General features: G+C 39.2%; 1 protein-coding gene and 1 pseudogene across 2 annotated transcripts; both read right to left on the bottom strand.

The window, feature by feature from the left end:
- Window positions 1–57,703: 57,703 nt before the first annotated feature.
- Window positions 57,704–59,428, bottom strand: LOC309652716 (melanoma-associated antigen B5 pseudogene; annotated as a pseudogene). The gene has a single exon. The product of its transcript is annotated as a melanoma-associated antigen B5 pseudogene (transcript).
- Window positions 59,429–67,532: 8,104 nt separating this feature from the next.
- LOC309652929 (melanoma-associated antigen B5-like) lies at window positions 67,533–71,427 on the bottom strand. The gene is given in 3 exon segments (XM_082447261.1): window positions 67,533–70,473; window positions 70,476–71,375; window positions 71,378–71,427. Coding segments are annotated over 3 exon segments (1,041 nt in total). The 5' UTR covers window positions 71,423–71,427; the 3' UTR covers window positions 67,533–70,377.
- Between the last annotated feature and the right edge of the window lie 662 nt (window positions 71,428–72,089).

The raw sequence follows: 72,089 nt of genomic DNA, 5'->3' as shown, positions 1-72,089 counted from the left end.
ATAATTTAATTTTTATCTTATTTTGCAGAATTTTATAATTTTGAATTAATGCACCATCATGCAGTGTCTGTTCTAGATACTAATGGAATTTTCATTTCCGGAAATCAGTATCTCTAAGGAAATTCATGAAATAGAAAGTATATGATGTGCAATACCCTGTAGCAGGTTTACAAAATACTTTCAGAGTAAGTTTTCCTATCTCTGAAAGCAATGTAGGTGCATATTTGAATCAGAGTTAGTTAGGTTGTAATCCTTAGGCATGTGAGACATAGAATCTAACATCTTGGGTTTAATTGCTCATACAATTTGAAACCTTAGTCTAGTTACTATATCTCTTTGACTTACATCTGGAAAATGGGGATTAAGAACAGTAGTATTTTATAGGACTATTGTGAGAATTAAATAAGAAAATGCATATAAATCACAGTTCAGGACCAGATAAACAGTAAACATTGAATACATTTTAGTTATTGATTACTGAGCACTCTTTCTGTTTGAATTACCAACATTGCAAATTATCCTTACTAAGCCCTGTTATACTTTGGATGTTGGGGCTGCTGTACTCACAGTGATCATGCTCATTAGCACTTTTAACTCCACAAATAAAGTGAAGACTTTAATTCACATTTTACTTAACTGCCAAACACTGGATTTTTTCAGATTTGTTTTTAGAAAGTCCACTATATTTTTATTTCCACGATTTAGATAACTGCCCTGTGTCTTCTAAACATGGGTTTCTGACGTGCAAGCAAACAACCAAAAACAACTTGAAACTTTCCAAAAACACAAAAAGTGATCACAACTTGGAAGAAGAAAGAAAATGGCATGCCTATATCCATGAAGGTTAATGTGCTATTGTCATTTATGTGATATTAAAATGAAATTCTAGCAATGCTTGTTTGAAGCCTGACAGGACAATGATTAACATTTCTTGAGTGGTTACTACATGCCGAGCACATAGGTAAGGAGGATGTGAAATGCTGATATATGTTAACTCATTCCACATTCACAAAATTCACAAACACCCTAAGAATTAGGTACCATTATTCCCATTTTACAAATGATCAAACTGCTGCATGATAAAGATAACATAGTTGTGCAAGTTGTGCATAGTTGTAAAGGGCTAAAACAAACATGAGAGAGGGTCGTCAGTTTCCCCTTTGTCTTCTATCTTTACTCCCTTTTCTTTTTTCACTATCTATCTTTGAAATTTGACTAGCCAATAAACCACAAGGCTTGCAAAAATAGTTCTTGAACAATACTATTCTGATGGTCAGAACCTGCAAGAAGGAAGGTAAAAAAAGGAACAATCCTGAACCACGGAGTTTGGTTAAAGTAAAGTACTGCTGTCTGAGCCCAGACATCAAAGACATGTACTCACCTTCCCCCTATCCTATAAAATTCTGTCCCTGCTTCAATTGAGGAGTTAGTTACCTGGTCTGCTGGTGCTGCCTTATATGTATCAGTGCAGTAAAGAGAACCTTAACCCCTATTTAAGTCACTTAAATCATTTTCCCTTGACAAAGATAGCAATGCTAGTAAGTGGCAGGCCAGGATTTGCATGAACCCAGTCAGTCTGGTTCAAGATTTGATTCTGTTATCCACTTTATGCCTCTTTTTTTTTTTCTTTAACATTTTTAATGGAAATTATCATGCATATGCAAAAGTAGAGAGAATCCTATAATGAAAGAAATCCCATGTACCCATAGCTCAAATTCAACAATTATCAACACGATTGTCATTGTTTCATGTATTCTTCACCCTATATATATTTCTTTGTTTTGCTGGAGTATTCTTCTTCATACTCTTTTCCATTCTGGTTTATCACAGATATCGAATATAGTTCCCTGTGCTATACAGTAGGACCTTGCAGTTTATCCATCCTATATATACTAGCTTGCGTCTGCTAATCCCAAGCTCCCATTCCTTCCCTTCTCCACTCCCCCTCTCCCTTGGCAACCACAAGTCTGTTCTCTATGTCTGTGAGTCTGTTTTTTTTTCATAGATATGTTCATTTGTATTGTATTTTAGATTCCACATATAAGTGATATCATATGGTTTTTGTCTTTCTTTTTCTGACTTACTACATTTAGTATAATAATATCTATGTCCATCCATGTTGTTGCAAATGGCATTATTTCCTTCTTTTTTATGGCTGAGTAGTATTCCATTTTGTGTGTGTGTGTGTGTGTGTGTGTATCACATCTTCATTATTCATTCATCTGTCAATGGACATTTAGGTTGTTTCCATATCTTGGCTATTGTAAATAGTGCTGCTATGAACATAGGGGTGCATGTATCTTTTCAAATTATAGTTTTGTCTGGGTATATGCCCAGGAGTTGAATTGCTGGATCATATGGCAACTCTATTTTTAGTTTTTTGAGGAGCCTCCATACTGTTTTCCATAATGGCTGCACCAATTTACATTCCCACCAACAGTGTAAGAGTGTTTCCTTTTCTCCACACTCTCTCCAACACTTATTATTTGTAGACTTTTTAATGATGGCCATTCTGACTGGTGTGAGGTGGTACCTCATTGTAGTTTTGATTTGCATTTCTCTAATAATTTGTGATGATGAGCATCTCTTCATGTACTTATTGGCCATCTGTATATCTTCTTTGGAGAAATGTCTATTTAGGTCTTCTTCCCATTTTTCGATTGGGTTGTTTGTTTTTTTGTTGTATGAGCTGTTTGTATATTTTGGAAATTAAGCACTTGTCGGTTGCATCATTTACACATATTTTCTGCTGGAGTATTTTGAAGAAAATCCCAGTAATCATGTCATTTCAATTTCTAAAATCTTCATTAGGCAATGCTAAATGATAAGAGCATTTTGAACGTAACCAAAATGCCATTAGCACCCACTAATATTAACAATAATTAATATCACGTAACATTCAGTCTATATCTCACCAATGGTGTCAAATTTCACCAAAGATCTCAAAGTTGTCTTTTTGTTATTGAGTTGTTCAAATCAACATCCAAAAATGCCCATGTGTTGCATTTGGTTGTTTTGTTTCTTAAGATTAATTTACATGGTAACAGACTCTCCTTTTTTTTTTTGCCATTTATTGGTAGAAAGAAACACATTATTTGTCTTGTGGAATGTTCGACATTCTGGGTTTAGCAGGTGGCTTCTTCAGGTTGTCGTTTACCTTGTTTCTCTTCTATATTTTCAGTAAAATGGTAGTAGATATAAAGGCCTGATTTTATTCAGATTTCATTTTTAGGCAAAAACAAGTCTTCATTTCAGTACTATTTACTTCCTATTGTATCACATCATGAGACACGTAAAGTCTAGTTGTCCAATTTTAGTGAATCTAATGTTGATCAGTGAGTTCATATGGTGTCATTCTGATGCCTCCCTTATAATTTTTACACATCAAGTTTTACCTTAAACTCTTAGCGTTCATTGATGATAGTTGTCTGCATCCATTATCTCATTAGAAACTGGAAAGTGTTGATATTCTAATCCTGTATTTTCTTCTGCTTTTTTTTATATTAAAGAGATTTTTTTTTTTTTGGCGTGTTGTGACTTCGTTGCTATGCGCGGGCTTTCTCTAGTTGTGGTGAGCGAGGGCTACTCTTCATTGCAGTGCTCAGGCTTCACATTGAGGTGGCTTCTCTTGTTGCGGTGGCTTCTCTTGTTGCGGAGCACAGGCTCTAGGCATGCAGGCTTCAGTAGTTGTGGCACGTGGGCTTAGTTGCTCCGCAGCATGTGGGATCTCCCCAGACCAGGGCTCGAATCCATGTCCCCTGCATTGGCAGGCAGATTCTTAACCACGGCGCCACCAGGGAAGTCCCTTTCCTTCTGCTTTTATTAGCTGGATTTAGTCTAAAAAGTTTTTTCCTCATCAACTCTTTGGTCACCCTGAAGCACAGTTTATACAGAAAAGTCAGAAAAAAATGCTTGATTCTATAGTTACAAATTTTAGAGAAATGAGTTGGTCCTCCAGCAACCCCAATGGGGAGTAATAAGATGTTTTGAATAATACTATGAATTCATGGATTTTTATATATTTCAAATATTTGCAGTTATTCTGTTTGATGATCATTATGCTTTACCTTACACCTGTGGAAGCCCCTTTAAGTTGATTCATATCTTTTTTACATGACCACCTTAGTTTTAAAAATCCTTGCTTTCTGGAACAACAAAGTGCCCCAGAATCATCTTGAATATTTCTTGCTCTATACCTATAATTAAGAATTCCTCTAAGAATTCCTGATGCTGGTTATTGGAAAATGGCTTTTGGAGCTCACCATCTGGGCCCCAGTAGCAATCATTGCTACTAGTTTGTCATTTCTCTTAGGCTTTATCAATGTACAAATTTAGGAAATATCTGGTTTTTAAAAGAGAAACAAATCCTGAATTCATACTGATTTTTTGATTCAAATTTAAGGTTCTAGTCACCTTACTTAAGCTCTTTTATTTTATATTGCATCTCTTTACTCTTATGATGAAAATTTTGGTTCCTAATGATATTACCCTAATTAAATTACATATCTGTTTTCTTCTGCAATATACCTATAATACTTTCAAAATAATAATAATATCTTTTGATAACAGCAAGAGTACCAAATGAAGTTTAAAAGTTCTTCATGTTTTCTTTTGTTTGTATCCCACTAAGAATGTATGTCAAAATATTGTGCTTTCAAATCACTTAATTAATTCATTTCTTCCTGTTGCTATACCACCAACTATATATTGTACAATTAAGTACATTTGTTTCATTTGCTTTAAGATTTTATGACTTTCTTCTGTTCTGATTTAATATTTGTAACTGTGGAAAATATTTATGTGATGCCATAGTCAAAATCATGTTCAAATTACATTCACAGAAATTTCACTTCCATTCTTATCCCTTTTCTCTGTTGCAGAGAGAAACAGAGAGAGAGAGGGAGAGAAGGGGAGGAGAGAAGGAGAGGAGAGGGGAGAAGAGAAGAGGAAAGAGGAGGACAAGAGAGGAGAGGAAAGGGGACAGGAGGAGAGAATTTCTACCTCTTCTTACTTCTTATGCTGTTCTGCACTATTCTGAATTTTGCTTTTGTCACTTAAAAATTTACCCTATTACTACTCTGTCAGTGTAGTGAGGTCTTCCTCATTCCTTTTCAGAGCTGCATAGTACAGTCAGCATATTTTATTATGTTTAAAGACATTTTGCATTAAGGATAATATTTCCTTTTTATATTTTTCCATATTTCTATTGGGCTGTTGGTCTTCTTCACAATAATTAGCATTTTGTGGGAAAAATTGCAAACATTTTCCCAAGACTTTTATTTGGCTTTGGACTTTCCATTTGAAAGATTTTGGCCATTCAAGAACAATTAACCACAATCTGCTGTAACCAATATTTGTGGTATTCTAGGGAAGAAATTAGTACTATATATATATATGTATATGTAATATATATAAATAAATATATTAATATATATAAATATATATAAATTAGTACTATATATATTGCATTGTACATATTTTACTATGTTATATACCTCATTTATTTTCACTAATTCTTTGTGTGATTACACATTCTTTGTGTGGATATGGGTTTCTTTTTAAATAGATAAATCCTATTCTTAGAATGAACTGTTCAATTGCTTTGCCCATTTTTCTATAAGATTGCCTTCTTTCTTTTTCATTTGCAGAATTTTAAAAATAAATTGTGAATATGAAATCTTTGATATGTGTATCTTTTCCTATTTAGTCACTTGCCCTTTAACTTTGTCAATGGTGTTTCTTGTTTGTTTTGTTCTGTATGAACAGAAGGTGTTAATTTTAATGAAGCCCAATTTATCAAAATGTCTTTTATGGTTATAGCTTTTGGTGTCATATTTATGAAATATTTACATGCTCCAAATAGGCTAAGAAGTTCTTCTTTGTTTTCTTCTAAAAGTTTTAATTTTACTTTAACCTTTTAAATTTAGATTTGAAATCCATCTAGAATTGACTTTTTTGTTTATGGAGTGAGGTGAAGGTAATTAAGCACTATTTGACTATATGCTATCAAATTGATTTAGCTCAATTTATTGACAAGGTGACAATTTCTACAATAATATCATCTTTGTCATAAATAAGGTGACTGTATTTATGTTGGTCTTTTTCTGGATTTAATTCTATCCTATTCATCAATATGTCTGTTCTTGCACCAAAACCACTCAGTTTTAATTAGTGTAGATTTAAAACAGGTCTTGGTATATGGCAATTTCACTCTTCCAGTTTTTGTCTTCTTCAAGACTTCCCTGGCTATTCTTGGTCCTTTGAATTTCCCTCTAAATTTTAGAATCAGCTTATCAATTACAACAATATCTTGCTGAGATTTTGATTGTGATTGCATTGAATTTATAGATCAATTTGAAGAGAATTGACATTTTTACAATATTGAAAACAGCAATCAATGAACTTGGTATTCCTCCCTCTTTCACCATATATTTGGTCTCTTAAATTCTTGCACACATTTTATTAGATTAATCCCAAGATGCTTTATTTTTATGCCATTATAAATGATATTTTTAATTTTATTTTTATGAGTTCTTTGCTGATATACAGATATATAATTGGTTTTATATATAATACTTTGTTTCCAAAACAACCTTCCAAGTTTTTATAATTCTTTTTCCTTCCCTATCCCCCAGCCTTAGTTGCATCTTATAGTTACTATCTCTGTATCATCTCAGTGTTTCTTTTTCTACCTTTTTGTATCCTGTGATACAAATTATCTGTTAAACTAATTATCTTCATTAAATTATCTATGTTAATAGAGACCAATATTGAAAACATTATTGGCTGAAGTATCAAGTAAGAAGAAAAGCAAATCTAGGAAGGAAATAAAGATGATAAAATATTTTAATACACTTTATTGTTGTCTTAAAAAAAACAGCTAGGACAAACAAAAAGAAAAAGAAAGTATATTTATAGCAAATCAGACCTAAATTCAAGGCAATATCAATATGAGTGAATAGGGTTTAAGATTAAGGAGAGGACATATGTGAAATTATTTGCCTTCTTAGGGGGAGGATACAGATAACAATAAGTTGAAGAAGTTAGTAGTGGTAAGTATACATGATCATGCATCTTAGGTTAAGAATAACCACCATAAGAATAAAAGTAGGAAGTATAACTTTGAAACCAGAAAAAAATTCAACCTCTTCATTGGGAAATGGAATGGAGGGGGAAAAGAAAATAAATAAATGTTAAACAAAACATGATGGCATAAATGGGCCCTAAAACATGAATTAAAATAAATATAATAATAATTTTAATAATATTTTGCCTTGTAAAATACGCATGTAAAATAAAACAAAAAAAAATATAAAATGGTTGGAAATAAAATAATTCTAAAGTATATGCTGTGCAATTGCAAACAAAAGGGAATTGGAGGGCTTCCCTGGTGGTGCAGTGGTTAAGAATCTGTCTGCCAATGCAGAGTACACGGATTCAAGCCCTTGTCTGGGAAGATCCCACATTCCATGGAGCAACTAAGCCCTTGTGCCACAACTACTGAGCCCGTGCTCTAGAGCCCACGAGCCACAACTACTGAAGCCTGCACGCCTAGAGCCCGTGCTCCGCAACAAGAGAAGCCACCACAATGAGAAGCCTGCACACCGCAAGGAAGAGCAGCCCTCACTCGCCACAACTAGAGAAAGCCCATGCACAGCAATGAAGACCCAATGCAGCCAAAATAAATAAATAAATAAATAAATAAATAAATTTATTTTAAAAAGGGAACTGGAGTGTCAGCATATGGCAAAATAATATTTATGACTACATTTTTCTCAAGGGACAAGAAGAGTATATCATAAATGGAACAATAAAACAATAAGATAAAACCTTCATAAACATATAAGCAACACACAGTGTAACCTCAAATATCATATAGCAAAGTTTTATGAAGTTGCAAGAATAAAGAGTCCTATTAACAATTGCATTTTGATATTTAACATATTCACCTCAGAAATCAATAGATTAAGTGAACAGAAATCAATGAAAAAGAGAACAAAAATAGGAAATAAAAATAAAATTGAGAGCTAATTCATTGAAAAGCTTGATAAGAAAGACCTCTAGCAAGACCGATAACACAGAAAAGAAAATACAGTTAAATAAGTTATAGAATAAAAGAAGAGATATAACTGTGGAGACACATGACAATAAAAATAAAAAATATTGGGGCTTCCCTGGTGGCGCAGTGGTTGAGAATCTGCCTGCCAGTGCAGGGGACACGGGTTCGAGCCCTGGTCTGGGAAGATCCCACATGCCGCAGAGCAACTAGGCCCGTGAGCCACAACTGCTGAGCCTGCGTGTCTGGAGCCTGTGCTCCGCAACAAGAGAGGCCACGATAGTGAGAGGCCCGCGCACCGCGATGAAGAGTGGCCCCCGCTTGCCGCAACTAGAGAAAGCCCTCGCACAGAAACGAAGACCCAACACAGCCCAAAAATAAATAAATAAATAAATAAATAAAATTCAGTTCTCTGGAAAAAAAATATCATTTAAAAAAGACTGCCAAAAATAAAAATAAATAAATAAATAAATAAATAAATAAATAAAAAATATTACAAACACCTACATACTCATATATTTGTCAAGCTATATTATTTCTGAAAATATATATATAAGATGCCAAAACTATCATAAGAAAGGACTTGAATAGACTAATAAATATGTAATTTTTTTGGCCACACCCCGCAGCATGCCTGGTCTTAGTTCCTTGACCAGGGATCAAACCCATGCCCCTTGCAGTGGAAGCGCAGAGTCCTAACCACTGGGCTGCCAGAGAATTCCCTAAATATTATATAATTTTTAAACTTTTGTTTGAAATATATAGCATAATACATAGAAGTATCCAAACCTTAAGTGAATAGTAAATTTTTGCAAAGGAAGAACCACCTAGATCAAGAAATACACATTACCAGCATCCCAGATGCCTCCATCATGGCCCTTCCCAGTGAAAAACACCCATCTTCCAAAGGAACTACTCTCCTGACTTTGATCACTATAGATTACTTTTGACTATTTTTGATTTAATAGAAATGAAACCATATTTTATATTTATATATATTTCCATTCAATATTATATTTCTGGCATTCATCCAAGTTACAGAAGTTAGTACAAATTAGTTCATTTTCATTGTTGTATAGTATTCCATTCTACTCATGGTGGGCATTCATGTTGTTTACAGTTGGGGCTATAAACAGTTTTACATTACTTCACAATTTTCTCTCTTTTTTCTTTTAAAGAACAAATTTATTTTATTTTAATTAATTAATTAATTAATTAATTTATTTATTTTTGGCTGTGTTGGGTCTTCGTTGCTGCGCACGGGCTTTCTCTAGTTGCGGTGAGCAGGGGCTACTCTTCATTGTGGTGCGTGGGCTTATTGTGGTGGCTTCTCTTGTTGCAGAGCATGGGCTCTAGGCATGCCGGCTTCAGTAGTTGTGGCATGCGGGCTCCGTAGTTGTGGCTTGTGGGCTCTAGAGTGCAGGCTCAGTAGTTGTGGCACACGGGCTTAGTTGCTCTGTGGCATGTGGGATCTTCCTGGACCAGTGGTCGAACCCGTGTCCCCTGCATTGGCAGGCAGATTCTTAACCAGTGCGCCACCAGGGAAGCCCCACAATTTTCTCTTTTTAAAACTAATTTTGCCATCCTAGAATAAATTGTCTGTGATTGGGATGAATTGTTTTGAGCAGTAGTTTTAAGCTTAATTGTTATGCCTTCACCTACTATTTTTATAATCTTTTTGTGTTAAAATTAGGATTTAGCGTTTGAATTATTATGTTAACTTTTTATAACATACTGAATAGCTTGTCTTTATTTGTTACATATTACAGAACATTGAAATGAACCCTATTTTTAGAGGATTACAAACTCTGTAAAGGATATGTGCTGAATTCATTTTAGAGTGACCAAGATTGCCTTAATGTTTCACTCGGCTTGACTAACTTTAGACAGGTTTCTTCCTGAGTATGGGCCCCTGATCTTTCTGTTCTTAGAGCATTTACTTTAGAAAATTTGCAATTATAAATTCTTTCTCTTCTCCTTTAGAGGTAACTCTTCTTTGCAGTTTTCCAACTCACAAATATCTTTCTCAAGGACCTGGGAGTCATTTCTTTAGAATGTAATCATCAAGAAAGATAGTGCCCCTGTCTGCTAATCTCCACGGGAGGGTATGAGCCTAACTTCATGAGAGTCAATTAGCAAATATAGGTGGACTAATCATATTGACCAATCTCTCCCTAATGTCCTCCAGTGCTTAACTAGTAGCTCACATCAGCACTTAAAAATTCTCCTGCCGTTTGTTTCAGGGCAGTTGAGTTCAGTCTCTCTCCCCTGTTGTGATAGTCTTGACCCAATTTCAATAGCATTGAATAAAATCTTCCTTGCCTGTTTAATTTGTCCTGTGCAATTTTTCTTTGACAAGAGAGATCACTATTTGGTTAATTTTTAATCCTCCATGGTTATCTGTTAGGTCACCTTCTCCTGTGCCTTTTGAATATATTTTAATCACTTTGCTGGGTCAGAAACATTACACTTTTCTCAAGAGGTCATCATTTCACATGAGCATTCCACTTCTCTGTCATTTCTACCTTTTTACCGTGTTCTAATAAGAGAGTTGATTAATCTAATTCCTGACCTTCATCTACTCACTTTGAGGTGTCCCATTATAAATTATCATAGCAAACCATGTGTTTAATCTATTCTATTGCTTGCAATTTTAGTAGTTTTCATTTTCATTTGTTGTTGACTCTTGCACCTAATGTCCTGGAAGTGGCTTCAAAGTACACATATCTAGTCAATTCCTTAATCATCATTAGTCAAGCACTACTCGTCTAAAGAGAAAAAGGAATCCCAACCTCCCCAGTTAGATCTAGCCATTCACAGGGGTGGCGGAGAATGACCTGGCAGCAAGTCTGGCCTCTTTTTCATGATCCACTGGCTTCTCCAACAACAGTCTTCTTCCTTTGTGGTTCCTCCATATGCTTTCCAATACAATAGATTTACCCTCTACTCAGTGCTGTCCATTTATTATTTTTATACTTGCCCCAGGTCCCTTTTATCCTCTACAACATTTCCCTAACCTTTACAATAAGAAAGCACAGAGGGAGACAAACTCTGATATTTTATTCTTTTTCAGTTCAGAAGCCATTTCCTCAAGCTGAGACTTTGAAATACCCCAAGGGAAAGACAAAGCAATCCCAAGGTTCCGAGTGTCAGGGAGGAAAAATCATTTTCCTTCTACTCTTCCAGGTTCTTGGCTGAGAATCCCCCTGTAATAAAAGATGGATTAACAGGAGAAAAACAAACAGAAGTTTAATATCATGTATACCTCCTGTATACATGGAAGAGACCCAGGGAAACAATAACTCCCAGATATGACCCACCTTAATACCATCTCCAGCTAAAACCAAAAGATGTTGGCCAGTTATGGGAGGTTTTCAGGCAAAGCACAGTAAACAAGGGTATGGTTGTGATGCAGATTTAAGTCATTGTCTTCTCCATTGATAAGAGTTCCTAGAGATTTAGAGCCATCCTTGTCTTCCTGGTACAGTGAGGGAGACACCCTTACAAATGGAGAGTTCCCTAATAAATGTAAATGTCTCTTACAAAAGGGTTACTTTTACTACTCATTTTCAGAGCTTTTCCCATGTCTGCAGCTGCTTAAAAGTAATCAGCTCAAAATAATCCTTATGCCAAAGAAGCATATTTGAGGGTGCTATTCTGCTTCCCTTCACCAGCTTCAATGAAGTCAAGCATATTGCCAACCACACCCTTCTTCCTTATATTTGTTGGCCCTGACTCAACAGGTCTTCTTCTTTACATAAAAATTAACGTCAGAAATAAAGTAATCAGCTGTTTGATACTTCCATGTGAACTTGGTAACCCAGTATTATTCAGCTAATAAATGAATGTAACTCCACCCCAAGATCTTAGAACACTCTTACTTGGCCATTGTACATGCACTTTTTCTTCCACCTTATAAAAAGAGATTTGAAAGAGAAAGGTTTTAATGTACTTATCCCAAGTTTTCCTGCCTAAAATAGTACTTTAATTTTCTACTTTGGAGGCACCTGATCCTAAGAAGAAATTTATGTCTGAAATCTAGTCCTCTAAGTGCCATTTATTTGTTCTTAAAAGAGATGAATTGGTACCATTAGCTGCAGAATCAAAGCTCTATTTCTGATGGAAAGGTGGGAAAATCAAAAAGTGATCTCCACATTAAAATAAAATTGCTCATAGTTAAAGTAATAATTAAACTTGTTTTTTGCTTTGCTGAGGTATTCCTCCTCACTTCCCACTATTTTTTTCAGGGAAATGGAGTCAGTAAGAGTTAAAACATCTCTCAACTCTAGGCTCTCCTCGCCATACCTGAAACTGATGCCAAAACTCGGCCTCTGTGCACTGGTGCTGAATCGAATCTTGGAGACAGAGTTTTAGGTGAAGTAGAAAAGGATAGCTTTCTTGCTTTGCCAGGAAAAGGGGGACACAGCAGACTCCTGCCCTCAAAAACTATGTGTTTCAACCCCGGAGAATTTGATGAGTTTTATAGCAATGGTTCAAGGGTGGGGTTGCTGACAAGATTAGGGTGTGCGCAGGGCCTGCACTCCTCTAATCTGGTCTCAGGTGGTCTTCTTGATGAGCTTCGCTGGTCCCTTTAATCTTGCCTCAGGTGGTTTCTTGGCTGCTCCTCCCTTGATTAGCAACTGTTCAAATCTGCCCCTTGGAACTCAGGGAAGGTCATGGAGGCTGGAGTCTGTTCCCTACAAACAAGAAAATAGGGAAAGAAAGGCTTCTGTGCCCAGGAGTCCCACAGGGTCCTACTCAGTTCCAAAACCTCAACACTTAACTACCCAGAAAGTGCAGGGGATAAATTTGCCACCCCAAAATGTGTCTCTCTGGCATGAGGATTATTATTATTATTATTATTATTATTTTTTTTTTTTGGCTGTGTTGGGTCTTCGTTTCTGTGCTAGGGCTTTCTCTAGTTGCGGCAAGCGGGGGCCACTCTTCATCGTGGTGTGCGGGCCTCTCACTATCGCAGCCTCTCTTGTTGTGGAGCACAGGCTCCAGACGCACAGGCTCAGTAGTTGTGGTTCACAGGCCTAGTTGCTCCGTGGCATGTGGGATCTTCCCAGACCAGGGCTCGAACCCGTGTCCCCTGCATTGGCAGGCAGATTCTCAACCACTGTGCCACCAGGGAAGCCCAGGATTATTTTATTTTTAAGAATCAAAAGACTTAGGAAGTCTTTCTTTTTACCTTCCCCTTAACTGCCTAAAAGAATTTAGATAGAGGTCTTGTTCCAGGAATAGAGCTATCACCAGAGATATCTGCAAAGAATGTGGGCTACATGTGGTATGGGAAACTCTAGGGAGCACCTAAAGTTCAAAGTCCACTCTGTCCCATTGTCTCCTCCTGGCCCAGCAAACATGGATTTACAAAACCTTTGCTTTTCCATCTCCATGTGAATGCCTTCCTCTCCTTGGAAGTCCCAAACCACTACCCTCAACATCTTCTTTTGTCTTCAGTTGAAGATGATGTTTAAGGTGAGGGTTTTGGCCAATTTGGTGAGTTACTCAGTTCTCTTGGGTCCCTCCCATGTATACATGCTATTAAACTTTTGTTTGATTTTCTCCTATTAATCTGTCTCATGTCAATTTAATTCTCAGACAAGCCAGAAGAACTGGGTACAGAAAAGTTTTGTTTCTCCCCCACAAAGTTTATTGGCTATCAGTCTAGCATTATCCAACCTGGTATAATGATAAGATGCAGCCATTAGATATATCTGAGATATAATCTGAACCTTGGCAGTTTCAAATCCCTTTTGGGGATCCTAGATCCCTTTGGCAGTTTTAGTACCAGCAGCATTAGTAATACTTAGAAACTTGGTATAAATGCAAATTCTTGGCCTCTGTGTTCTAACAAACCCTCCAGGTGATTCTGTGCTTACTATAGTTTGGCAACTGTTGTCTCATCCACACAGCTTTGGCTAACAGCAATGTAGGAATCTAGAAACTGCTTCTTGGACTCCCTTCACTTTGGCTCATTTGTCTATAATTGTCCACAAGGCCTAACCAGTTTACGCACAGGTGAAGAACAGACAACTCTTACTGACACAACTTCCTTACCAAATAAACTTCCTTTATCAACCTAAACTTCTCGAGTTCAGAACCCTACTTTCTCCCTCGCTCACACAAAGCTCCCTGCTTCCTCTTTCAGTTCTGGACACTCCTTTCTAATATCTAAACATAATACTGCAGAATCTTGGCAACAAAACCATGCCTTTAGTTGCAGAATTTCAGATGGTTTGTATGCTGGCCAAAGGAAACAAGGGACCCTCTATAAATTCAGCATTTATTCAGCTAAGAAAGTAAAATTCAATAAAAGTGAGATGACTACTAGAGCAGGTCTAAATGGCGAGCATCTTGGATTGAATTCCCTTGGTCCGTGTTTCCTAATAAGGGTCACATCTGCCAGTAACACTTTGCATACTGATATGTTCCTTCTTTTTTTTTTTTTAATTTTTATTTATTTATTTATTTATGGCTGCATTGGGTCTTCGTTTCTGTGCGAGGGCTTTCTCTTGTTGCTGCAAGTGGGGGCCACTCTTCATCGCGGTGCACGGGCCTCTCACTGTCGCGGCCTCTCTTGTTGTGGAGCACAGGCTCCAGACGCGCAGGCTCAGTAGTTGTGGCTCACGGGCCTAGTTGCTCCGCGGCATGTGGGATCTTCCCAGACCAGGGCTCGAACCCGTGTCCCCTGCATTGGCAGGCAGATTCTCAACCACTGCGCCACCAGGGAAGCCCTGATATGTTCCTTTTAAGCAAACAGCTGAATAATTTCTATACTACTGCTCTTCTATACTAGAGGTTTACATCACCACACCAGAAGAAATTAACCTAATAAGCAACACATTTCTGTTCAAATGAATGCATACAGATCTTTCTTGTTTCTTAAATGAAACTCAGAGGGGCACTTCATCAGCAAAGAGAAGCAGCAAGGTTGGTCTGTGACCAGGTATCCATGCAGATTTTCAGGGTCTAAGAGTGCTCCCCTGCACTATCATTTATCTATTTTTTAAAATATGACACTTTCTTGTGCATTTCCTCTTTGTAAAAGCTTTATGTATATTAAAGGTATCATTCTTTGACTACCAAATATGTTGGATATATTTTTACAGCTCACTTACCTTTTGCATATATTTTTATATATGAAGCTTTTTTTCATTAACTAGACAAATTTATTAATTTTTCCCTTTATGTTTTTATATCAATTTTAAATTTTAGAAACATACTCCTAATCCAAGGAGTAGGTAAACATTCACTTACATTAAGTTCTAGGGTTTTTTTTCAGGTTTTTATTTTTCACCTTTAACTTTTTTAAGGTGTACATTGAAGTGTAGTTTTTGTAAGGTATGAGGTGATTTCCTAAATTTCTCTTTTTTCCTCAAATGTATGTTTACTTTCCTGAATACCATTTTTAAATGATCTATCCCTTCCAACTCATTTGAAAGTCCATTTTTAAAATGGTCCATATCCTTATTAATTCAGGCATATATCTAGACTTTTATTCTGTTATAGTCAAGTACTTATTTCTTTTTATGTTTTGAAATATGGCAGAATAAGCCACCATTCATTCTTCTTTTCCAAAATATACTTTAGTGTTTCAACTCTTTACTCTTCTGAAGGAAATCCAATTTCTTATTGAGATATTAATTTTCATCTCTCCAAATCATAATAGGAAATTAATTTTAATTAATTTAAGAATGAGTGAAATCATACAAATAACAAAATTTATCTTTCAAAAAAAGAGTTTATCTCTTCCTTTTGTTTGTGTATTTTTGCATGACCCTTAATATAGAGGTTCGTACCTTTCTTGATGCAGGCTCTCATATTATATTTAAAGCATATTGAGAGTTGTGTGATATATAAATCAGTGGCTATATGTCTGGGTCCACTCAGGCTGCTATTAAAAAATACCACTGACTGGGTGGCTTATAAAAAAAAAATTTATTTTTCACAATTGTAGAGGCTAGGAAGTCTGAGATCTCGATGCCAGCACAGTTGGGTGAGGGCCCTTTTCGAGGTTGCAGACTTCTTGTTATGTCCTCATGCCATAGAAGGGGCAAGGACCCTAATCTCATTCAGAGCCCTCATGACCTAATCACCTCCTAAAGACCCCACCTATTAATAGCAACCCACTGGGTATTAGGATTTCAACACGAATTTTGGAGAAACACAAGCATTCAGATCACAGCACTACAGGAATGGGAAAAAAAAGCCCACCAAGCCCCTTCCCTTCCTCAGGTTGCTATAGATCAGTCAGACCTCTCCCATGGGTTTACAGTTTTGTCTTTACCATAAATCACACAGTGTTTTAAAATATAACTTGTATGTACCATTTTGCACTTACTTTGTTTATTGCTCAACAATTTACCTTAGTTATATTTACAAATCAATACACATGTAACAATCACAAACTTATATAATTACTGAAGAGTATTCCATGGTATACTGTGGTTTTTGTCAATACCCACTTGATAGACATTTAGCTTTTATCCCATTTTTCATGACTACAAATATCAATGCAAATAAACAAACAAAACATTTTCGTGTCTGCCTCCTAGGGGACAAGCCTCTAGTGTAAATACTCAGAAGTGGAATGGCTGGGTCATAAAATAAGTGCTTTTTTATTTTAAAATATTCTACTAATTGCTCTCTGAAGTAGTTTTAGAAATTTACTCTCCAATCAGCAAAGTTTGAAATAATTTCTTCTTCACACATCAGTCTCTTCTCAATATTATTAAACTTTTAAAATGTTTATTTCTCCTTTTTTTTCACAGCAGTGACCAACACTTTATTCCTAAGAGAGTGGACATTAGAAAGTAATGTTATGCCAGTTCACAGTTTCAGGTGATCCAATTTTCAGTGTTACTATTCAAAGTATATTATCACTTAGAAGGTGTTTCATGTATCAGCCAGGATGCACACTTCATTCTGTACATAAGTAAAACAATATCTAAGGCATACCTGGTTGATACAGGAGTGGTTAACAGATTCTTAGTTAATGATTCTCAAATATGAAGTTTATTTATTTATTTATTTATTTTCGTAACTTACCCAGTTTGAGTTAGTGTCAAACCAAGACAAAAATCTAAGATTTCTGATACTCAGAGCAATATTGTTACCAGCCATATGAAGCTGGCTTTTGACCCAAGAAAATGATGCACAACTCAAAATTATAGTGCTCTGTGCGATGCAGTGACAATCTTATAATATACCTTTTGTAAGGAGAGTAATTTTCAAAAGCCAGAAATGGGTAAAATTATGGAGACTTAGCAAGTAGTTCATTCTTACACATTCTGTGGGTATAGGAAACTGTTCTTACTTAATTACTTAAGCAACAATTGTTAAGCTGTTATTTGGTAATATAATTGTTATGGTTAATTGACTAATGATGTTTGGTTTTTTATTTGTTTATATTTAGTGATTTTTTTCATTCTATAAGTAGTGCACATTCATTTTTGGTAACATAGGAAATATTCAAAATTATATTTTTAAGTTGTCTTATAACCATTTAAAGAACATCACTACTAACATTTTTATTCATTATTTTTGTGTATGATTGTCTGTGTGCAAAATCTATCCATACATGTTGACATATTCTTCAGAATTATATTTTATACTCAGTGTGGTTTTTCATTCTGCCTTCTTACACATTCATAGATAAATGAATGTGTACACTTATATATGCATATACATTTACATACCTATGCATAGCGTACATAGCCTTCAATACATATTTACCTATAAATATATACATATATATTACTTTTATATACATATGTACCTGAATATATATATGTAGAGACATTTTCTTACATCATTATATAGTCTGAAATGGGGGATACTAAGGTAGAGTTTTTAAGAGCAAAGCATATAAAATCTTTGGTTTGACTTCTGGCTCTGTCACTTATAAGTTTTGTGACTTTAACAAACTTAACCTACATAATGCTAAGTTTCATGCCATCTTATTACCATTACAGAATGGTAGAAAGTCTTAATTGGGTGCTGATCATTGTTAAATGGGTTAGGTATAAAGTTTTTCCCATTTTCTTTTTGATTCAATGTGTTCATTCTGCCAATGTAGCATTACTTTGTAAAAAAAAAAAGTTGCATTTTTTTCTAAGTTATTTTTTGGATTGATGATGAGAAATTTTCCTCCATCTTTCTTTTTTTTTTTTTAACACATATATGCATTCTTTCTTTAATATTCTTTTCCCCTATGGTTTATCCCAGGAGACTGGATATAGTTCCCTGTGCTATACAGTAGGACCGTGTTGTTTATACATGTCATTCTTTTTTTTTTTTTTTCTTTCTTTCTTTTTTTTTTTAGCCATGCTGTGCAGCTTGCAGGATCTTAGTTCCCCAACCAGGGACTGAACTCAGGCCCTTGACAGTGAAAGTGCAGACTCTTAACAACTGGACCGCCAGGTAATTCCCTCCATCTTTATTTTCAAATATTTAATTGGCTATATCTGATTGTACCTCTTTTTAAAATAGTGATATAATTAACATATAACATTATATTAGTTTCAGTTGCACATGATTCAATATTTGTATATATTGTGAAATGATTACCACAATAAGTATAGTTAGCATCCATCACTACACAAGTTTTTTCTTGTGCTAAGAACTCTTAAGACTTATTCTCTTAGCAACTTTCAAATATACAATACAGTATTAACTATAGTCAACTTGCTGTACATTATTATATCCCCATGACTTATTTTATAACTGGAAGTTTGTACCTTTTGACCATGTTTACCCATTTTTCCCCACCCCCTAACCCCCACCTCTGGCAACCACAAACCTGTTCTCTGTATCTATCAGTTTGGGGTTTTTTTTTTTTAGATTCCACATATAAGTGAGATCATACACTATTTGTCTTCCCCTGTCTGGCTTATTTTACTTAGCATAATGCCCTTAAGTTTCATCCATGTTGTCACAAATGGCAAGATTTCCTTCTTTTTTTATGGCTAAATAATATATATATCTCACATTTTCCTTATCCATTCATCCATTGATGGGTATTTAGGTTGCTTCCCTGCCTTGGCTATTGTAAATAATGCTGCAATGAACGTGGCAATGCAGATGTCTTTTCAAGGTAGTATCTTCATTTCCTTCGGAAATGGAATTGCTGGAACATATAGTGGTTCTATTTTTAATTTTTGAGGAAATTGCATACTATTTTCCATAGTGACTGCACCAATTTACCTTCCCACCAACAATGCACAAGGGTTTCTTTTTCTCCACATCCTTGCCAAAACTTGTTATTAATTGTCTTTTTGAGATTAGCCATTTTGGGGGAATTCCCTGGTGGTCCAGTGGTTAGGACTCTGCGCTTTCACTGCCGTGGGTCCGGGATTCAATATCTGTTTCAGGAGCTAAGATCCCACAAGCCACGCACAGAAAAAACAAACAAACAAAAAAAGAAGCCATTTTCACAGGTGTGAGGTGATATCTTATTGTGGTTTTGATTTTACTTTCCCTAATGATTAGCAATGTTGAGCACCTTATGCACCTGTTGGCCATCTGCATGTCTTCTGATAGTATCTCTTTAATGAGTGTCCTTGAATGTTTGATCTGCAAAAATCAGTGTTTGGAGTCTTAAAGAAATTTTCTTCTCCTGATATATATATTCACCTGTGCTCCAGTTCCTCAATTTTTTTTTTCCTTCAAGGGCACTGGGAATTTGTAGTGTGAAATAAAATTCATATTTTATGGCAAGACAAGAAAAATTTAAACATAAAATTTTTTTTGTCTGCCCTTTGGCCTCCTCTCTGCCCCCTATTGTGCATTGTGTATCTGCATTATGCATTGACCAAACCTCCTCCATTGGCAGAAATATCTATTCAACCAGAAAGAGCAACATTCTCCTAGCATTAACAAGACAACTCCTTAAAAGATAACATTCCTTCTTGATCCTGTAACAGCCACGATGACGCTTAGATCTGCATTGTGTAAATTGTCAATAATACATCATTTAATGTACAGTCCTCTGCTCAAAAAACTTACAGAGTATAACTGTGCCTTGACTTCTAATGGGTGGAACAGTTCTCAGAGCTTTCTGAGTTGTTTTTCCCGGGTTATAATCCTCAAATTTGGCTTGAATAAAATTTTCCATTTCTTTCTTAGATTGGCTGATTAATTTTCTGTCAACAGTAGAATGAATATTCGTTGTCTTTTATTTAAAAACACCTGTTTCAGCTCATCCCTCCTCGTTTTCATTTTTGTACTTTTCTTCTGTCTTCTACATTCATGGATTTATTCCCTGCCATGCAGATACTGCTTGTAGGGAAGCAAAACTTGCTGTGGCAAAATCTCTTTAACATGTGGATCATTTTCAGCTGAAAACAATCAAGGCCCAAAAGACTCAGGAAGAAAATTTGACCTTCCTCCTAACTGCCTAAAATAATTTAGATAGCAGGTCTGTTCCCAGAATAGATCTATCATTAAAGATATCTGCAAAGAATGTGGGCTAGGTGTGGTGGGGGAAACTCCAGGCAGGGCCTAGAGATCAGAGTCCACTCACTGTGTCCCGTTGTCTCTGCCTGGCCCAGCAATTGCCTACATCCCCTTTGAAGTCCCAAACAACTACCCGCAACATCCTCTTTTGTCTTTAGCTGAAGATGATATTCAAGGTGAGGGTTTTGGCTATTTTGGTGAGTTAGTTCTCCTGGGTCTCTCCCATGTATACATTTTATTAAATTTTGTTTGATTTTTCTCCTGTTAATCTGTCTCATGTCAATTTAATTCTTAGGCCAGCCAGAAGAACCTAGACAGGTAGAGGGATTTTTTTCCTTCTCAACACCAAGCGCTTCTTTTGCCAATGTTAAGCCTTGGCAGTAGAGGGTACTGTAGGGATAGTGCAAGGCATAGCAGAGCAAGTGCTTCTCTTGATCTTTTCGAGGTGCTTTAGCCTTTGCTCTCATGCCATGGCTGCTAGCGGCGTATGAGAGACCCAATGGTACTCACCATTCGTTTCTCCAGTAGCAAGGAGGATGGCTTCTTGCTCATCATAGTGGACTCCTGGCTGTGAACCAGCTCCGCCTATGGCATCCCAGTGATCTTCTCTACCATCCAGTGGGCTACAGTCAAACCCTCTCCAATGGGATTAAAATCTCAGTCTTGGTTGGGAATGGGGGATCTTCCAAGTCTGTTCCTTCCTTGGATAACCTCCCTCAGTCTTAGGGGGATTAGCTGCTCCCTACATTTGCTGTTCCTGTATTCTTGAGTTCCTCCACAACACCGTTATTCACAACTCGTGAGTTTTGTTTTTACTGTCGTGGTTTTTTCCTCTGGATTACTTTATTTTCTCTCACCATTCCCTTTTCAACTCTATGTTCATTTAATTCTGTTCCATTTTATCTACCAATTAATAATTGAATAGTTTTAATTTGAACATAGTATAACTATATGTACATTTTTAATTACAACACAGCAGAGAAAAAAACGGGATAATTTTTAAAGTAATTATGGAAAATATCCATCTAGAGTGAAATATAGTATCAAAGATGTAAGTTATTTTCTATGAACAATGGTGAATTTAAGGAATTATTTTAATATTTATGATCTATGAAAATTGGGCATTTTCTTGATCAGTAAATATGATCTAACTTAATGGGACATCTGAAATACAATAAGAACATTAAAATTATTATCAGCTTAATTCCAAAAATTTTTTGACACTTTCTGTTTAAAATATATATATAACATGACTGTTTTCATTTGGAAACTGTTATGTGATTGAGATTCCTTATAGAACCCAAAGCAGGTGCTGATCATGAAATCAGAGGCTTCTGAGAATCTAATATGCATGGATCAATGCTGATGAGAGTCGGCCATTCCTAATAGCTTTATGACAAGAAATATAATTGATGTTTATGCTTCAAATATAACTCATCAAACTGAGAAGAATTAAGATGCTGATAAAACCATCTGTCAACTTTACGCATTTATTGGTAAAGAGCAGATTTTGTCCTTTTATTTTAAACATAATAATTTTAACATTCATATTAGGGAGAATGTAAAAGAACAGAAGGTACTGTTCACACTTCAGATTTAGAAAGTAACCTAAACTAAAAGTAGAACTATGTCAAACAAGACCTAGTCTACAGAGACCACAACTGGCTGACAGTGACAAGGAAGCAGACACTTGGGTGGGAAGAAGTTGCTTGGGAATAAAGCCAAAACACATGGTGCATGTTGTGAAGAAATATATTTTATGAATAGACTTGAGGTTGCAAAACCAAAAAAGGACCCAGAATGAAAAATATAAACATTAATCACAATTTGTGCTTGGTCCCTTATACATGTAGATTAATGAAATCATACGTATCAGAATGAAAAGGAATCGCTTTTGGAAAATATTTAAAGAGAGAGATCAAGATTATTCTTACTGAATAGTTGAAAGTGTTCAAGATGAAAAATATATTTTATATCACCCTTGAATATGATCTGTTAGACCAGTAGCTGTATTTTTGGATACAGACTTCAGTGGTATGCAACAAAAATACCAAACATTATAATGAAGGTGTTAGGGAGGAAGAAGTTTTCCTGTACCTTTCTAGGTTCTTCTGGCTGGTCTAAGAATTAAATTGACATGAGACAGATTAACAGGAGAAAATCAAACAAAAGTTTAATAACATGTATACATGGGAGAGACCCAGGAGAAGTGAGTAACTCACAAACTGGCCAAAACCCTCACCTTGAATACCATCTACAGCTAAAGACAGAAGAGGATGTTGTGGGTAGTGGTGTGAGATTTAAAAGGGGAGGAAGGCAGTTCACATGGAGATGGAAAAGCAAATGTTTGGTAAACAAGTATTTGCTGGGCCAGGCAGAGACAAAGGGACACAGAGTGGATTGTGATCTCCAGGTGTTGCCTAGAGCTTCTCTCACCCCACCTAGCCCACATTCTTTGCAGATACCGTTACCAGCAGTCCCAAGTCAGTGCCCATCAAGGGTCCTCCTGCCCAGTGTCACACGGATAGAACGAGACTGAGTTTGGTTCGAAAGCAAAGGAAGTTTTATTCTTTGATGAAAGAATGGAGACAGGTGCGGTCGTGCTCTAGCGTCTATGCTCTCCCAGACAGGCGGTGGGCGGGGCTGCTTTAAGAGATCTCGTCAGCGGGGAGGGGGCGGGCACAGCTGCAGGTGTGCTGCTCATGTACCAGATCGCAGCGCCAGGCGCTGCGTCTCTGCACGCTGGCCGCCGCCATCTTGAATAACAGTGTCGGGCGTGGAGCTTCTGCACCCGGAGTGACGAGCTGAGGTGTCGACGTGCAGCCATTTCTCACTGGCAGCTCTGGTCTGAAGAGCTTGCTGGGAGGCCTCTGCGTGCAGCCCGCTGTGAGCAAGTGAAACTAGACTAAGCACAAAGGAAAAGAAAAAAAAGGTTAGACTTTATTTCATTACTCAGATTCTATTTTTATTTCCCTGGCATTGTTAATGGGCTTTGCCAGTAACACGCCTCTCCTCTGCGTTTTGTCCTCATTCTTGAGGGGCGCTGGCCTGGTCAGTCTTGTGTAACTGCTCCCTGCTGAGTGTGGGCTTCATTGTAACCGCGGGTGGAGGAGCAGAACTTCTCCCAGCTGCCCTTAATTCTGTTAGCTTGCCCCCAGGCCTCGCCCTAACTGTTCCTAGCTCTGAGCGACCCCCATTTGTCTAACCTTTTGGAGACTAAGGACACCAGACAATTTAAGATTCACGGCCCAAATATTCAGCAAGAGAATAATGGTCACATGTCAAACTTTTCCTAAAAATGAAGGTCTCTAGTTCTTTTGTCTGTTGGCAAAAGTGTGCCCTGATGTTAAGGCTCACTACTGTGGCCTGAATCTCCCTGGTCATGCGTTTGTTTTTTGGCAGAGAAGCTTCAGGTCAGAGAGAGGTTCATATGAGTAGTCAAGGGGGACCCATTGCCCCAGGTTGGAGGTTGGGACTTAGGGGCCTCTTCACTCGAGTGCGATGTCCCCACGGAGTGAGCCCTGCAACTTCAGGGCAGAATGGGTGGTTAGGATCACCTCCTGGGGTCCGTTCCCCTTAGGAGTGAGTTGGTCTTGCAGCTGCTGGTTTTCCAGGTGTTTAGGTTCACCCAGTCTCCTGGCTGGAAGGGGTGGAGGGCCAGGTCGGTGGGTTCGGGCAGCACCTGGTTACCATATTCCTTGAGAGCTTTCATGGTTTCTCCTACCTGGAGGGCATGCTTGAGTTGTTCCATTTCAAGGGGGTTAAGGTGTCCCTTCTCTCGGGCTTGGGGAATGGCTCTACCATACATGATTTCAAATGCACTTTAACTTATTCCTTGGAGCTAACGGCACTGGGAGCAGGGCAATTGGAAGCAGCTGAATCCAATTTTCTTGAGTTTCTTGACATAGCTTGGCTAAGGTCCGTTTCAATGTCTGATGGGATCTCTCTGCTTTCCCCAGTGATTGGGGTCTTCAGGCTGAGTGCAAGGTCCATTTTATGCCCACGGCACTTGCTATCCCCTTTGTCACTTGAGACAAATGCTGGACCATTATCACTTTGTAGGGATCCTGGGAGCCAAAACCTGGGGATTATTTCCTGTAGTAATGCCTTAGCCACTTCAGCTGCCATTTCAGTTCTAGTGGGGAATGCTTCTATACACCCAGAAAACGTGTCTACTAGTGCCAAGAGATACCTGAAATTGCCCGGGACTCTCAGCATGACAGTGAAGTCAGTCTTCCAATCTTCTCCAGGATATGTCCCTCTGGTCTCAATGGGCTTTATCTGGGGGCCTCTGGGGAGTCTGGTGTTGGAGTTGTTCATTGTGCAGATGAACCATGTCTCAACTCTCTGACTGATTATACTTTTCATGCCATGAAAAGGCAGGAGTTACCATGACCTCAACTGGCCAGTTATATAGGGCTTCCTTCCTGTAGTGAGTTCCTTGATGAGCCTCCCTGATTGCTTGACAAGCTGCAGTTTGGGGAAAGAAGTATTGCCCGTGTTCATTAACTAGCCACCCATGGCCTCCTATATCTCTCTACTGAAGCCCCATTTTCGGGCTTTGTCTAATTCTTCCTTTGTATAGGCTGGTAGTAGTTGGATGGATCTGGACTCTTTGGTATGAGGGTAATTGCCAATTTACTAGTTCAGGGCTGCACTTTCAACAGTTGCATTTGCCTTGACTTTGTTTCCCTTTATTACCTCTGCACCCCCTTTTGGTGACCCCTACAGTGAATCACTGCCACATTTCTGGAAGCTGTAGTGCTTCTAAGAGTTTCAATATGCTTAAGCCATGTTTCACCTGTCTGTTCTCTGCGGTAAACATAACTTTTTTCTTCCAAATAGCCCTGTGTGTGTGTGTAGGATGGCATACGAATACCAGGAATCTGTGTAAATACTTAAGCTCTTCCCTGTCCCAAGCTCTAAGGCTCAGATGAGGGCTATCAGCTCCACCTTTTGGGCAGAAGTCCCTAGCAGTAGGGTTCATGCCTCTATGACTTGGGTCTGAGAGATTACTGCATATCTCACCCTTTTTCCCTCTCTCATAAAACTCCTCCTGTCTGTGAATCATTCCTCTTTGGCATTTGGGAAAGGCTCACTTCCTAGGTTGGGGTGACTGGAATAGACCATGTCTATGGTTTCTATACAGTCATGCTCCAAGGGCCCCATTTCTGTGGGTAGCAGGGTGGCAGGATTTAGCATGTGACAGGTTTTTATGGTAGCCACTGTGTTGTCTAAAAGCATAGCCTGTCTTTTTTAAATAGTGGTAAGAACGCTTAATCTAAGATCTACCTTCTTAATAAAGTTTTTTTTGAATTTTTGAATTTAATTTAATTTTTTTTTTTAGAAATTCACGTTCTTTTATTTATTTATTTATTTATTTATTTATTTATGACTGTGTTGGGTCTTCGTTTCTGTGCGAGGGCTTTCTCTAGTTGTGGCAAGTGGGGACCACTCTTCATCGCGGTGCGCGGGCCTCTCACTATCGTGGCCTCTCTTGTTGGGAGCACAGAATCCAGACGCGCAGGCTCAGCAGTTGTGGCTCACGGGCCTAGTTGCTCTGTGGCATGTGGGATCTTCCCAGACCAGGGCTCGAACCCGTGTCCCCTGCATCGGCAGGCAGATTTTCAACCACTGCGCCACCAGGGAAGCCCCCTAAGGAAAATGTTTTTATTGATGGAGTCTAAACATCCTCAGGGTCAAAATGGTGGGGTTAAAACCTGTATTGATTTAAAATGTCGAGTACTTCTTCACTGCATTGCGCTTTAAGCTATGCAAAAGTTATATATTTTTATTTAACAGGGACCAGAAGGAAAAATGGACAAATAAATGCAGTTTGATTTGTTGAAGTCATGGGATTATGAGTACATTTTATTTGTAATTCTATTAATGTTGCTATAATGTAATAAAATATTTAAAAATCTGAAAAAATAAAAGCATAGCCTGAACTTGAATCAACCTTCAGGGGGATAGCTGTGCTGTTCCCTTAGAACTTACTAAATCCTGAACCTGGGGTGGAGTCCATATAGTGATTGGCTGGCCGTACTTAACTTTTCAGCTTCCTTTAGCAGGGTTGTAGTAGTTGCTAGTAGGCAAGGAGGCCATCCCTTAGTGGTTTGATCTAATTGTTTAGAGAAATAAGCAACCGCCTGAGTAAGGGGTCCCATTTTATAAGCTAAAATACCTCAGGGGCAATTCCCTTCCTCTCATGAATGTAAAGGTCACAGGGTTTAGCTAAATCTGGGAGGACCAGGGAAACAGCCTGAAGTAATTGCTTTTTCACTTCTTAAAAGGCCCTTTCGTTTCACATTCTGAATTCCATTCAAAAGGATCATCATCCTTTCAAGTTTTCGTCTAGCGGCCTAGCTATTAGACCATAGTTAGAGATCCAGATGTGGGAAACCCGGCCATCCCCAGGAAACCCCTAAGCTGTCTTCTAGTTTTAGGAGGAGTGAGGCTGCAAATGGCTTCCTTCCTTTCCTGGGGTGGGCTTCTTTGACCTTCTGTGAGAATGAAGCCTAGGTAGGTCACTCTAGTTTGTGATATTTGAGAGTTTTTCTTGGACGCCTTCATCAGCTAGGTGGTTTAGGGTGGTTACAGTATTTTTGTCTGAGGCCTCCTAAGTAGGGTTGGTGATCAGAATATCCTCTACATACCAGAGGAGGGTTCTTTTAGGTCTTTAGCTAAAGTTTCCCCAAAGATGGTGGGGGAATTTTTTTGAAAACTTGGAACAGAACTGCCCAGCAGTATTGTTTTTGTTTTTTGTTGTTGTTGGGTTTTTTTGGCCTCGCCGCACAGTTTGTGGGTTTTTAGTTCCCCAATCAGGGATTGAACCCGGGCCCTTGGCTGTGACAATGCAGAGTACTAACCACTGGATCACCAGGGAATTCCCTTTTTTTTTTTGTTTTCTGGGGGGGTTTTTTTGTTTGTTTTTTTAATTGAAGTATAGTTGATTTACAGTATTCTGTTGGTTTCAGTTGTACAATGTAGTGATTCAGGGGTTTTTTTTGCAGATTATATTCCATTATAGGTGATTACAAGATGTCGGATAATATCCCCTGTGTTATACAGTAACTCCTTATTGTTTATCTATTTTATGTATAGTAATTTGTATCTGTTAATCCCATACTCCTCATTTGTCCCTCCCCCCCACCCCTTAGAAAACAAACTTAAGGTTATGAATGTCTGTGAGTCTATTGCTGTTTTATATGTACATTCATTTGTATTATTTTTTTAGATTCCACATATAAGTGATATCATATAGTATTTGTCTATCTCTGTCTGACTTATTTCACTGAGCAAAATATTCTGTAGCTCCATTCATTTTGCTGCAAATAGCAATATTTCATTCTTTTTTATGGCTGAGTTATATTCCATTGTATATCTATAAATAATATATACACCACATCTTCTTAATGCAATACTCTGTTGACGGGCACTTGGGTTGTTTTCATGTCTTGGCTATTTAAATAGTGCTGCTATGAACACTGGGGTGCATGTATCTTTTCGAATTAAAGTTTTTGTTTTCCCAGATATATACCTGGGAGGGGAATTGCTGGATCATATGGTAGCTCTATTTTCAGTTTTTTAAGGAACCTGCATACTGTTCTCCACAGTGGCTGCACCAATTTACATTCCCACCAACAGTGTAAGAGGGTTTCCTTTTCTCCACACCCTCTCCAGCATTTATTATTTGTAGACTTTTTGATTATAGCCATTCTGACTGGCATGAGGTGATATCTCATTGTGGTTTTGATTTGCATTTCTCTAATAATTAGTGATGTTGAACATCTTTTCCTGTGCCTGTTGGCCATCTGCATGTCTTCCTTGGAGAAATGTCTATTTAGGTCTTCTGCCCATTTTTTGATTGGGTTGTTTTTTTGATGTTGAGCTGTATGAGCTGTTTGTATATTTTGGAAATAAAGTCCTTGTCAGTTGCATCGTTTGCAAATATTTTCTCCCATTCTGTATGTTGTCTTTACATTTTGTTGATGGTTTCCTTTGCTGTGCAAAACCTTTTAAGTTTAATTAGGTCCTATTTGCTCATTTTTGCTTTTATTTCTTTTGCCTTGGGAGACTGATCTAAGAAAATATTGCTATGATCTATGTCAAAGAATGTTTGCCTATGTTCTCTTCTAGGAGTTTTATGGTGTCATGTCTTACATTTAGGTCTTTAAACCATTTTGAGTTTGTTTTTGTATATGATATGAGGGAGTGTTCTAATTTCATTGTTTTATATGTAACTGTCCAGGTTTTCTAACACCATTTGTTTTTTTTTTTTTTTTTTTTTTTTTCACACACACACACTGTATTTTATTTTTACAAGAGATAAATAGACTGACACCAAGCATTGTACATGGATGACCACAACAAAAGCAACAATGATTGCAATTACCAAACATGAAACACACTCATACTATGTCATAATATTGACATTCAGTCCAGTAATCCTCCACTGTAACAGTTCCTTTACTTTGCAGTGAAAATTGATTTGTATATTCTTTGCCTCTGAGTCCTTGTGGGATTTTTTTTTTTTTTTTTAATTCAGACAGAAAGTCACAAAAATTATACTCATCCTCATCAGTTCACTCAGTCCCATGTAATTAATTGTTTTTTTCATCTTGATCTTTTGTTAGCACTTTTATGAGTTCATCAGTTTTTTCATCAGAGTTCTGAAAATGCTTATTCATTCAGTTCAGCAGTACAGTCAGTTACCAGAAACCTGTACTTGTCAGAGTCTTTTCCATGAATTTCTTGAAGATGAAACCCTTTTATAGGAACATATTTGCAAAATCATCAGAGTACACCCAGAACTGTCTGTAAATGACAAAAGACTTAAAAATGATCACGGTAAAAGATTTGATGAAAGTTCATAATAATGCAGTTGACAAGAAAATTAGTTATTTCTGAGATATACATTTTAAAGTAATAACTAGGATTATTACTTATAACATTATACCAGAACATATAAGATTTTTAGAAATTTCATGTAATGTCTGAAACATTTATATTAACATATTTCCATACATATTTCCATACAAATACAAATATAAGATTTTTAGAAATTTCATGTAATGTCTGAAACATTTATATTAACATATTTCCATACATATTTCCATACAAATACAAATATAAGATTTTTAGGAATTTCATGTAATGTCTGAAACATTTATATTAACATATTTCCATACAAATAACCCAATGAAAGTTTAGTATTAGTTGTTTTGTTTGTTTTTTTATACTGCAGGTTCTTATTAGGCATCAATTTTATACATATCAGTGTATACATGTCAATCCCAATCGCCCAATTCAGCACACCACCATCCCCACCTCACCGCAGTTTTCCCCCCTTGGTGTCCATATGTCCATTCTCTACATCTGTGTCTCAACTTCTGCCCTGCAAACTGGCTCATCTGTACCATTTTTCTAGGTTCCACATACATGCATTAATATATGATATTTGTTTTTCTCTTTCTGACTTACTTCACTCTGTATGACAGTCTCTAGATCCATCCACGTCTCAACAAATGACTCAATTTCGTTCCTTTTTATGGCTGAGTAATATTCCATTGTATATATGTACCACATCTTCTTTATCCATTCGTCTGTTGATGGGCATTTAGGTTGCTTCCATGACCTGGCTATTGTAAATAGTGCTGCAATGAACATTCGGGTGCATGTGTCTTTTTGAATTACGGTTTTCTCTGGGTATATGCCCAGTAGTGGGATTGCTGGGTCATATGGTAATTCTATTTTTAGTTTTTTAAGGAACCTCCATATTGTTCTCCAGAGTGGCTGTATCAATTTACATTCAACACCATTTGTTGAAGAGACTGTCTTCTCCATTGTATGTTCTTGCCTCCTTTGTCATAGATTAATTGACTGTAGGTGTGTGGATTTATTTCTGAGTTCTCTATTCCACTGCATTGATATATTTGTCTCTTTTTATGCCAACACCACACTGTTGATTCCTGTAGCTTTGTAGTATGGTCTGAAGTCTGGAAGGGTTATACCTCCAACTTCGTTCTTTTTTCCTCAGGATTACTTTGGCAATTCTGGGGTTTTTATGGTTCCATATAAATTTTAGGATTAGTTGTTCTAGTTCTTTGAAAAATGTTGTCATGGGTAATTTAATAGGGATTGCAATAAATCTGTAGATTGCTTTGTGTAGTATGGCCATTTTAACAATATTCTTCCAATAGAAGGGCATGGGATATCTTTCCATTTCTTTGAATCATCTTCAATTTCCTTTATCAGTGTTTTATACTTCTCAGTGTATAGGTCTTTCACTTCCTTGGTTAAGTTTATTCCTAGGGGTTTTTATTTATTTATTTATTTTTGGCTGCATTGGGTCTTCATTGCTGCGCATGGGCTTTCTGTAGTTGCGGCGAGCAGGGGCCACTTTTCGTTGCAGTGCGCGGACTTCTCACTGCGGTGGCTTCTCTTGTTGCGGAGAATGGGCTCTAGCTGCACGGGCTTCAGTAGTTGTGGCACATGGGCTTCAGTAGTTGTGGCTCGCGGACTCTAGAGTGCAGGCTCAGTAGTTGTGGCGCTAGGGCTTAGTTGCTCTGTGACATGGGGGACCTTCCCATATCAGGGCTCGAACCGGTGTCCCCTACATTGGCAGGCGGATTCTTAACCACTGTGCCACCAGGGAAGCCCTTCCTAGGTTTTTTAAATGAGATTTTAAACGGTTTGTTTTTGTTTGTTTGTTTTTAAAATATATTTATTTTATTTATTTTTATTTTTGGCTGTGCTGGGTCTTCGTTGCTGCACACGAGCTTTCTCTAGTTGCAGCGAGTGGGCACTACTCTTAGTTGCGGTGCGCGGGCTTCTCATTGCGGCGGCTTTTCTTGTTGTGGAGCACAGGCTCTAGGCGTGCGGGCTTCAGTAGTTGTGGCTCATGGGCTTAGTTGCTCCGTGGCATGTGGGATCTTCCTGGACCAGGGCTCGAACCCATATCCCCTGCATTGGCAGGCAGATTCTTAACCACTGCATCACGAGTGAAGCCCCGGTTTTGTTTTCTTCATTTTCTCTTTCTGATATTTCATCATTAGTGTGTGGAAATGCCACAGATTTCTGTATATTAATATTATATCCTGCTACCTTGCTGAAATCATTTATTAGTTCTAATAGTTTTTGTGTGAAGACTTAAGGTTTCTCTATATAGAGTATCATGTCATCTACAAATAGTGACAGTTTACCTCTTCCCTTCCCATTCGGATAACTTTTATTTCTTTTTGTTCGACTGCTGTGGCTAGGACATCCAACATTATGTTGAATAGAAGTGGTGAGAGTGGGCATCCTTTTCTGGTTCTTGAATTTAGAGGGCAGGGTTTCAGCTTTTCACTGTTGAGTATTATGTTGACTGTGGGTTTGTTGTAAATCACCTTTATTATTTTGAGATATGTTCCCTCTATACCCACTTTGATGAGAGTTTTTGTCATCAATGAATGTTGAATTTTGTCGAATTCTTTTTCTGCATCTATTGAGATGATCATCTGTTTTTTTGTATTTTATTTTGTTAATGCGGTATATCCCATTGATTGATTTGCGTATGTTGAACCATCCTTGTGACCCTGGAGTGAATCCAGCTTGATCATGGTATATGATCCTTTTTATGTATCGTTGGATTTGGTTTGCTAATATTTTGTTGAGGACTTCTGCATCTATATTCATCAAAGATATTGGCCTGTAATTTTATTTTTTTGTAGTTCTTTGTCTGGTTCTGGTATCAGGGTAATTGTGGCCTCATAGAATGAATTTGTGAGTGTTCCATCCTCTTCAGTTTTTTTGAATACTTTGAGAAGGATAAGTATAACTTCTTTGTGTGTTTGGTAGAATTTCCCAGTGAAGCTGACCCCTCCTGGACTTTTGTTTGCAGGGAGTATTTTTTATTACAGGTTGTATTTCACTTCTAGTGATTGGTCTATTCAAATTGTCTTTTTCTTCTTGACTCAGTCTTGGCAGACTGTATGTTCCTAGAAATTTGTCCTTTTCTTCTACAATAGGTTGTCCAATTTGTTGACATATAACTGTTCATAGTATTCCCTTATGATTTTTTTTTTGTATTTCTGTGGTATCGGTTGTTATTTCTCCTCTTTCATTTCTTATTTTGTTTACTTAGATCCTTTCTTTTCTTCTTGGTGTGCCTGGCTAGAGGTTTGTCAATTTTGTTTATCTTTTCAAAAAAACAGCTCTTGGCTTTATTAATCTTTTCTATTGTTTTTTATTTCTATTTTATTTATTTCCTCTTTGATCTTCCTTCCTTCTGCTGACTTTAGGTTTGTTCTTTTTCTAATTCTTTTATGTGGCAGGTTAGGTTGTTTATTTGAGATTTTTTGTTTCTTGAGGAAGACGTGTATCACTGTCAGCTTCCCTCTCAGTTTTGCTTTTGTAACGTTGTGTTTTCATTTTCATTTGTCTTGAAGTATTTTCTGATTTTTTCTTTGATTTCAGCATTGACCCATTGGTATTTTAGTAGCATGCTGTTTAGTCTCCACCTGTTTGTTCTTTTCCCATTTTTCTTTCTGTAGTTGATTTCTAGTTTCATACTGTTGTAGTCGGAAAGATGCTTGATATTAATTTGTATCCTCTTAAATTTGTTGAAGCTTGTTTTGTGACCTAATGTGTGATCTATCCTAGAGGACATTTCAGGTGTGCTTGAAAAGAATGTGTATTCTGCTTTTTTTGGATGTAAGTGTCCTGTAGGTATCAGTTAAGTCCAGTTGGTCTATTGTGTCGTTTAGTACCTCTGTTGCCTTATAGGTTTCTGTTTCAGTGATATTCCATTGATGTCAGTAGGGTGTTAAAGTCTTCTACTATTATTGTATACTGTCAATTTTTCCCTTTATGTCCGTTAGTATTTGCTTCATATATTTAGGTGCTCCTGTATTGGGTGTGTATATGTTAATGAGTGTAATATCCTCTTCTTGTATTTATCTCTTTATCATTATATAATACCCTTCTTTGTCTTTCATTATGGCCTTCGTTTTGAAGTCTGTTTTGTCGGTATGAATATTGCTACCGCCTCTTTCTTGCCATTTCCATTTGCATGAAATATCTTTTTTTATCCCTGCGCTTTCAGTCTGTGGGTGTCTTTTGCCCTGAAGTGAGTCTTGTGTAGGCAGCATATTAAAGGTTCTTTTTTTTTTTAATCCAATCAGCCACTTTATGTCTTTTGATTAGAGCATTTAGTTTACTGGCAATTAAAGCAATTATTGATAGTTATGTAGTTATTACTATTTTATTCCTTGCTTTCCAGTTGTTTTTATAGTTCTCCTTTGTTCATTTCTTCTTTTTGTTTTTCCTTTTGTGGTTTAATGATTTCCTTTTGTAGTGTGCTTGAGTTCCTTTCTTTTTGGTTTCTGTGTATTGTATATTTTTGATTTGTGATTGCCATGGAGTTCATGTATGTTGACCCATAGCTATATCTACTTACTTTAAACTGATAGTCATTCAAGTTCAAACACATTCTAAAAGATGTACATTTTTATACTTGCTTCCTCCACATTTTGTCATTTTGATGTTCTACTTCACATCTTCATGCTTATCCTTTTACTGGTATTTGTAGTTATAATCACTTTTACAACTTTTAAATTCTTTTTAAATCTATGTACTGGCTTATTTAAGTGTTCTTCAATCCTTTTATATATTTGCCTTTCCTATTGTGATTTTCCCTTTCCTATAGATTCTTGCTTTTTTTTCTATTTAGAGAAGACCCATCAATATTTCTTTTAGGGTAGGTTTAGTATTGCTGAACTCTCTTAGTTTTTGTTTGTCTGAGAAATTATTTATCTCTGTTTCCATTCTAAGTGATAATCTTGCTGGGTAGAGTATCCCAGGTTGCAGGTTTTTCCCTTTCAGGACTTTGAATTTATCATGCCACTCCCTTTTGGCCTGCAAAGTTTCTGCAGAGAATTCAGCTGATAGCCTTATGGGGGTTCCCTTGTAACTGACTGTTTGTTTTTCTCTTGCTACCTTTAGAATCCTCTCTTTAACTTTTGCCATTTTAATTATGATGTGTCTTGGTATGGGTCTGTTTGGGTTCAATTTATTTAGGATGCTCTCTGCTTCCTGTACCTGGATATCTCTCTCCTTAATTAGGTTTGGGAAGTTTCCAGCCATAATTTCTTCAAACACATTTTCAACCCCTTTCTCTCTCTCTTCTCCTTCTGGAACCCCTATTATGCATAGGTTGGCAAGTTTTATATTATCCCATAGACCTCGTATGTTGCTTTCATTGCTTTTCATTTGTTTTTCTGTCTGCTGTTCTGATTGGGTGATTTCCATTATTCTATCTTCCAGATCACTTATTCGCTCTTCTGTGTCATTTAGTCAGCTATTCATTGCTTTTAAATTGCTTTTTATCTCAGAAATTGATTTATCTATTTTTGATTGGTTCATCGCTATAATTTCTAGTTCCTTGTTACAGTGATCTGCGTTTATACTGATAATCTTTCTTAATTCAATTGGCATTTTTTATTACCATGTTTTTGAACTCGGGGTTTGGTAGACTGGTAATCTCTGTTTCATTATTTAGTCTTTCAGGGAATTTCTCTTGCTCTTTTAATTGGGAGTAATTCCTCTGCCTTTTCATTTTACTTAACTGTTTCTTCCAAATTCACAGAGACAGAGAAAGTTATCTATTGTGGTCTAGAAAGGGTGTTTTTATGTGGAGTGTCCCTGTGTAGACTGTGTATGTCCAGTGTCTTTGCTGTGATGGCTGGCTTTGATATGGACTCCAGCCACATCTTTCCCCAGGGTGTGCTGGCCTTTATCACCTTGATAAGGGGTGTGGTTGGTGTTGAAGGATTTAAAGCCTGTGCATTGTGTGAGGTGGGACTTCCTCTCTGCTCTGTGGCTGTCACCACCCTATCAGGGGTGAGGTCTGCTCCCCAGTTGTTGGAGTAGAATCCCTGAGGGTCAGGCTCAATCAGGCTCCATTCCCCTTGAATGCAAGTGCTATGCCCCAAAGGGGGGGAGTGCTGAAACAAGTGAAGGGGTCATAGAGATCTGATGCCCTGCCTGTGTACATGTCCGTGGCTATGCTCAGCCACAGCCCAGGGTCACATCCCTTCCCCTATTGTGGTCATCCCAGATCTAATGCAAGGCTGTGGTATGGAATGAGTGGGACCAGAGTGCTCGCTAGGCTGGGGCTGGGGGTCTGGGCACTGTGGCTACAGGAATTGAGGCAGTCATGCTGCTGCCAGAGATCTGGGGTGTCCCTGTGGCATTCTTCTTGCTGGACCTGTCTGCCCCAGATCCAGCACGAAGCTTTGGTGTGGAGTGGGCAGGGCTGGAGTACTTGCTGGCTGGGATATGGACTGTGGCCTGCCAGTTTCAGTGTCTCCTGTGGCACTGCCAAAGTAAGTGCCAACAATGGCAGCCGCTACCCCATTGAGTGGGGACTGAGGCATGCTGGTTCCTGGCACCACTTGTGTGAGCACTGATAATGTCCACTGCCGCCCCACCCAGACCACACCCTAGGCCCCCAGGCTGTCTCTCCATAGCTAGACTGAGTCTTTGCCCAGGGCTCGGCTGGCCCAGATCCCATGCCGAGCTGTGGTGTGGAATAAGTGGGACTGGGGTGTTTGCCTTGCATGGATTAGAGGCTACAGCAAGGCAGCAGCAGCCAGTGCAGAGTTCTCTCTGCCCTGATTGTTAGCAAGCTAGCACGTGTGCATTCCTTGTGAGTAGAGTCTAGGCTTCTCCAGAGCTTCTATCTATTTCAGTGGATTTCCCAGTAGTCAAGGGGGCTTGTCTCCTCTGCATAGGATGCCCAGTCTGTGGCTCAACCTACTGGCTCCCCAGGGTGAGGGTCCACCTGTGAAGATCTTTTCCTTTCAAATCCCTTCCAAGAGTGGAAGTCCTGACACTATGCCTTTTTTCTGTCCTACCTGGTTATGTGGAAATCTTTCTTGCATATAATCTTTGGTTATATAAGAGTTCTTCTGCCAGTTTCCAGTTAGTTTTATGTGAGAATTGTTCCATGTGTAAATGTATTTTTTTTTTCTCCTATAAATCCTGTGATTTTGCAGAATGCAAGTATCACTTGAAACACATATATATCTTTTTTTTTAAATTAATTTATTTATTTATTTTTGTCTGTGTTGGGTCTTCGTTTCTGTGCGAGGGCTTTCTCCAGTTGCGGTGAGTGGGGGCCACTCTTCATCGCGGTGCGCGGGCCTCTCACGGTCGCGGCCTCTCCCGTTGCGGAGCACAGGCTCCAGACGCGCAGGCTCAGTAGCTGTGGCTCACGGGCTTAGTTGCTCCGCGGCATGTGGGATCCTCCCAGACCAGGGCTCGAACCCATGTCCTCTGCATTGGCAGGCAGACTCCCAACCACTGCGCCACCAGGGAAGCCCCTGTAAATGTATTTTTGATGTGTTTGTGGGGAAAGGTGAGCTCCACATTCTCCTAGTCTACCACCTTGATCCAGTCTCTAGGATTGTTGTTTTTGTTGTGTGTTTGGGTCCTGCCACTCAAGAGAAAAATTTCTTGTGACTCCAGAGCTAGTGGAATACAGAAGAAGTCATCTTTTAAATCTAATACAGAATAACAGCTCCTGGTGGACAGTAGAGCAGACACAAGGGTATAGGGATTATGGACTCCTGGATGTATATCCTCAGTGGCTTCATTGACTGCCCTGAGGTCCTATACCATCCAGTATTACTTATTGGGTTTCTTTACAGGGAGAATGGAGGTATTACAGGCTGATTGTCATGGTCTAATAAGGCCCTGGTCAATTAGGCCCTGTATAACAGGGGCTATGTGCAACAAGGCCTCCCGAAGGAGAATACTGTTTTCTACTGGGCCATGTATGTCCAGGTTTTAGATGGACTATCATGGGACTGGCTCCTACAGTTTGTTCCACCCAGACCTCAGGGTTTACTCTGGAGAGATCCACTTGCTCTGTCCGGGGAGGTGTGTCCTCAGCCATTAACATTATCATCTTATGCCCTTTGTCTAAGGGGACACCAGACTCCAATTTGTCTCCTATTAGGTGGGTAGTAGCCCCCAATTTATGTAAGAGATCTCTTCCTAGTTGGGGTATAGGGCATTCAGGGACATACAGGAAGGAATGGGTAAGCATGTGTTCACCCAATTTACATTTGAATGGCTCTATGAATGCCCATTCTTGGGCCTTCCCTGACACTCTCATAATTTTACAACTCTTGGACTGAGTTTGCCAGATCTGGTATTCAGAACTGAGTAAGTGGCACTGGTGTTGACTAAGAATTCAACAGCCTTTCCCCCTATGTCCAATGTCAGTCGGGCTCCTCAGGGGTCAATTGAAGTGCCAGGTTAGGAGCCCCCTGGCCCCCGTCATTCTTTATCTATTTGGACCATCTGCCTTCGACAGTAGTGGCCAGGATCTGCCATTTCCATCCCCCTTTGGGCATTCTCTCTTCCATCGTCCCTCTTGTTTACATATGGTGCACTGATTGGGTCCTAGTTTCCTTGGCTTGCTTGCCATCTCTCAGTGGGGGCCTGAGGACTCACCAGAGTCAAGAGTCTCCATGGGCAGTTAGTCCAGATTCTTGTGCTGACCAGTTGACATTGGAGGGCAACAACCAGTAGGTGGGTCTCTGAGCCTTTTTATCCTCTGACTTTTCCTCCTCTATATTTCAGTTATTAAACACCCAGCCTTAACCAGGTGAAAGGTAGGGGTATCTGGTTCTATTTCCAGTTTCTGAAGTTTATGCCTAATGTCGGGGGCACTTTGGGAAATGAAATAGGACCTCAGGATTGCCTTCCCTTCCACTAACTCACGGTCGGTGATAGTATAGATTCAGAGGCATCCCCTGAGGCTCTAGGAATGCAGAAGTGTTTTCTGTTGGCTCCTGATTGATTTCCCTTATCTTATTCCACTTGACAGGCTCCTTTCCTGCTGCCTGGATTCCTTTTAGGATCATATTTTTATAATGGGTCAGCCTCTGTCTTACACCCCCTCTCCTTTGTCTCGGTGGTCCCAGTTAGGTTTGTTATCTGGGACCCCTCGATTCCCCGGTCTGCAAATAGCATGACCTGCATTGATTCTCTTCTCTTTGTCTGCAGGCTTTTGAAAAGACCCTGGCCTTTTCTTCCCGTTAGGAGTACATTGAGGAGGCTCTAGATGTTAGCCAGGTGGGGTCATGGATCTGAAAGCTTCCCCTAATTAGATTCAGGAACCCTTCTGGATCTTCCCTCAACCGCTTTACTGTGAGTTTTCCAGTTATACAGATTAGAAGTGGTAAATGGGATGCATATACCTGGATGAATCCTTCTCCACTGGGGACCTGCCTCAAAGGGAGTACTTTTCCTAGTGGGTAGTTGGACCCTGGCTGGTAATTAGTTCTGCTTCGTGTACTTGCTGAACTGGGTTCTGGGGGGCTGGGGCTGGTATGGAGGGGGCCCCTCGGGCCTGTGGCCCAAATCAGGACATATGAAGGAAGGGGGAGTAGGGAAGGAGCAGTAAAAGGGCTAGGGAGGGGATCAGGGAGGTCCTCAAGGGGAGAGTGAAGGACTGGTATTACGTCAGTGGAAGAGAGCCCACGTCCCTTTTGAAGGCTTTTGTTCTGATATAAGGCCATAAAAAAGTGGACATAGAGAATTTCGTCCCATTTCTTTTGTCTCTGGCATAGCAGGTCCAATTGTAAAATGGTGTTCTAATTAAAAGACCCATTGATGGGCCAAATTTCCCCATCTTCCAGCCGGTATTGGAGGCAGGCTGTATTACATAGGAAGATTAAATGTTTTTGGTCAGGGGGTGATACCTGAAAAATTCCCATCTGCAGGATGCACCCTAATGGGCTATCCTTAGGTATGGTGGATGTTTGGTTCCGCATACCTTAGATGTTCTGTTTTGGATTTGTTGCCAACTACTGAGGGGGGTGGTTGGAGTGATTTGTTGGCACACAAATGCCACAAGATTTGACCCAAATAAGATTTCTGGTTTGGGAAATTTGGAACCAGCCCCAAACTGTTGATGGATTCCTCAAGAGAAAAAAACTAGGAGGCATCCAAATAGCATGGACTCTGATATAACTGGGGGTCCTCCTTGAATGTGTAATGGGCTGTGCTTGGGATAGTTAGTCTCTCCTCAGTCAGAATGTCACACGGGGGGTTGGACATGTCTGCCTCTGGGCCAGAGCAGCTTAGCCATGTCACTTCCTGACCACCTTGGTCCCTTAGGGAGTGGCACAGCTATCTGAGGCAGGGCTCTTCTCTTTCCTCCTTTCGGCCGAAAGGAGTTTTCTGACTTCCCACTAGGTGAGATCTAAAAGTATGAGGGATTCCCACAGGGTACTCACCAGATCACTGGAGTAGCTGGTATTCTGTGCTGATACCGGGAGGAGAGCCCGTGGAACCTCAGTCGGTAAAGAATCACCCAAGGTTCGCCTCCCAAGCAGAGTGGGGAGGAGAGGTCGGGCAGTGGGTGTTTCCTGTTCTTGCCAGCAGCTCACAGGGCTTCCCAGTAATGGTCTTGTGAGTGGCTCACAGGGCTCCCCAGCCCAGTTCAGAGAAACTAGCACTGACCAGAAGAGGTCAAGTCCCCGGTCGCATACCTACCTTGGGACCCTTTCGCATTTGGGCGTTCTCGGTGCCTTTTCCTGAACTCAGATCAAGCGTCCTCATTCTGTTTTGTCAGGTGGTCCTTACTACCTGGGCCTTGTTCTGGTCTCACCTCCTGGCTCACGGGGCTGCCCACTTTCCTTTACCACACTGAATGTGACTATGGAGAATGCTACTGTTGACCCCTGGAGGTGGGTGAGGAGGGCAAAAAGCCCTGGTGTAACTGCTACTGCCTTGTACAGGGGTCAAGAGGTCAGCACTACTGGTGAGACCGTGGACAAGACTGCCGTGGTCCCCTCTAGTCCACGGATCCTCACCGTCCCCAGGCGTGCGGTACCGAGGGAAGGCCAGCCAGAGGCAGCGGGCAGATACTCATTATTGAGTTTCAGGCTCTGATCCCCAAGGATGCCAGAGTATGATCCCCTCAAGGGCGTGCAGTCCAGATTACCCTGGGGGCTACGCTGTGTGCGCACCCCACCCAGGTATCAGGTTGCTGGGCAGAGTTGCTTTGATTTGGCTGCCAAATCAAAGCAACCCGTTAGAGTGTCCTCAAAGACCAGAGTCAGCCATCCTCACGTGAACCTCCCAAAGCCTCCGCTGTCCTCCTGTTGGAGCCAGGGTGAGCCCAGAGCCTAGTGGATAAGTGCAGGCAAAAAGACCACAGTCGGTCTCTTCATGGTCCTCAAAATTTGTTACTGCCCGGGCCCCCACAAGGGTCCTCCTGCCTGGTGTAGCTTGCATCAATAGAATGAAACTGAATTCAGTTCAAAGAAAATGAAAGCTTTATTTTTTGATCAAAGAATGGAGAAGAGCAAACTTGCTTTCTAGAACACATGCTCTCCCCAAAAGGCCGTTGGTGGGGCTGCTTTATAGGGTTCTTGTCAGCAGGGAGGGGACAGTTCTTGCCGGTCAGATGCAGCCATGCTGCTCACAGCACTCCAGATCAGAGTGCCAGGTGCAGCATTTCTGCACATGGTACACTAAGCTAAAGTGTCAGGCTGAGCCATTTTACACTAGGAACTCTGGTCTGAAGTGCCGGATGCAAGACCTCTGCATGCAGTACCATATGAGCAAGTGAAACTAAACTAAGCATAAAGGAAAAAAAATAAGGAAATCTTGAAAACTTCTTATAAAAAGCCAGGGCAGGGACTTCCCTGGTGGTGCAGTGGTTAAGAATCCGCCTGCCAATGCATGCGACACGGGTTCGAGCCCTGGTCCAGGAAGATCCCACATGCTGTGGAGCAACTAAGCCCGTGAGCCACAACTACTGAGCCCGCATGCCACAACTACTGAAGATCACGTGCCCTAGAGCCCGCATGCCACAACTACTGAGCCCATGTGCTGCAACTACTGAAGCCTGTGTGCTCTAGGGCCCGCGTGCCGCAACTACTGGAGCCCGCGTGCCTAGAGCTCGTGCTCTGCAACAAGAGAAGCCACCACAATGAGAAGCCAGTGCACCACAACAAAGAGTAGCCCCCGCTCGCACAGCTAGAGAAAGCCCGTATGCAGCAATGAAGACCCAATGCAGCCAGAAAAAAAAAAGAAAAAAAAAGCAAGGGCAGAGAAGATTTTAATCACAACTGAAAGCCAAAAAAGCTATAAAAGAAAATATAAAAGTATTTTTTAAGTACAACAAAATATAAACCAAATTGATCAATGGGTGGTAGATCTAAAGAGAAAAAGTAATGCAATTATCAACTAGTTAATTTCTATAAAATAGCAAATACTCTTACAAATTGACAAGAAAAAGGCTTGTAATCCAATAGAAAAACATGTAAATAGACATACAAATCCAAAGAGTTGACAGACATGTGAAAAGAGGTTCAAATTCACCAGCAGTCAGAGAAATGCCAATTAGAGTAACAATGAAATACCATTGTACCTATTAGAATGGCTAAAATTAAAAAGTGCTCTAATCTCTATTGTTGATGGTGACTTGAGGAAAGAGGTACTTTCATAACTGCTAGTGAAATTCTGATGTATTAGAGACTTTTTTAAAACAACTTGGCAACATATAATAAAATTAAAAATACATAAACCCACTCCTGGGAATCTATCCCATAGAAATAAAAGCACATAAGGACATATGCATGCAAAAGTTCATTGCTGCAATATTTGTTTTAGTAAAAAAAGTGAATCTCTGTCATTAGGAAAATGTCAGGATAAGTTGTTGTGGCACATCCATACCATTAGTTATTATATTGTTATTTAAAATAATGAATTAGAACTTTATCAGTTGAGTTGGATGTTTTTCACATGTATTATTGAGTGAGAAAAACAAGATGCAAACATGTGTGTCCAGTGTAATGCCATTCTTATAAAATCAACAGTGACAAAAATAAAGATTATACTTATATAGAGAGATATGTGTATGTATTTATACAGGACATGTAAGGATGCCAACCATGTTATATTGGTCATCTTAAAGGCAGAGAAGGGGACATATACTGATTTGAGAGGAGGGAGAAGAGGAGAGCCAAGCAAAAGAAGACATGTAAAAAAAGGCTGCACTAAAAATAAAGCATCTATATCCATTTTAAGCATATATTTTAAATTATGTATCTACATATATTTAATAAAATTAAAAATACAAAAGTGCAAAGATATTCGAATATCAGTAACACTAGAAAATCAATTCTTATAAGCAGATTCCATTTTATTCTTAAGTATATTATAACCTTCAAACTATCAACTTAGATATTTCAATATTGTATTGCATTTTTTGGTTGTTTAAAACCACTCACTGCCAAAAATGGATTAGTCACTCAGCTATCTAAGAGTCTCTTTTGAACATGGTTTAGGTTGGCATAGGTTTCTGTTTTTTGTTTTGTTTTGTTTTTTTAAATAAATTTATTTATTTATTTATTTATTTATTTTGGGCTGTGTTGGGTCTTCACTGCTGCACGCGGACTTTCTCTAGTTGCGGCGAGCGGGGGCTACTCTTCGTTGTGGTGCACAGGCTTCTCGTTGCAGTGGCTTCTTGTTGCAGAGCATGGGCTCTAGACGTGCGGGCTTCAGTAGCTGAGGCATGCAGGCTCAGTAGTTGTGGCTCACGGGCTCTAGAGCGCAGGCTCAGTAGTTGTGGCGCACGGGCTTAGTTGCTCCACGGCATATGGGATCTTCCCGAACCAGGGCTCCAACCGTGCCCCCTGCATAGGCAGGTGGATTCTTAACTACTGCACCACCAGGGAAGTCCAGGTTTCTGTTTTATAATGTTTTCTTTTAACATTCATATCTTCAGTATTCCTTATTGTGCCTCTTAAACTGTCCTTTATGTTCATTCTAAAATATGTACATCTCCCTTTCTGTGATGGTTTGATTTATCCTAATGATTCTTTCCTCAGTTCTGCCATCTTAATTTTCATCTTATCATGTTGTTTTATCACCTCTCCCTTGCTTTATTGTATTTCTGTCTTGAGTCTTCAGTCAGAGAGTTGAATGTTTGGTTATATTTTCTTAAACATTCATTACAAAATATTTGGCCACACTTTGTTTCTGCTCTGTGGCAACATGTTTCTAGTAGGTGTGCTTCATGTGTTAATTAATGGTGATACTCTTTTTTTTTTTTTTTTACATTTTTATTAATGGTGATACTCTTGATCTCATATTTTAATAGTGTTTTTATAAAACTGCTGTATTAGTTTGCTTTTAAAATAATCTCTCATTAACATTGTTATCCCAGAAATCGGCAATAATAAGAAGATTCATACTTTTAGTTAGTCTTACTTGTCCTTTTTGTTTGGGTAGTCAGAAAAAAGTATTGAAATTTTGATAGCCTTCATCTTAGTTCAGTCTTTTTTTTTTTTTTTTGGCCGTGCCGTGGCGCATGCGGGATCTTAGTTCCTCCACCAGGGATCAAACCTGTGCCCAGTGCAGTGGAAGCGCAGAGTCTTAACCACTGGACCACCAGGAAAGTCCCTTAGTTCAGTTTTTCAATTGCCAAGTTTGGACAAAGTAGTTTACATGCCTATTTTTTGCACTTTTTGGATTTTAATGTCTTAATTTACTATTCAGTATTTAGTATTTTAGATGTCACAGATGTCTATTTAACCACCTGGACAATTTAGAGAGTAATTAGTATTAAATACTATTTTCAATAACAGTAATAAAGTTTGCAAAACAGTAAAACAAAATGATCAAAATGAGCTATCTGAAGAAATGTGTTTTAAATAAATACACTTTTATAGGGGAGGAAAAATAATTTTTCCTCTATTCTTCTAGGTTCTTGGCTGAGACCACCCCCCTAGAATAAAAAGACAGGTTAACAGGAAAAAAGCACAGGAGTTTAACAATATGTATGCCTCCTCTATACATGGGAGATACTCCGGAAAACTGAGTAACTCCCAGTTATGGCCTGAGCCACCACCTTAAATATCATTTCCAGCTAAAGACAAAAGAAGATGTTACAGGGGAGGCCAGTTATGGGAGGTTACTAGGCAAAACACAGTGTACAAGGGTAAGGTTGTCATGCAGATATAAGTTGTTGTCTTCTCCATCATTAAAAGTTTCTGGAGATTTAGAATCATCCTCTTCTTCTGGTATAGAGAGGGAGACACCCTTACAAATGGAGATTTCCCTTATAAATGTAAATGTTTCTTAAACTTCTAAAGAGTAACTTCTTGGTTTTCAAAGCTTCTTCTGTGTCTGCAGTTCTTAAAAATAATCAGCTCAAAATAATCCTTATGCCAAAGAGATATATTTTGGAGTGGTAAATTCTGCTACCTTTCATTTTAAGAGTAAAATAAAGTAACATCCATCAGCAGAAACCTCTTTGGCATTTCAGAACTAGATTCTCTAAACCAAGAATTGGAATTGATATAAATAGCCATTACTTTTTTTTTTTTTTTTAATTTATTTTTATTTATTTATGGCTGTGTTGGGTCCTCGTTTCTGTGCGAGGGCTTTCTCCAGTTGCGGCAAGCGGGGGCCACTCTTCATCGCGGTGCGCAGGCCTCTCACTATCGCGGCCCCTCCTGTTGCGGAGCACAGGCTCCAGACGCACAGGCTCAGTAATTGCAGCTCACGGGCCCAGTCGCTCCGCGGCATGTGGGATCTTCCCAGACCAGGGCACGAACCCGTGTCCCCTGCATTGGCAGGCGGACTCTCAACCACTGCGCCACCAGGGAAGCCCAATAGCCATTACTTTTATCTCACACTGAGAGATTATTTAACTTCAGTTTTGTAATGTCAACACAGACCTCACAGTCCAGAGCTATAATTTCAAATGATTTTTTTCTCTTAACTTCTTGAATGAGTTTTTGTCATTATCCATACAGCCTTATTTTGTAGAATACAAGTCAAAGAGGGGATTTGAAATGTATCCACTTTTTAGTACCTTTATGGTCCTTTTCACTTCTCACATTCTATGGATCTCTATTGTGAAAATTTAAAGGTATTCATTTGCTCTACACAGTATTTTTCCTATTATCTGGCTTGTGATGTGATGATTAACTTGATATTCTGGTTGAAAGAATTAACATAACCCTCATACAGGAATAACTCATTTCCAAGAGAATGTGATTCAATACAATAATGCCAACTATAATTGAATGTGTAATGCTATTAATCAATTGATTTGCTTATTTTCGAGCACTTATATTGGTAATGTGCTTGATGCTGAGCAGAATACTCACAGGTATCTTTCAAAAGGGAATTTATATCATTCAGTATCCTTTGATTGTTCAAATAAAGTATCAGCATATTAAGGTCCACTAGGACCATTGTCAGTTATTGTTCAAAATAATGGAATTCTAATTTTTGTTATTTCTGTTATTTTCACAATATCCTAGTAAAGTCAGTACAAAATGAAAGAACATAAATCATCCTTTCCTTTACTATTTTAGCCATTTAATGCTTTTTACTTTCAGACTAGATAATCAGATTAAAATTTATTTTTATTGAAGTATAGTTGATTTACACTGTTATGCCAATCTCTTCTGTACAGGAAAGTGACTCAGTTATACACACATATATATTCTTTTCCTTTATGGTTTATCACAAGATATTGAATATAGTTCCCTGTGCTATACAGTAGGACCTTGTTATTTATCCATTCTAAATGTAGTAGTTTGCATCTATCAACCCCAAACTCCCAGTCTATCCCTCTCCCTCCCCCCACTTGGCAACCACAAGTCTGTTCTCTATGTTTATGAGTCTGTTTGTTTTGTAGGTAGGCTCATTTTTGTCATATTTTAGATTCCACATATAAGTGATTTGTCTTTTTCTGACTTACTTCACTTAGTATGATAATCTCCAGTTGCATCCATGTTGCTGCAAATGGCATTATTTCATTCTTTTTATGGCTGAGTAGTATTCCTTTGTATATATGTGCCACATGTTCTTTATCCATTCCTCTGTTGATGAACATTTAGGTTGTTTCCATGTTTTGGCTATTGTTAATAATGCTGCTATGAACATAGGGGTGCATGTATCTTTTTGAATTTTAGTTTTGTCCAGGTATGTTCCCAGGAGTGGGATTGCTGGATCATATGGTAATTGTATTTTTAGCTTTCTGAGGAACCTCCATACTGTTTTCCATAGTGGCTGTACCAACTTACATTCCCACCAACAGTGTAGGAGGGTTCCCTTTTCTCCACACCCTCTCCAGCATTTGCTAATTGTAGACTTTTTTGTTCTGTTTTGTTTCTTTTTTCTTTTTTACTTTCCTCCTTGTGATGAGAACTCTTAGGATTTACTCTTTTTTAAATATTTATTTATTTATTTATTTGGCTGCGCTGGCTCTTAGCTGCAGCACGTGGGATCTTCATTGCCGCATGCGGGATCTTCATTGAGGCATGTGGGATCTTTTTTTTTTTTTTTAACATCTTTATTGGAGTATAATTGCTTTACAATGGTGTGTTAGTTTCTGCTTTATAACAAAGTGAATCAGTTGTACATATACTTATGTCCCCATATCTCTTCCCTCTTGCATCTCCCTCCCTCCCACCCTCCCTATCCCACCCCTCTAGGTGGTCACAAAGCACCAAGCTGATCTCCCTGTGCTATGCGGCTGCTTCCCACTAGCTATCTGTTTTACGTTTGGTAGTGTATATATGTCCATGCCACTCTCTCACTTTGTCCCAGCTTACCCTTACCCCTCCCCGTATCCTCAAGTCCATTCCCTAGTAGGTCTGCATCTTTATTCCCATCTTGCCCCTAGGTTCTTCATGACCATTTTTTTTTTTTTTAGATTCCATATATATATGTTAGCATATAGTATTTGTTTTTCTCTTTCTGACTTACTTCACTCTGTATGACAATCACTAGGTCCATCCACCTCGCTACAAATACCTCAGTTTCGTTCCTTTTTATGGCTGAGTAATATTCCATTGTATATATGTGCCATATCTTCTTTATCCATTCATCCGTTGATGGACACTTAGGTTGCTTCCATGTCCTGGCTATTGTAAATAGAGCTGCAATGAACATTTTGGTACATGACTCTTTTAGTTGCTGCATGTAGGATCCTTAGTCGCGGCATGGAAACTCTTAGTTGCGGCATGCATGTGGGATTTAGTTCCCTGACCAGGGATTGAACCCAGGCCTCCCCTGCATTGGGAGTTCAGAGTCTTAACCACTGGACCACCAGGGAAGTCCCTGTAGACTTTTTTTTTATATAAATTTATTTATTTTATTTATTTATTTTTGGCTGTGTTGGGTCTTCGTTGCTGCTCACAAGCTTTCTCTAGTTGCAGCGAGCAGGCGCTACCCTTCGTTGCAGTGCATGGGCTTCTCATTGCAGTGGCTTCTCTTGTTGCGGAGCACAGGCTCTAGGCACGTGGGCTTCAGTAGTTGTGACACATGGGCTCTGTAGTTGTGGCTCGCGGGCTTAGTTGCTCCACGGCATGTGGGATCTTCCTGGACCAGGACTCGAACCCGTGTCCCCTGCATTGGCAGGTGGATTCTTAACCACTGCGCCAACAGGGAAGCTGCCCTGTAGACTTTTTAATGCTGGTCATTCTGACTGGTGTGAAGTGGTACTCAGATTACAATTTTAACTCAGTTACAGGTAAGTATAATCATTTTAATCTACATAAATATAATTTGTGCTCTATGTTTGGTATGGCTTGACAAAATAATGTTATATAATGTGATACTTTCATTTTGTAAAGAATAGTGTGGCATATTATTTTAAAGATTTCATTGAGTTAAGAAATTTATTTAGTTTCCTGCAATTTAAGAATCCCCCTCCCCTCACTATATATAAGAATTTATGCTGGACCAACAGCAAATCAAAAAATGAATATATCTTATTTGCAAAATGAATAACTCCCCATTTGTAAAAACTAAAAAAGAAAGAGTATTTTGAGAGTTTGAAAGACTATTTAATAAGTATGATCACATGACTGGCAGGCAAAGGAGGAAATTTTAGTTTCTGTTTTATGCATTGGTCCAAAAACATTCTTTGTTTCTCTAGAAGAAATTTTATACACCATTGGACCATATCATGAAATAGTCACATTTAATTGTTTTAAAAAATCTTGCTATAATGTGCGCTATCCCTATAATACTTACATGCCAAACTTTTAAATTTCCAAATATTGCCTTAAGATCAGTATTGTATTCATGGATAGCAGGTGCCTTGGACCCGTGCCGTACTTTAGCACTATGGTTTAAATTTCAATTTCCACAAACTTTTCATGCAGTGAGAGAAGCAATTGTATATATTAATTCTCATGGGCCTTCTGTCAGTATTCACTATATGCATTCTTTGTAAGAATGGGTATTACTATTTTATTATCTGACATGGAGCCCAACATGCTGAAATAGTTTATATATTTCCGTTTTTTGAAATCATTATTTTAAAATATTTATATTCTAACAATTACATGTGTGACATTGGGGATAGGTTACTTTATTTACATAACCTGTCTTTGGTCACATTGTAGGTGTATCTATAGCTTTCCAAGGCAAATTAATGATTTCATCATTCTTTAGGCTATGCAATTGTAGATCCAATTTATAATATTAATGTCATTACCAATTCTGTGTGATATTTCACAAACCACTTAGCTATGCATTTAAATTGTGTCTGTATGAAAAAAAATTTGCCTCACTAATTCAGAAATGTTAAAAGTGATGGAAAAACTAACTCACAGAAAACAATTTATGATCTTAGGAAAAAATGTACTTAAAAGTACTATATGATTTAAACAGTATTGTTGAAGAAAGTACTTGTTTTTAAACAATTTTTAGCTTTTAAAGGGTTAATTCATTGAGACCAGAAAGAATGCTGAGAAAACTAAAAATCAATCATTAAAGTCTTTACTATTAAGTTGTTAAACATCCTATTATATATACCCAATGATATTCAGCAATTTTTTTTTCTTGAGCCAGTAGTATATAAGCCTTTCACCATTCTCGCTTCAAACATGCAGAAGAAAATGTTTATATTATAAAACACTTCACAATCATAGAACTTAAGATTGTTTCACCTTACAAATAGGGGAAGGGAGTAAATTCAGTGAAAATGGTGGAGTAGAGAATTCCAGAACACTATTCTGAAACAAAAACATCTAAGAAACTGGCAAAAACTGTCAGAATAAACTTTATTAAAACTCTGAAAATTAATCATAGTTTTACAACAACTGAGGAGACTACTTAATTTAAAAAGGGAGCTGACTTAGACTGGAAGAATTAATATTGTTTTAATGGCCATACTACCTAAAGCAATCTACAGATTTAATGTGATCTCTGTCAAATTACCTTTGATATTTTTCACAGAACTAGAACAAATAATCCTAAAATTTATATGGAACCATAAAAGACCCAGAATTGCCAAAGCAATCCTTATGAGAGAGAATAAAGCAGGACGCATAACCTCCCAGGCTTCAGACAGTACTGCAAAGCTCCAGTAATCAAAACTGTGGTATTGGCACAAAAACAGATATATGGATCAATGGAACAGAACAGAGAGCCCAGAAATGAACCCACACACCTATGTCAATTAATCTTCAACAAATGAGGCAAGAATATACTACGGAGAAAAGACAGTCTCTTCAGTGAGTGGTTTTGGGAAAGCTGGACAGCTGCATGTAAATCAATGAAATTAGAACACACCCCCATACCATACACAAAAATAAATTCAAAATGGCTAAATGCCTTAAAGATAAGACATGACACCATAAAACTCCTAGAAGAGAACATAGGCAAAACATTCTGTGACATAAATCGTACCAATGTTTTCTTAGGTCAATCTCCCAAGGCAATAGAAATAAAAGCAAAACTAAACAAACGGAACCTAATCAAGCTTAGATGCTTTTGCACAGCAAAGGAAACTATAAACAAAACAAAAAGACAACATACGGACTTGGAGAAAATATTTGCAAACAATGCGACCAACAAGGGCTTAATTTCCAAAATATACAAACAGCTCATACAATTCAATAACATAAAACCAAACAACCCAATCAGAAAATGGGCAGAAGACCTAAATAGACGTTTCTCCAAAGAAGACATACAGATGACCAATAGGCACATGAAAAGATGCTCAACATTGCTAATTATTAGAGAAATGTAAATCAAAACTACAATGAGGTACCACCTCACAGCAGTCAGAATGGCCATCATTAAAGAGTCTACAAATAACAGATGCTGGAGAGGGTGTGGAGAAAAGGGAACTCTCCTACATTGTTGGTGGGAATGTAAATTGGTGCAGCCACATGGAAAACAGTATGGAGGTTCCTTAAAAAACTAAAAATAGAGTTGCCATATGATCTAGCAATCCCACTCCTGGGCATATATCCAGGGAAAACTCTAATTCAAAAAGATACATGCACCCCGATGGTTATAGCAGCACTATTCACAATAGCCAAGACATGGAAACAACCTAAATGTCCATTGACAGGTGACTGGATAAAGAATATGTGGTACATATTTACAGTGGAATACTATTCAGCCATAAAAAAATGAAATAATGCCATTTGCAGCAACATGGATGCAACTAGAGATTATCATACTAAGTGAAATAAGTCAGAAAGAGAAAGACAAATACCATATGATATCACTTATATGTGGAATCTAAAATATAACCCAAATGAACTTATTTACAAAACAGACCCACAGACATAGAAAACAAACTTATGGTTACCAAAGGGGACAGGGGGGTGAGGGAGGGATAAATTAGGAGTTTGGGATTAGCAGATACAAACTACTGTATATAAAATAGGTAAACAACAAGGTCCTACTGTATAGCACAGAGAACTATATTCAGTATCCTGTAATAAACCATAATGGAAAAGAATATGAAAAAGAATATGTATATATATGTATAACAGCATCATTTTGCTGTACACCAGGAAGTACAACATTGTACAACATTGTAAATCAACTATACTTCAATTTAAAAAATTGACCAGAAAAAAAAAAAGGCAAGGGAGCTGAATCTTGATAAGAGAACTTCGTGGAATTTTCACTTACCTCTTACCTGGCTCCTCCAATGAGTACTGGCCTTAAGGAAGGGAGCCAGCTTTCCAGATATGGGTTCCTCATGCTAGAGAGAGCAAAACGGACCTGTTCTCAGGAAATTGTGGTTGTTTTGGCCTATCTAATGGCTCCCTGAAGGATGAGTTCAAAGGACTCCTTTTATTTCTCCAAACTCTAAACTCTCCCAGGGAGAAGGCATTTTTCTGTGCACTGTTTGTCAAAAACATTTAAAGATAAGCCACTGATGCCTGAAGGATAACAGTTGGAACAAATCTTAGGCAAACCAAAAAGCATGGGAAGAAAGGTTAAAGAGTGAGATGCTTTGGGGGAAAGGAGCTTTGAAAAGCTACCACATATTCCTGGGAATCTAGAAGATCATATGAATGCCCAGGACTAGTTAATGCTAAAAAATATACCTGAAAGGCCCTAATCTCTCACCTCAGGCTCACAGTTAGGCTCCATGCAAGCAGGAGAAGTATAGGCAAAGTTTTAAATTGCCCAACTGATTGTAGAAGGCATGCTCCAACACAAACATATAGAGCCCATCTGCAAAGAATGGAGGTGATTTATATTTTTTATTCCAGGCATTAAGGAAACCTCTGTCAAATCACTAGCTGACCAATAACCTAATTGAACAGAGATGTCAGTGACCACTCATTACAAAGAACACATATCTTAAAAAGTTAGTTCAGAAAGTTAATGAAGCAAACAAACAGAAACCACAGCGAGAAGCAAAAATAAGCCATGAATGGGGGAAGAATCTGATCTCAAAGTTGACATATTATAATATTCAAAATGTCTAATTTTCAAAAAAAAATCATGAGGTATGCAATGAAAAAATGTATGGAAAAAAGGAAATTAATAGAAACTGTACAGGAGGAAACCCATGCATTGGACTTACTAGACAAAGAACTTAAATCAACTATTTAAATATTATCAAAGAGGTAAGGGAAACCAGGAACAAGGAACTAAAGGAAACTGTGAGAATTAATGTCTCCCCAAATAAAGAATATAAACCAAGATTTAGAAATTATTAAAATGAACAAAATAGAAATTCTGGAGTTGAAAAGTACAATAACAGAAGTAAAAAATACACTAGAGGGATTCAGTAGGGGATCTGAGCAGGCCAAAGAAAGACTCAATAAACCTGAAGATAGGTCAATTGAGATTATATAATCTCAGGAACAGAAATAACAAAATAAGAAAAATGAACAGTGCCTAAGAGACCTGTGGAACATCATCAATTATGAAAGCATACATATAATAGGAGTCTCAGAGGAGAGAAAGGGGCAGAAAGAGTAACTGAAGAAATAATAAAGTTACAGTTTCCTGTCTGACATGTGAGGAGCTTAGAAGTCGTCATTTCATCCTAACAACAAATAAAAAGCTAAAAAATCGATAAATTTTGTTAGATCTGCCAGAGAGGTGAGACCACAGAGCAAACTGCTGCCCCTCTAATTGGAAAGGCAGATAGTTCAATACAGAGAATCAGAACTTACCAGAGCAGAAACCTCCATGGGAACCGTGCCAGGGTAGGAAAACCTGAACTGTAATTGAGAAATTTCTTGGCGGCTCATTGTGGAAAAGTCTGAGAGTTAAAAACTCTCTACAGGGACTTCCCTGGTGGTGCAGTGGATAAGAATCCACCTGCCAATGCAGGGGACACGGGTCTGAGCCCTGATCCGGGAAGATCCCACATGCCGTGGAGCAACTAAGCCTGTGGGCACAACTACTGAGCCTGCGCTCTAGAGCCTGCGTGCCAGAACTACTGAGCCCGAGTGCTGCAACTACTGAAGCCCGTGTGCCTAAAGCCCGTGCTCCGCGACAGAAGAAGCCACTGCAAGGAGAAGCCCATGCACTGCAACGAAGAGTAGTTCCCACTTGCCGCAACTAGAGAAAGCCCGCATGCAGCAATGAAGACCCAACGCAGCCAAAAATAAATAAAATTAAATCTTTAAAAAAAAAAAAAACTCTCTACATTTTTGTGAATTTTACCTCCAGGAGCTCTACCAGATTGTCACAGTGAAGACTAGAAAAGAAATCCCTTTGGGCTTCCTGCAAAGGGAGGGAAAAGTAATCATTTGACATATGCCAGAGCATTCTGTTCGTAACAATGCCTGCCCTCAGAAGAAACTATATTATCAGAGCCTAATCTATTGGAGTTTTATCAAAGCCCAACTGGTCTGGGAGAAATAAAATACCCAACTCTAGCCTTCTCTATCCTTCGATGTGGGACAAGGGAAATAAACAATTCCAGTTCCATATAGCCATCCTGTCCAGTTTAAGAGGGGCGTGGGACTGAGAATCACTTGTGAACTTTGTAGCTATTAGGTCAGAAGTACAGGTAGCAAACTGGGACTTGTGATTGGCATTTGAAGTAGATTCAGTCATGTGGGACTGAATCTTTAACCTGGGGGATGTGATGCATTCTCCCGGTAGATAGTGTCAGAATTGAGTTAAATTTGTAGGACAGCCAGTCACTGTCTGCTGAGAATTGGAGAACTGCTTGGTAGTGTTGGAAAAATCCACACATCAAACTGGAGAAAATCAAAGATAAAGAGAAATTTTAAAAGAAGCCAGAGGAAAAACAACCTATCTTTAGAAGAGCAAAGAGTTACATCTGACTATTCCTCAGAAACCACACAAACAAGAAAAGAGTGGAGTGAAATATTTAAAGTGTTGAGAGGAAAAATAGAGGATTTCTCTATCCTGCAAAATGATCCTTCAAAAGTGAAGAACAAATTAAGACTTTCTCAGACAAACAAAAATTGAGGGAATTTGTTGCTAGTAGATCGACCTTGAAAAAAATAAAAGAGGTCCTTCACAAAGAAGGAAAATGATGTAGAATCCATATAAAGAGAAGAGAATTAGAGAAAGAATAAATGAGAGTGAAAGAAAACTTATATTTTTCTTATTCATAATTGATCTAACAGATATCAGTTTGTTCAAAACAATAATTACAACCATGTATTTGATGATTATGGCCTATGTATAAGTGAAATAAATAATAGAAATAATATAAGGGACAGGAGGGAAAAATTAGGAATACTTTGTGATTATAAGCTACTTGCACTATCTGTAAAGTGATGTAGTGTTATTGCAAAGTGCACTTGCATTTGGTGTAAATGTATACTGCAAACACTAGGGCAACCACTGAAAAGAAATTTTAAAAAATAATTGATACAATAAAGGATAGAAAATGGAATCACATAAAATGCTCAACTAATTTTTTCCAGTTTTATTGAGGTATGAATGACAAACATTATATACATTTAAGGTGTGAAATGTCATGTTTTGATATACATGTACATTGTGAAATGAGTCCCCCAATAAAGTTAATTAACGTAAAAATCACAAAAGGCGGAAAAAGAGTATAAAACAAAAATAAGAGAAAAAAGGGCAGCAAATAGAAAACAGTAACAAATATGGTAGATATTAACCCATTCACATCAGTAATTACTTTGAATATCAACAGTCTAAAAACACCAATTAAAAGGCAGAGATTGTCAGCGTGGATCAAAAAACAAATCCCAACTATATGTTGTTTAGAGAAAGAAACCCGTTTTAAATACAAAGATACACATAGATTAAAAGTAAAGGAATGAAGAGGGATATACCCTGCTAATGTTAATCAAAATAAAGTGGGAGTGGTTATATCGATTTCAGACAGAGCAGAGTTCAGGGCACAGAAAGTTATCAGGGATTAAGAAGGGAATTACATAATGATAAAGGTGTCAAATCTCTAAGAAGGCATAACAGTCCTTAATGTGTATTTGCCTAACAAGAGAGCATCAAAACGTGTGAGGCAAAAATTGATAGAACTGTAAGGAGAAATAGATGAATCCAATATTATAGTTGGAGACTTCTGTGCCCCTCTATCAGAAATGGACAGAACCAGCAGGCAGAAAATCAATAAGGACATAGTTGAACTCATCAACATCACTTATCAACTGGACATAACTGACATCTATAGACTACTTCATCCAACTGCAGAAGACACATACTTCTTAAGCTCACATGGAGCATTCACCAGTATAGACCACATTCTGGGCCATAAAATATATCTTCACAAATTTAAAAGAATAGAAATCACACAATTTCTGTCTCAGACAGTAATGGAATTAAACTAGAAATGAATAACAGAAAGATAATTGGAAAATCCCCAAACCATGGAGATTAAACAAAACACTTCTAAACAACACATGAGTATAAGAAGAAATCTCAAGAGAAATTTGAAAAAAATTTTTTGAACTAAATGAAATGAAAGTACAGCTTATCAAAAATTGTGCAGGTTTTTGTGTGGACATGAGATACAGGTGTAACAATTACTTTGCAAACTGTGTTCAAATGTAATGGAACAGGGCCCAGAACACCTACCTTACCTCTGCCAATGGAGAGTTTCTTTCTAGTTGATCCAGGATTCAAAAGTCATTTTGGGCTTCCCTGGTGGCGCAGTGGTTGAGAATCTGCCTGCCAATGCAGGGGACAAGGGTTCGAGCCCTGGTCTGGGAAGATCCCACATGCCGCGGAGCAACTAGGCCCATGAGCCACAATTACTGAGCCTGCGCGTCTGGAGCCTGTGCTCCACAACAAGAGAGGCCGCGACAGTGAGAGGCCCGCGCATCGCGATGAAGAGTGGCCCCTGCTCGCCGCAGCTGGAGAAAACCCTCGCACAGAAACGAAGACCCAACACAGCCAATCAATCAATCAATCAATCAATCAATCAATACACCCAAAAAGTTAAAAAAAAAAAAGAAATCCATAAAAAAAAAAAAGTCATTTTGCGCTCCAAGCTTAAGTCTCTCAACTCTGAGACACACCATGTGAAGAGCTGGCCCTTGTTCCTCACTCCCACTTAACTCCACATGACATAGCTAAACTTAAACTTTAATCTGAAGAACTTGCAGTTTCCCAAATGGATGTACCTTGGAGCATTTAAACTTAACTCCCACTTCACTGTGTTTACCTGGACCTCAACTCCCTCACTCTTTTTAATTGTCCCTCTGGTTTACCATATATCTTACCACCTTCCTTATAAGATTACTGCTGCTAGACACAAAGATCCTAGCATCCCCAGAAATAACACAATGTATTCCAAAGAGCAGATGCCCAATTAATGTTAAGGGAATAAATGAGCCAGGGAGCATATTATCTAATTTATTAAGATTTAATTTCTCTTAAATTCTTAAGTAAGCTAAACAAATCCAGGTATGTGTCATTTAATTTTTACTGAATAACAGACTAAAGAAGATAAGGAAGAGATGAATTGATAATCTTTTACTTTATTTTGCTCTATTTCTTGATGCCAACAATTTTACTACTGACTTATTTCACTTTTCTAAAGTAACACCTATTCCAATGCCATGTTACCCTATTCTAGATGAAAGATAAGAGTGAATGTTTCCCAATTTGATTCACAAACTATAAAAACTCCTACTTGCAAACTTGATACACAGCAGTAAATGTATAAACAAGTGATTCATAAACTTATACTCAGAAGCTATTTAAACCATCTATTAATAGAGACGACATTTGAAAAATAATGAAAAGAGAGACAAAGAGACAGAGATACAGAGAGACAATGAGAAAGAGAAATGAAAATCTCCAAATTACCACATAAACAGGAAAATAAAGATGATACACATCCATGGTGAAGGAAGTGATCTCCAGGGAGTTGGGATGCTCTAAGTCAGGGGGACAGCAGGGGATAGGGGCTGTCTGCTGCACTGAGAGCAGAGTGTAGCCCTTAGAGGAGGCCGCAGAGAAGAGCTGGTCAGCAGGTCAGGTTCCAGAGTTGGAAGAAGGACACACTGGGGAAGTCCCGGGAGAAGGGTGCTGTAATGGTAGAAAGAACTGGAGCTGGACAAGATACCAGCTTCTAGACAGTTAGCTCTCAGTAAGATCCTAGGAAAATGAAACCCAGGGACAATCCCCAAATATTGATTTATTCTCATGTTTACTCTTCCCTTCAGTAGGCCTGCTTTTAGCACTTTGGCTACAAGTGCCTTTTTATTGCTTGAGATACATTTTGGAATAGTGCAAAGAAAAGTGAATTAAGAGACAGGTCTGCCTCAGGCTGGGAGGAGTGGAACAGTATGGCCTCTAGACAAATTCAGACCAGGGGTCTATTCCCAGCTCTGCTAATAACCAGTCTTGTGAACTTGAAAAAACTGTGAGTTCCTCATGTGCCAAGTTTGGTAAACCCTATCTTATAAGGCTCACTAAATCTTTGGTGATGAGCTACCTGGGCTCCCCATAGATGAAATGTTTCCTTCCAGCATACACTCGCATCATACTCAGGAATTTCCAGATGTCTTCCTCAGTGGCACAGTTGCCCTTCATGAAGATCATACCCAGGAGATTCATCAGGAGACTGGTCTTGGGTAACCCCCTTCCACCACGCACCCTCCCATTGTTGGGAAGTTTCAATTTGCTGACAAGATTGTAGCAGTGACTGGTTGAGTCGACTTCCTTCACATCTACTGCAAAGACTATCTCAATGCGCTCAGAGGCTCTCTTGAGAATCTCAGCAAATTGGCCGTGGTAGCTTTGGTGGACAATCTTCAGCATATCTTCCTTCATAATGGGCTGTTTCATTTTATACTTGTACAGAAGGCACTGCTTCAACAACCCAGCCTTCCTGGTTAAAAAGTCAGTTCCTGAGCTCTCAGTGAAGGGTGGGACCTCATAGGCGCTTGCCCTATCCTCATGTTGGCCGTTGGAAGCTTCATCAGATCTCGTGTAAGAAATGCCTGCAGAAGTAGTGGTGGTAGTTGGTGCTCTTTGAGGCTCCTGGGCAGTGCTACATGACCCAGCAGCAGGCAGACTTTGGGTAATGCCTCCATACTGAGGAGAGGAGGTGGTAGTGGACTCCTCTTCTGCTGCTGCTATGGCCTGGGCACCCCCACAACTCGGTCTCACCTCCGGCCTGGTGGCGTTTATCACCAGCATGGACCTTACTCTTCTGACTCTGAGGCATGGTCAAGGACAGCAGGAAGGAGTATATACAGGAGGTCAGAAGATGTGGACACCTGGAGGAAGGAGAATAAGATGCTATGAGCACCTTCAGCGGGGAGATTCCTCCCTGGCTTTAACCAAGGCCACCTCTGCAGGGTCTTTGAGGGCACTGCTCTAGGCCCCCTCAAGGCTTCTGTTTTGGTCAGCCTGTCCCCTGAGAACCCTGTGGAGGATGTTAGAACCTTAGACTGCGGCCTGCCAGCCCTGCCTGGGGTATACTGGGATAACAGCAGGGGCTGCCAGTAGGAAGCCTCTGTTGTGGGGCGTGACAGTCTTCTCAGTTTACAGTCAGGATCATCATGTCAACTGTTGGCAGGTCAAGGGCCCCCTCTATTCTGGTGCTTTGAAGTTGACACCTCAAACCAAATCCAACACTTCCATGAGACCCCAGAGGAGGAAGTAAAGGGGTCCCTTAGCCCCTCTCTCTGTCAGGGGGCACCCAACTGAGAGCTATGTGGAGCCCTCTCTGTCATGGGCTGCTTGGGTGATCAGTTGTCATTCAGGATACTCACCTGTTCTCCAGGTAGTACGTGGTACACCTCCCCTCTGCTGACTGGTGGCTGCAACTTGATACTAACCTTATACTCTTCTCTCTTACATTTGATGTAAATAAGTGAGGGTGATCCTCAGCCTGACAGCCCTGCCCTGAACCTTCAAGTTCTGAATGCAAAGGTGGGGCCTAGATTTTTTGTTATCTATTCAATGATTGGTGGTCCCTTCAGTCTTTCCCTTCCTTTGACCCTTGGCATAGTCTGGGCCTTCTCTCTTCCTGCCAGCGTCTCCTGAGACACACCCCACCCCAGGAGGATATGAGGGTTCCCCCAGCTGCCAGTGGTCTCCAAGGCTGAGAATAGGGGATGGATTCTCTTGTACCCTATTTGTGGGTGTTCCCCCCAGACAACTAAACTCCTGGAAAGATCTGTAGGGGATAAACTATCCCTTATAAACAAAATCTCTCACCCCCCCACCTCCCGCCTCCCCACCACCCTCAGCCTTCCTGCCTCCCACCTCCCACCCCCGGCCTCCCCCATCCCTCACTTCCCCGCCTCCCTCCGTCCCCCCACCCTCCCCTCCCCGTGATACCATAGGAGAAAATGAGTGTCAGTCATCACATCACCAGTTGCACAGACACCCCAGGCTGCCAGCAGGGTGGGAATTCCCTCAGTCCTCACATAGGGTCCTTATCCTGACTCCTGGCCACACTTGGGATGCTTTTCTCTGCTAACTTGAGGCCCCTCCCCTCAAACCAACGCCCTCACATCCCTGAGACCCTCCTCTCAGAAGTAAGCCTGATAGCCCTGCGCGGGGCTTCCCAGGCTTGACGGAAGCAAGCAAGTTCTGTGCCACTTCACTGTTCTGGGGTTGAGGTCCCCTCAGACCCCACTCAGAGTTCCGTCTTTGAACTCCTTCAGGGCAAGGCCCTCAGCTTCCTGATCTATCAAATAGGAAAGGAAGGCTTCCCTCTACCTGACTGCCATGCTTGGGTCCTCTGAGAGTGGCAAGCAGGGCCTCGTTGGGACTTTCCACCTAAGTTTCCTCACCCAGACTCTTGCTAGCGTCTTCTCCTCCGTGTGCTGAACTGGGGCTGCCCACATAAACCAAGGCCCTCAGCGCCCTGAGAGCCTCTGGGCCGAAATCTCCCTCAGCCTGACTGCACTGCGCAAGGCATCCCAGGACTTAGAAGAGGGGCGGGGTTTTGGAGGGGAGGCAGGGGTTGGGGGATGTCTCCCATTCGTCATTCAGGCTCCTCACCTCGACTCGGTTCCTGCTAGAACCTGGAACTCCTCACCCCTGAGGCTGCTCGTCGCAGGAGGCAAAGTCTCTCACCTTCCTCAGGCTCCCTAGGAGGAAGTGAGCGCTACCCCTCACCTCACCACCGACAGGGCCTCGATCTCTGGTGCCCCCTCTGTTCTGGGGTGGAGGGCACCCTCAGTTGCACACAGGATTCTCAGTTATACTCCTTTCAGACCCTTGGGAACTTCCCTCTGCCACTGCCCTTACAACAAGGTCCTCACCTCCTTGAGACCTTCCTTGCAGGAGGCTGCCTGATGGCATAGGTCTAAGATCAGGCTAGGGAAAGTCTCTGCAAGACTCCCTACACTACAGAGAAGTGGTGTTCTCCTCAGGCATCATTCACCTAGGTCCTCGTCTCAGCTCCTGTCTCTTTAATGAATGGTTTCCTGGGAAGTGCCACATCCCTGCAAACGCTTGAGTACTCTCTCCACTGTAAATCTTATGACAGTGGGTCTGTGTCTCAGGAAAGATGTGAGATGGGGAAGCTGAAGAGCAAGGTAAGAGGACTCACATAGGAGGTGAGCTTTCAGAGAGAAAACAAAAAACACGCTGATTATTTCTCCTCTACCACCCAAACTTGGCTTCTAATGGAACTTCTGTTCTACAAGACTTACATACTACAGGAAATGGGCTGAGCCTGATAATTTTGTGAGACCCCATCTTTCGAGGTTAACTGACACTGCATATATAGATGATCATATTGTTACCAGATAGTATATCCTTCCTTTCATTATTCATATCCTTCATTTATTTTGGTTTTCTTATCGCCCTGGCTATGTATTCCAATCCAGTACTTTGGGCACAAACTTTTTTTTTTTTTCTTCAATCACCTGAGATATACTATGGAGTAGTGAGAAGAAAAGTGAATAACGATATGCAGGGTCAGCTTCAGGGTGGGAGTGGTGGAACAGTGTGTGCCCTACAGAAATTTAGACTAGGAGTCTAGTCTAGCTGTGTCACTTAAAACCTTGTGAACATGAGAATATTGCAAGTTCTTCATTTGCCAACTGAGTTTGATAAACCCTATCTTGTATGACTGTGGGAATGTATGTATTGTGTATAAAGCACCCATCAAAATGACTAGCAAATATTGGGTGTTTCATGAATGGCAGTTACTATTTTTACCTAGACAATATCACCCTCCTATGTAGGAATGTTTTCTTAAATCCAGCATATGTCAGAGAAAATGCAATGCTCTCAGACAAAACACTACCAAATCAGTCAAAAATTTGCTTTAGCAAGTAAAATTAAGTATCTTGTCCACACTGGGAGCATTTATTATTTAATTTTAGTGTGGAGGTGTTTTTTTTCCCCCACCTGGATGCAACTCAAAGTTCCTAGAATTTTGTTATGCACCGACTCTTTCAGTCCTTTCCAGCTGCCCTTCTATCTAAACCATGTCCATTTTTATTTTTGTTTCTTCCCCACCAAAATCTAGCCCTCTCTTAGAATTTGCCAAATTATACTCAAGATAACCTAACTAAAGTGCTCTTTTAGTGCATTGGGATCTGGCTGTACCAGTTCAAGGCAGAAAGTGTCAACGGAGTGGCTCCTGTGCATCTCACCCATTGGGGCTCAAGGCAGGCTGCCCCAAAATGTGCCACAAAGGCATATTGATTACCTTGTATTACGGTTACTGAAGAAATGGCCAACGCAGGAGGGACAGTCTGACCCTCCTTTATGTCTCCCTGAAAGCAGGAAATAAATCTCTCATGTGAAAGATGTACTCCCTGCATCTGGAGGTAGAAGGACACCCTTATAGCCAGAAATAGGAAATTCAGGCAGAGAAGCCTATATAAACAAACCTTGTTACTTCTTTAATTTACTACCCCAAGCCCAAATTCTGTTTAGATTCTTCACTAATGGAGCACTCAAAATGCAAGTTTTTTTGTCCTGTCCATTCCTCAAAACTTTATTGTTTCTTCATCTAAAAATATAAAAGCTGCCTTTTTTGGGCCACTTCTTAGGTCCCATTTCTAAGAAACCTCCATGTGCATGAATTACAATTTGTTTCTTTTTCTCCTGTTAATCTGTCTTGTGTCAATTTTGTTATTAGTCCAACCACAAGAACTCAAGAGGTGTAGGGGGTAAATTTCCCCCTCCCTGACAGTTGGCAAGCCAGGCAGGAGGCTTTCCATCCTGAGGCTGCTGCAGCTGAGAGATCCTGGGACATGTAACAAAGGCCGCAGAAGGTAAGATTTCTTACCATGTCAGCCTCCCAGATTGCTGCCTTCAAGGTCTGATGGAAGGGAAAGTAATGAGAGTCCCTTTTTTTTCTCTCTAAATTTAGGTTAGCAGGAGAAAATATTTGTGTAGCTAGTTCCTTAGACTTAGGGAAACTTTAGGATTCTATTCTTCTCAAACATGGTCACTGTTTTACTTTGTCTCTGTCTGTTGTGTCATTTGTCATAAGGAGAAAGAACCATAGGGCAATACAGTAGGCATAGGCCCTATAAGCCTGCTGTTCAAGCCAACCTCACAGATTGTTAACAGCTGTCACCAGACCCGTGTCTATTTAGACAAACTGCTGTGGTTCCTCTACGTAAAAACGAGATGAGGTTTTACCTTCCGTCTTCTTCTATGTCTTGAGAGCCTGGCATTTTGTCCAGTGAGAATATTCTCTCTGGTCTGTCATCCAGAAGGTGCATTTACTGGGGTGTATCTGGTGGCTAGTTGAATAGACTGGGGTTCCAAGACATGAAGTTACCAGCACTCTCATTGTCTGGTTGTGCCAGCTCTCAGGGGAGTTTGTCATAAGGGGTCCTGGCCCATAAGGGGCATTTGTCATCTCAACTTTTATTGCTTGTTAGTACTGGAAAAGCCCCATTCCAGTAGTGCCTGCCTGCCTGGTGCCATAAATTAATGGGTTTATGGCTGGAGTGCCCCACAGTTTCGTGGGACACTAGAGAGATTGTTTTCACTATACCATTCGTACCACCTGTAGCAACAAAGGGCTTTTACTTTTTTAGACTAACTCTGGGAATGAACTTTCTGGATCTTGTGAGGGCTAAATAATCTCTCGTGATATGTCTCTTGCATTTTTGGTTAAGCAGTAAAAAAAAATGCTTATTGGTTTGAGTTGCTGTTTGAAATTAATATAAGATCCTACTTGCCAATGGCCAGATGATGGATCCTTTAAATTGGCTGTATTCACATATGAACCGGTTTGCAAGGCAAAAATAGAGACATAGACATAGAGAACAAACGTATGGACACCAAGGGGGGAAATTGGGGTGGAATGAATTGGGAGATTGGGATTGACATATATACACTACTATGTATAAAATAGATAACTAATGAGAGCCTGCTGTATAGCACAGGGAACTCCACTTCGCTGTACAGTAGAAACTAGCACAACATTGTAAAACAACTATACCCCAATAAAAAACAAGAAAAATAAATAAATAAATAAATTGGCTGTATTTAAAAGGAAAAAATTTTGTGAGAGCTCTCATCATAAACATCTCTCATATTGGTACTTATGGGAGGATCAAATTGAAAGGAAAAAAATTATAATGAATATTAAGAAATTCCTTATTATGATGAAAGAAATTAAAACAAAAATCCAACATAAATTCTGCTCTTAAAAATCCCCCTGTTTCCTCAGTAGTTTTCCAGGACCTCCTACAGATAATCCGGGAACAGATCAGCTGGAGTCCAATATTCAACGGCTAATAGGAACAACTGTCTTTGTCTTGTAAATCTATATAAAATCAGAAATACAATTCTAGAAGCAAGTCAAAGCGCACCTAACCTTACCCGTCCCAAGCCCTCACCCATCCCTCTTAAAATGCTTGTAGATATTATAAATGATCAGGATATTAGAGTAAAATTGTCCTTTACTTAAGAAAAAAATTAATAGTGATTACTCAAAGACTTATGATAATAGACAAATATACTCCAAAACTCCCTAGGACAAAACTTAACATTTCCTTCCCTGCCCCTTAAAGTTATGAGTCTGGATTAGCTCAGTCTGTAGAACTTAAAAAGAAAAAAAAAAAGAAGAAAAATAAAAGGAAAGGGACCTCTTCAAACACAAACTGCTAAAAGACTCTCTTGCCTGAACAGTCTCCTCAAAATTGCTTGTCAAGGGCAAATACAGATCTTAAAATTCTTCTCCACAAATAAAAAAAGACTTTAGCCATCTGAATGAGTACACTTAATTAATTCTAACTGTTATTTATAAACTAGTGAGTTTTGTATTGTACCTGATTCATGACTAAAGTTTTAAAATGAAAACTATGAGATCTCTGGTTTTGTCTGTCTATATGTCTGTATGTCTACTTTATAAATATGGTATCTTTCTACCTCCAGATTATGTTGCCAAAATCATTATTTGTAAAAGAGCTCTATTTAATTGGCTTAAACAAACTAGTACTTATATAAAAATTGTTAAAAATATAACAAAAACTAACCCAAATGTTTTTCAAGTTCACATGATCTAGAATAATCTTTAGTAAATATTGTAAAAGCTAATTTTAAGCTTGTTGATTTAATTAATACGGGTATATCTTCAGAGTTAGCATGAAATATAATGCAGAAAAACAACTTTTGTTCTACTGGGTTTACTAGCTAATGTCTCTTTTGCAACAGTTTGTCAGAAAACAAACAAACAAAACAGACAAAAGACCTTAGGATAATGACTAAATGCTTTAATGACTCATGAAATTTTCATGAGTAATCTAAGTATGATTATTCAAGAACAAAAGAATTAAATAGGTGTAAGTGAGATAAGAGTGTTTAGGTGAACTTTTTAACAATAATTGTTTTGTGGTATGTCTACCTAAATAGTTTCCTAAATCTCTTTGGTAATTTACACTCTTAGAGTTTTGCTAAGTTAAATTAAATGATGAGAATTCATTGAATGTCTAGTCATTTCCAAATAAGGTAAAATACTAAAACATTAACTGCTGAACAAGTCTAAGGTTGCATATTTTTTACCTCTTACTACAGAGACTAAGTATGTTTGGGTTTATTAATAAATATACCTTATGCTTTATTGAAAGATTATTCTAGAACATAACATATATTTCTAGAAATTATAAAATGTATTTTTAAGTTTGCCAAGCCACAAAATGTTAATACAGTTCAGAACTGTTTACTTCCTTATTTTCACTAAAAAATTAAGATTTCAAAGGATTAAGAATTCTAATTAATATATTGGTTAAAGCTACCAGATATAGCAATAGAAATAGGATGTGTTTTGGGGTAAGAAAAGTTATAGGGTATGGAGATGTTTTTGTTAAGGAAAAAGAAAGTGATTTTCCGTAAGGCTGGTTATTTCTAAATGGGAAAGAAAATAAGGCACAAATTAAAATGGACATAGAAAATTGTAAGTTTTGTGAAAAAAGGAATCTTTGGAAAGGAATTTTATGTGTGGTCAGGACTAAATAAGATTAGAATCAATTTAATTAAGTAAATGAGCTTAAGTATCAAAAGTAAACTGGTACAGAATTGGAATTTGGTTTTATCTCTGTTAAAAGGACAGAGGTTTTTTGTTTTTTGTTTTTTTTTTTCTATTGGTCTGCTCTTGATAAGAAGAGATTATGAAAGGTTTTCTTTACCTTGGAGGAGTCTGACCAAAAAATATATATAGTGTCTTGTCTTATCTTTATCAGGTCTTTGATTGCCTAAGTAAACATAGTCCTCTGGGTGTTAAAAGAGTGAAATTTTGCTCAGAACCATATAACCTTCTATATTTGCCTATGAAGTCTTTAATTGTTACTTTGGTTAAATGGATAAATAAGCATTGTTTCACAGTGACCTATTTGACTAAGTGTTTTAAAGCCTCTTTGATATTTTTGACAAGCTTCCCCCAAATCAAATTCTATATGAAGTCTTTTTGACTTAGAACTAACTTTGAGATATGAGTTATTTCAGAGAGCCCCTGAAATATCTCAAAGATTTGTTCTCTCTCCTTATAAAAAGAGAGATATTAAACTAATTAGGAGTATTTGTTATGTTAAATTACATGGGAAGCATTGTCAAATAAGAAGTAACGTTAAGCCTTTTTTATGTTGTGTCTGTATAGGTATGTATTATAAGTGTTCCAGAAATTATGTGAAATTACTGGAAGTCTTATATGTCCTGGCATAAAATGTTGTCTGTCACCAAAATTGAAGCTCACACTAAAAGGACTAAACCCAAGTATCAGGGAAACACTGAAGCTGACTTTTATGCACAGGCAGCAACAAAAAAAGAATCTGTAAAGATTGTGGCACGTGTGGATAAAGTCCATTTTGCTTCTGCCAAAAAATTGACCCTTAATCGCCAGACTTGCCATCCTGATGTCCGTTTAACATAGCACCAGTCTGCCTCTGAATTGGAGAAATTAAATGGGTAAACAATAGCTATAAAATAAATAGCTGGGGCTATGAGAAACCCAAGATGGTCCCTTGGTTCCTCCCAGCTTTCTGGCAACCCCCCCCCCATTTAAGATAATTCAAATTATAAATAGACATCGGTAGGAAGATTTCTATAAAACTGTGCAAAAAGTTTACCAGCAATGTCTGACCTGGCAGGTCCATAACCCTGGGAAGAAAAAAAAAAAAAAAAGATTTTTGTCCCCAGAGGCCTCAAGACCTCCTTTCGCTGGACCCTTTGAACACCTGCAACTGGACTTCATTTATTTGCCACTTAGTATGAGTCATCAAAATACTCTTGTTATTGTATGTATATTTTCTGGATGGGTTGAAGCCTTCCCTTGCTGCAAAGCTGATTCCCTCACAGTGGCAAATAAACTGTTTAGAAAATGTGTTCTCCACTTGTCCAGTGATCAAGGCACAGATTTCCCTGGGCAAATCATACAAGCCTTAACAAAAACCTTGCAAACTTCTTGAAATTATCACTGTCCCTATCACCCACAATCTTCAGGGAAGATCGATAGAACTAATGGAAAAACTGGATTCAAGCAGAACAAGAATTAACATGGGACTGAATGAATTGATGAATATGATTATAATTTTCATGATTTTTTTGTCTGAAATATTACTGATTTTTAAAAATCTTTCATTTTCCAGATATAAGGGAATTTTTTAACTTACAGCAATTTGATAAATTATACCTTTGTAAATAGAATTTAAACATTTATCTTTTTGTCCCTACCTGATCACTCCAGAATTCAGAAAGTCTCAGTGAGTATTCTTATTTTCTTGGCAAAATAGCTATTTGCATAATTGAATAAGAATCTGTTCTTAGAGCAGGACACAATTGGAAACATTGGTTATATTACCAAGACTTTGATTGGAATGTCATATTTGACAGAGATACATGTAGACTCAGATATGACCAGGTAGCTTGAAGGAACTAAGGTCGACTTTATGGAACCATAAAGCCCCTTGAAAAAACAGCCTAGGACCTTGCTGACAGAGTTCCCAGCAGCTTCCCAGCAGCCTTACCAGGTGAGTAAGGAAGGCCACTTCCTGGCAGGCACAGGAGCCTCAGGATATTTGGGGGACTTCAAGAAGAGAGGAATTCACCCAAATCTCTAGGTATAAAAGGAACTCTGACGACAAGTCTTTGGTGTGGCTTCCTGGCCTTGAGAAGCTATTAAAATTTCACTCTGGAGACTCCTTATGAAAACTTCCAGCAAAGCAGATTTAAAAGAGCCTATATGGCCAATTGCTATTCTTGCTGGACTTAACATAAATAATCAGGCCAAGTTTATTGAATCTAGACTTATTTTGCAAACAAATTAGTCTTAATTTTGCTTTCTTTGGTAGAGATGAGGGAGATTTTAGAGAGAAAAATTGTTTCAATAGAAACTATACTACGCACTTGTGGGTATTAGATTCTAGTGCTATTACTTTTCCTTGAAGTTTTGTCATTTACCTGTAAACTGGACTGGATCCTGAATTTTTCTAGTTTCCTCCAGTATCTGGCTGCAACTCTCTAAACTAACATTTCCAATTTTCTCTCATTCTTTTGATGTATCTGTGGGGAGAAGGTGAGCTCTATGTCCTACTCCTCTGCCAACTTGACCTGCTCCCCTCTCCCATCCTTTTGACTTGAATCATTGAGAACTAAAACTGTTCTTTTCCTGAAGCCCTGCACACTGAAGCTAGACGACTTGATATAAATGTCAGAGAAATTGCCACAACAGCTCATATTTAAACAATCTACAGCCAGTTGCTGTATGAGCCACTCAGAAAGTTAACCTGAACACTCAGTGACATCATCAGAGACATTTCAAACTGCAATAGATGCTTCGAACCTGACACCTAGAAATCTTGACTGACCGCCCCCTGGGCTCAGAAACTGGTTTATAACCAGCTCCAATCATTAACCTTTGTTTTTCTTTTGTTTCCATAGAAATGCCTCTTATTAAATACCTGATATTGCTTGCACCATAGACCTAGCTTTGGGAGCCTATCTGCATCACTGCCTCCTGAAATGAGATACAGCAATTTAACTGAACTGAACTGTTCTCAGAACTAAGAAACTGGTTCAATGAAATGGAGGACGCTACTAACCCATTCTCTGTCTCCACAGTGACAAGTTCAGCTCTTAATATGTGAAACTTCCAGGGAAGTTTCAGAGGAGGGAACTGTTAAGGCTTAGGGCAGGCTGCCCCCAAATATACCACAATGGCATATTGATTATTTTGAATTAAAGTTATTTAAGAAACAGCCAGTGCAGGAGGGGCACTCCAACCCTCCTTTCGGTCTCCCTGAAAGCAGGAAATAAATCTCTCATGTGAAAGATGCATTCCCTGCATCTGGAGGTAGAAGGATACCCTTATAGCCAGAAATAGGGAATTCAGGCAGAGAAGCCTGTATAAACAAAGCTTGTTACTTCTTTAACTTACTACCCCAAGCCCAAATTCTGTTTAGATTCCTTACTAATTGAAGGAATTACCCAAAATGTAAGTTTATTTGTCCTGTCCATTCCTCACAAGTTTATTGTTTCTTTGTCTAAAAAGTATAAAAGCTGCCTGCTTTGGCTACTTCTTAGGTCCCATTTCTATGACACCTCCGTGCACATGAATTACAGTTTCTTTCTTTTTCTCCTGTTAATTTGTCTTGTGTCAACTTTATTAGTCTAACCACAAGAACTCAAAGGGGTAGTGGGGGAATTTCCTCCTCCCTGACATACCTCAAGGCAGTTAACCCTTATGTCTCAGAAACTCCCTGGAGACAATGTGCAAAGAATACCTGTCTGTGCACTGTATTCTCCTGCATTGAGATAAGAGCAAAGACACCTTAGATTTCTGTCTGTTAGGGGCTGAATTGTGTCCCCCCAAAAATTCATGTTGAAGGCATAAACCCCAGTACCTCAGAATGCGACTGTAGTTGGAGATAAGGTCTTTAAAGAGCTGGTTAAGTTAAAATGAGGCCATTAGGGTGGGCCATAACCCAATCTGACTAGTGTCTTTATAAGAAGAGGTTAGGACACAAAAGGAGACACCAGGGATATATGCACACAAAGGGACAGCCAAGTGAAGAGGGTGGCCATCTGCCAGCTGAGGAGAGAGGCCTCAGAAGAAACCAACCCTCATCTTGGACTTCCAGCCTCCAGAACTGTGAGAAAATAAAGTTTGGTTGTTTAAGCCACCCATTCTGTGGTATTTTGTTGTGGAAGCCCTAACAAATCAATACACTGCCCCAGGTAGAGATTTCTTTCTGGATTATCCTTTTACTTTCCCGTAAGTCATAGAGGGCATCTCAACATCTTGTATGACTGCAGCTCCTTGCTTCTAAAGTTGTATGGGCATAGGCTGGGTCTTTATCTTAGCATTGCCGGTACTAGCACAGAACCTTTTAAAGAGCAGATGCTCAACTGACGTTTGGGAAATAAAAAAGAAAGTAAGAGGTCTAACTTGTTAAGATTTAATACCTCCTACATTCTTTAATAAGTTAAGCATATTGAGGTATAAATCATTTAATTTTACAAAACAGAAGACTGAAAGGATTAAGAAAAATCAAGGTTTATCATGTTTTCTTTTTAATTTTATTTTTTCATTCCATTATCCCAACAATTTTATTGTGGGATTCTTTCCCATTTCAACAAAAATCCCTATTGTGATGTCAAATTTTCTTATCTGGATGATTTTTAAAAAGTCTCAAACTTCAGTAAGGGTGGGAGAAGCTGCTGGATGTGGCCATGGAACATGCCTGGAAGTGACAGTATTTCCAGGCCTGGCTGCAATTTTGGCTCGATCTCTCTCTTCCTCATCTTGCAAAGCTTCTTCATATTGTGATGAGAAGGCACTGGGAACCGTATTGCTGAACTTCGCCAAAAATTCCAAGATTTTCATCTTGCTGGTTTCAGCATGGGCTCTCGGGCCCCACAGGAACTCATAGCGTGGAGGATCACTGTTAGGCACCTGGCGGTACTCCAGGTACTTCAGCCTCACGAAATCTTTGGTGATGAGCTTCCTGGGCTCCCTATAGGTGGAGTGCTTCCTCCCAGCATATACTCGCATCACATTCAGGAATTTCCAGATGTCTTCCTCAGTGGCACAGTTGCCGTTCATGAAGACTACACCCAAGACTGTCATCAAGAGACCGGTCTTAGGTAACCCCCTACCAGGACACACCCTCCCATTGTTGGGGAGTTTCAGTTTGCTGACAAGGTCATATGAGTGGATGGTTGAGTCGACTTCCTTCAAGTCAACTGCAAAGACAGCCTCAATGCGTTCAGAGACTTTCTTGAGAATCTCAGCAAATCGGTTTTGGTACTTTTGGTTGACAATCTTCAGCATGTCTTCCTTCATAATGGGCTGCTTCATTTTATATTTGTGCAGAAGGAACTGCTCCAACAAATCCATCTGACTAGTTAGAGTATCACTGTATGTGCTCTCAGTAGAAGGTGAGACATCAGAGGAACATGGATGTTCCTCATCTTGACTGTTATCATTTTCATCAGACCTTGTGTCAGAAGTACTTGAAGAAGTGATGGTAGTAGATGGGGCTTTTGAAGACCCCTGAGAAGTGCTGTTTGACCCAGTAGCTGATGAACTCTGGGGATTATCTTCCAAAACAGGAGAAGAGGAGGAGGGGGGTTCTTCTATTACTGCAGTGGCCTGAACTCTCCTGTGACTCTGGGAGTCATGTTGGGCCTGGCGGCCCGTTTCTCACGGGTGCGGAGCTTACTCTTCTGACCCCGAGGCATGATGACTGTGCTCAGGCACAATGGTCAGGAGTGTGAGTAGAAGAGCAGGGGATAAGGGTCCACTGGATGAGGAAGGTTGAGAGAGTGTGCAGCTTCAGCAGGGAAATACCACCTTGGTTATAAGGAAGGCTACATTTGTAGTTTTCCTTGAGGGCACTGCTCTAAAAACCCACAGGGCTCCTGTTCTCCTAATCAGCCTGTCCCTTGGGAAACCTGTTGAAGGAAATTAGAGTGATCTTTAGGCTGCATCCTGCCACCCCTGCCTCAGGCATGCTGGGGCGACAGCAGGAGCTGGTGGTCTTCTACATTGAGGAGTCTCTTATGTCACATCCAAGACCATCATTTAACTGGTGGCAGGTCATGGGACCCATTCCCTCTGCTGTTCTGAGGTTGACATCACAAACCTCCCTGGGATCTATGAGAAAGAAATGAAGGGGGTCCTCAGCTTATCACCCCTGTCCAGGTGCCCCCAGTACTGACTGCTCAGTGGCGAGTTTTCTGTCCTGGCCTCTGGAGTCCTCAGTCCTCATTAAGGGTCCTTAATTTGGCTACACATAGGGCCTGATATCCCCACCCCTTTCATTGAATGGTGGCTACACCTTCAAACTAAGGATTTCACCTCCCATAGACCTGATATAAATAAGTGTTGGTGGAGCTTCAGCTTGAT

The sequence above is a fragment of the Balaenoptera physalus genome (genome assembly GCF_965194825.1).
Source record: "Balaenoptera physalus genome assembly, chromosome: X".
NCBI classification, from domain to species: Eukaryota; Metazoa; Chordata; class Mammalia; order Artiodactyla; family Balaenopteridae; genus Balaenoptera; species Balaenoptera physalus.
This window is presented reverse-complemented; position numbering and strand designations above follow the sequence as displayed.